This window comes from Haemaphysalis longicornis, unplaced genomic scaffold (genome assembly GCF_048455015.1).
Source record: "Haemaphysalis longicornis isolate Haplotype H1 unplaced genomic scaffold, Haemaphysalis longicornis Haplotype H1 scaffold_7, whole genome shotgun sequence".
Taxonomy (NCBI): Eukaryota; Metazoa; Arthropoda; class Arachnida; order Ixodida; family Ixodidae; genus Haemaphysalis; species Haemaphysalis longicornis.
Genome location: NW_027526422.1, coordinates 155,635,056 through 155,707,144, shown reverse-complemented (window position 1 = coordinate 155,707,144; position 72,089 = coordinate 155,635,056). Strand labels below are relative to the sequence as shown.

General features: G+C 46.4%; 1 protein-coding gene and 1 pseudogene across 2 annotated transcripts; both read left to right on the top strand.

The window, feature by feature from the left end:
* Window positions 1-41,776: 41,776 nt before the first annotated feature.
* Window positions 41,777-42,943, top strand: LOC144146617 (uncharacterized; the record flags this gene model as incomplete). The annotated part of the gene is made up of 1 exon (XM_077678553.1): window positions 41,777-42,943. A coding segment is annotated over exon 1 (1,167 nt), but the record flags the coding sequence as incomplete, so codon positions are not given.
* A 1-nt stretch (window position 42,944) lies between these two features.
* On the top strand, window positions 42,945-45,894 carry LOC144146616 (uncharacterized; annotated as a pseudogene). The gene is made up of 3 exons (XR_013317686.1): window positions 42,945-43,091; window positions 44,158-44,433; window positions 45,298-45,894. The product of XR_013317686.1 is annotated as an uncharacterized LOC144146616 (transcript).
* The last annotated feature ends 26,195 nt before the right edge of the window (window positions 45,895-72,089 follow it).

The following is a 72,089-nucleotide window of genomic DNA, read 5'->3' as shown; positions in this document are numbered from 1 at the left end:
GATGATGATGATGACTTTGATGAGCTTGGCCCATGTGTACTCGGGATGATTGCCAATGAAAAAATTGTTGACTTTGCGCTTGTTGGAACTTTTACGTTAAATTGTAGATTTGTACTTATCGAAGGGGATCCCCTAATCGGGCAGAGCTTCCGACCCTTATCATGAGCTTCTGACGCCAGTTGTCACCACCATCGGTCACCTCTCTTGAATTACATCTCCTCTCTTCTGTCACGCATAGTACCAGTATTGAAGTAAGGTGACAGTGTAATGTTCCGTAGCTTTCGTCCCATATCACAAACTTCATCATGCTGCAATATGCTAGAGCACGTTATAGCTATTTACATAGCAACGTTCCTGGATGACATTGCCGTACTTCCTTCCAACACACATTTTGCAAAGGCTTTTCTATGGTCACTCAGTTCACATCAGTTTTTCATGGCTTTGCTAACGTCCTTGATAAGCCGCGTCAAATTGACGCTTTTTTCTATTGATATTTTCAAGTCCTTTGATCGCGTCACATTGAAGACTGCTGTACAAGTTCGAATCTATGGGCCTTCCACCTTTCAATATTACTGGGTTTAGCATATTTGTCAAACCACAGTCAATTTGTGAGCATTTGTAGTCATAATTCTGATGAACTTCCTGTCACCTTGGGCGTTCCCCATAGAAGCTTCTTAGGTTCCTTACTTTTAAATTTATATAAATAACCGTCCTAACGTTATTCCATACTCTGAATAAATTGGGGTATTTGCTGATGATTGTGTTTTGTTTAAGGAGATTTCTAACCACATGGACCAACTACTTCCATGCATAAAATAATTGCAGGGTGTAATGAATGGAAGGTGCAGCTTATTTCAGATAACAGTGCTTTCATAAAAATTAAAAAGAAAAAATAGCCCTTTGTTCCCATACCATCTTCTTGCCTATCCACTTTCAGAAGTTAACTAATGCAAATGCCTGGGTGTAACTTTAACCAATAAATACCCTTAGTGGGAATAAACACATTAAAAACATTTCCTCGTCCGCCCTTCATAAACTCTGTTTTGGAACAAAAACTACACCATGCTGCTGCTAATGTCGCCGTCCTCGCATATACTTCCACACTAAGGCCAACGCAGCGATGGCGTAGAGGTAGAACACCCGCCTCGCATGCAGAAGGACCGTGGTTCGAATACCGGTGCCGGACAATTCCCACCGGATGAAAAGAAAAAAAATCCGCGTATTGATGGAATTGCACAAAGGGGCTTGGGGTGCGGCCTGACCCCGGCGACCATTACCGGTAATGCACTCCCTCACCAGAGCAGGATTGGCCACCCTGGTGTAGTAACGGCCACAACCTCCCATGAATACACCAATTAACCCTCGGCCCTCAGTCCCTAGCGGCTGCGAAGCAACTGATAACGGCGGCGGTCAGACCTGTGACGCAGCAGAGGGTGCTAAGAATCCCTGGATCCGGACAGGCCACCAATGGAATCTGAACCTGGCAACGTTTAACGCGCGAACCTTATTTAGTGAAGCAAGTCTCGAGGTGTTGTTCGAGGAATTAGAGGGCATTAAATGGGATGTAATAGGGCTTAGCGAGGTTAGGAGGGCAGGCGAAGCCTTTACGGTGCTGAAAAATGGACACGTCCTATGTTACCGTGGTCCTGAGGACAGAAGGGAACTGGGAGTGGGACTTCTAGTCAATAAAAGCATAGCTGGCAACATAGACGAATACTATAGCATTAACGAAAGGGCAGCAGGTCTTGTAATTAGGCTCAATAAGAGGTACAAGCTCAAGGTGGTGCAGGGCTACGCGCCCACATCCAGCCACGACGACCAAGTAGTGGAACGCTTCTATGAAGATGTGGAATCGGCAATGGCTAAAGTAAAAACACAGTATACCGTAGTTATGGGGGACTTCAATGCTAAAGTAGGCAAGAATCAGGCTGGTGACAAGGCAGTTAGGAACTATGGTCTAGGCTGTAGAAATAGCAGGGGGGGCCTACTAGTTGAGTTTGCAGAACGGAATAACCTACGCATAATGAATACCTTCTTCTGTAAAAGGGAGAGTAGGAAATGGACCTGGAGCAGCCCGAATGGGGAGCACAAAAATGAAATAGACTTCATATTATGCGATAACCCTGGCGTCGTGCAGGATGTGGAAGTGCTCGGAAGGGTAAGGTGTAGCGACCACCGTATGGTAAGATCTCGAATTAGGCTAGATTTGAGGAGGGACCGCAACAAGCTAGTACGAAAGAAGCCGATAAATGAGTTAACAGTAAGACGTAAAGTGGAAGAATTCAGGATCGCGCTGCAGAACCGATATTCCGCCCTTAACAAGGAAGCCGAGCTTACGACACAGGAAGCCAGCGAAAACCTTACACACATTATCACGGAGTGTGCAGTAGAAGTCGGGGGCACTATGGCTAGAGAGGATACTGGTAAACTTTCACAGGAGACGAAAAACCTAATCAGGAAACGGCAAACCATGAGAATCTCTACCGCAGCTGACAGAATAGAACTAGCGGAGCTTTCGAAGTTAATCAATAAGCGTAAGACAGCTGACATACGGAAGTGTAATATGGAGAGGATCGAATGCGCTGTAAAGAACGGAGGTAGCCTGAAACTAGTGAAGAGACGTCTTGGCGTGGGGAAAAATCAGATGTATGCACTTAAGGATAAGCAAGGCAATGTCATCACAAATAGGGATAAAATAGTCAGAGTGGCCGAGGAGTTCTATAAAGATCTGTACAGTAGCCGGGACATACATTATAATGCCGGACGAGACAGTAGCTCAGAGGAGATAGACATCCCACCACTAACGACCGAAGAAGTAAGGAAGGCTTTGAAAGGAATGAAAGGGGGCAAAGCACCTGGTGAGGATCAGATAACAGCAGACCTCTTGAAGGATGGCGGAGAAATGGTACTTGAAAAACTGGCAAACCTGTATACGCAATGCCTAATGACCGCAATGGTGCCGGAATCTTGGAAGAACGCGAACATCATCCTAATCCATAAGAAAGGCGACATGAAGGACTCGAAAAATTACAGGCCGATCAGCTTACTGTCAGTCGTCTACAAGGTATTTACAAAGGTAATCGCTAACCGAATTTCTGCAACCTTAGATTTCAGTCAGCCTAAAGAACAAGCAGGGTTTCGTAAAGGTTATTCAACAATGGACCATATTCACATGACCAATCAGCTGATAGAGAAGTGCGCTGAGTATACTGAACCCCTATATATAGCCTTCATAGATTATGAGAAAGCATTTGACTCAGTCGAAACCCTAGCAGTCATTCAGGCATTACGGAACCAGGTGGTAGATGAGCATTATGTAAGAATACTAGACGATATCTACAATGGGTCTACAGCTACAATCATCCTCCATAGGGAGAGCCGTAAAATACCTATAAGGAAGGGTGTCAGAAAAAGAGACACAATCTCTCCAATGTTATTCACAGCATGCTTACAAGAAGTATTCAGAACGTTGGATTGGGAACAGGTGGGAGTAAGGGTTAATGGAGAATACCTCAGTAACCTCAGATTTGCTGATGACGTTGCCTTGCTAAGTAACTCGGGGGACGAATTGCAAAGCATGCTTTCCGCACTGGGCGAACAGAATAGAACCGTGGGCCTGAAAATTATTATGCAGAAAACTAAAGTAATGATCAATAACCTCGGGACATCACAGCAGTTTGAGATAGGTGGCGAGGCAGTGGAAGTGGTAAGCAAATATATGTCTACTTAGGCCAAGTTGTGACCGCAGATCCCACCCGTGAGGCAGAGATAATTAGAAAGATCAGAATGGGGTCCGGTGCATATGGCAGACATTCTCAGATAATGAATAGCAGCCTACCATTGTCGCTGAAGAAGAAAGTGTATGAATGCTGCATCTTACCGGCACTCACCTACGGGGCAGAAACTTGGAGGCTCACTAAGAGGGTTCAACTTAAATTGAGAACGACTCAGCGGGCAACGGAGCGGAAAATGATAGGTCTAATATTAAGGGACAAGAAGAGAGCGGAGTGGGTCAGGGAGCAAACTGGTGTTAAAGACATATTATTAGAAATTAAGAAGAAGAAATGGACGTGGGCAGGGCATGTAATGCGAAGGCAAGATAACCGCTGGTCATTAGGGGAACAGAGGGGATCCCTAGAGAAGGCAAGCGTTGCAGGAGACGGCAGAAAGTTAGATGGGGAGATGAGATCAAGAAGTTTGCGTGGATAAATTGGTCACAGTTGGCACAGGACCGAGGTAATTGGAGAATAATGGGAGAGGCCTTTGCCCTGCAGTGGGCGTAGATAGGCTGGTGATGATGATGATGATGATGACTATGGGCAAAATTATAGTATGCGTGTTCGGTATGGGAGTCTTACAGGAAAATAATAATTATGCCTTTGAAATTATCCAACTTAAAGTTCTCGGATTTATATATTCCACGTACCTTGTAACTGACTCTTTTGCTCACGTTTGAAGGAATATGGAATTCTTACGCTGGAAATCCCAAGAAAAAATTACCGCGAAAATTCCTGGTTTTACTTAAAAAAACAAATTATCCCTTGCAACCTCACTCTTACATCAATCCATCCACAACACGGTTGTCAAGAAATAGGCACCTCTAATCAGTTACCCCAACTAACCTAGTTAGAACCTTCGCAAACCTTCGCGAACCTTCAAATGCTATTTTTCCTTCGAACCTTAACAGAGTATAACCAGCTTTCACCATTCAAATGTTGCAAACCTTGGTTCCACCCAAAAACTCTGCTGATATGTGTTTTATGTGCATGTTGATATTACTCCCCTTCTGAATGGGCCCCTAATTGGGTCTGCAGTATGTAATAAATAATAAATTGCTAGAATGGCTGGGCGCTGTTTGACACCTCAGCCTAGCAGTTGGAGCGACGCCCGTGTTTTTTTATTGCCCCCGTTATCATAACTAGTCAACGTAGGATTAGTTTAGGCTTACCCCTAACCGTGTGGTCAGAGCTGTAAAAGGCATGAACAACTCATTTGTGTGTACAGATTGTGGACATTGTGTGAGTCGAATTTACAGCGCTTCGGTAACTTCCCCATTTATCAGCTACAAACATAAAGCATTGTGGTGTCAAAGGTGCGTGTTGAAGTCGCGTTACGGTTGTGCTCGTTTTCATTGCCAACCAGTTATTATTTCTCTCATTGCTCTTGTGACCCTCATTTCTACATTTTAGAAATATATTATGCACCTTTTTTATAACAGAGATATCAGGCGTTACGTATTCTTACTGATTACAATTTTGGCAATGGCAATTATGCCTCAAATTGTTCTTTTTGGGTTGTATTGATAGAGTAGTTTTCAACCACCATCTGATGAAGAATAGATAGTAGAACGCCGGTGGGGAGGTTGTGCTATTGGAGGCAGTGGTAGGTTCAGTAGGCGAATGACAACACTCGTAAGTAGACGGGACATTCTGAGAGAAAATTTGCGAACAAACATTTTATATCGATTCAGTGATGTAATAGCGATATCGGTTTGACCTGAGAGTACATGTGTGCGGGGCTACTAGAGTTTCCACACCTTGTTGCTAATATCTGTTGCAAACCACGCAGAGTATTTTAATGCGGGTAAATTCTTTTCCAGAAACCTTCATTTCAGAATGAAGACGTATTGAATTGATCCTTTCCTCACAATAATATTTCCCTGAATTCTGCCTGGATTGTATTATTACAGAGTTATTTCCAACCGTGCATGACACCCCGGCTAAAGATATACACACTGTGCAGAATACTATTACAAAGCACGCGAATACAAATTATTTTCAGAATAATAACGCACAGTGCGATAGGCCTACAGAGTCCACCTCCGGCAAGTTTTGCTTGTATCCACCGTCAGGAACAGCTTTTGGTGTAATTTTTAACGGGGCCAAAAGAGGAGACGATCCTAAGACGACAAAGAAACAAAGCTAATGCACACCGCGGTGTTACAGACACTTTTGTACCAGCTGACTCCTTTAGAATTGAATGCATTGCGCAATGTGTTGGAGCTCGTTGGGGCGCACAAAACACCGCGCACAGATAAAAATGCCACCCTAACTTTATCCGAACATTTGTGTTTTAGGTAAGAGTGTTTAAAGCCCGTAGTTGCAGCGGCACCGAGATTTGAATGAAGTAGCGTATGGGGTGATGTTGCAAAGTCCGGCCACTTTTCCGCCCCCGCTGGCACAGCCCAGCTACCTTGCAGGTGAGCTGTGAAAGCTTGGTATTTCTTTCCGCATTGATTTTTTAGGCAGGATCAAGGAAAGAATCAGCGTACACAGCTCAATCAGACCCCTGTGTAATGTCGAGCTTTGAATGTTGCATGGAAGCTTCAAAATTTTTGTAAACCCTTAATTTGTTCGAACAAACCCACCGCTGACAGCCCCATGCCTCATCATTGACGGAGTTCACGCACCGTACTGTGTCGGTTATACGCTTCGTAAATTTCCAATATTAAAAGCCTAATCTTTCGTTTCTGTCGTTGTCCTGTGCAATCGCTTTTTTTTAAGGTCCTCGTGGTAGTTTGCGCTTTCCAGAAGAAAATGGGTTATATAAACATCGCGAAGTATCAAACCTTGCAATTTCACCATATGCATTCAACATGAATAGCTACAAGAGCGTCGTAAAGAAGGCTAACGGTGATTTTTACTCCTTCCCCATCATATTCAGGTTTAGAGACATCGCACTGCTACAATTGTTTGGGGTTGCGTCAGGGTAGAGCGTGGGAGGAAGACTTCCCTTCATAAAGATTTTGTTTAGACCTTCGTACGACATTCCCACGAGAAGAGAAAAAAGAGCGAAAAAAACGCTGCGGTCCTTCATTTATCACCGACGACGGTGAGAGATAAGCAACACGGAGCCTATCTAGCACTGTCATGGCCACTTGTAAATAACTCCATTTCCGTTATCTTGTAAATACAATGCTCACCTCAAACACAGTGGCTAGAATAGGAAAGTGTGATTAGGGGCATGCAGCGCCTATGAGGCGCTTTGAAGCCGCCGATAGGAATCCGCGAGGGGGCGCGCGCGATCGTTTACACGTCGCCTGGTGAGGCGCGCGCGGATCGTCTGCAATGTGATTGCTGCTTTGACCAGAGAGAAGCACCGGTTGTTTCCTGTGCCGTAGCTGGTTTACCTGCCGCAAAGCAGAGCCACAATTTTGCGCCGGGCCGCTCTACGGTGTACAAGTCCTGCAAAAAGACACTGTCGTTGTTTGGCGTTCCGAAGAACGCGCGTCTATATTGGCGCAGTGGCGACGAGCAATACAACGTACTGAGAAGCGGCTGAACGAAAACACCGCTATGTGCGAGCTACACTTCGACGTAAGGTATATCTCCCGGCACATTGAACATACCGTGAACGGAGAAGTTGTATCAATCTACAGGGGCAGTCCTAGGTTGCCCCTGGAAACTGTGCCCACGCAATTTCCCAACCTTCCGAAGTACCAGCCGAAACAACTTCCCCGAGCAGGAAGTGTCAAGCGAGAAGCGCAACTGCGGCCCCACACAGCAATAAAATCGCTAAGGATTGTGACTCCTCTGTGAGTGCAGATGTTTGAAGAACCGGTCCCATGCTCCTTTTCTGTCAAGAACTTGACCTTCGGCAACATGGGGGACACCACACGCAGGAGGAGTGTTTAGACCTTCACAGTGGCTTACAAAAGCATTTAGGAAACAACTGACATACTGAAGAAGTATGCCACTCTCCCCGTCCATGGTTATCGAATTCCTTTTGGTCCTCTAACTTCTAACTGCACTTTATTTACACGAAGGCATTGAAAAAGGAGAAGGCATCGTGAAAGGAAGAAGCACTTAAAGCTCAATTGCCTCACGTAACAGCAGAATCGAACGTCGAAAACGCTTTTCCGAAGACAATTCGAGAAAAAAATACTTGAATTTCTTCACACACACACACACACACACACACACACAAAGAAATAGCAGCAAAAGGCAAGACCCATTGAGCAAAGAAAGTTGATGGCCTCGAGCCTTTGTAATTTTGAACGAATCACGAGAAATTCACCAAAAGTGAGTAGTTTTTGTTTGTTTGTAACGAGTACGTCGAAAATAAAATGCGTGTTTACCAGTTACCAGTCCACAATTCCCTGATTTGCTTCATAAGTGTCCGAGCCAGCCGGCTATATTCGGCTGTCAAAGTACGCCTAGTCGGTTACAAACTTCGATTGTAATACTTTAAAATACGGCATTCATTGCATCTCAGTTTGCGCGACCACGTAGAAAATCTATGAAAGAAAATATATTCGTACTCCATATTCCGCCGCCGTCGCAGCGAACGTGTAATCGTGCGACAGCGCCACCTGGATTTTCCCCCTATAGCGTCACGCGGCAGAGGGCCCGGTCATCACACTTTCCTATTCTAGCGAATGTACCATAAGCAATCATTTGTGTCATGTATCCTCGAGGCCATCAACTTTCTTTGCTCAATGGGTCTTGCCTTTTGCTGCTATTTATTTGTGTGTGTGTGTGTGTGAAGAATACCATACAAAACGCTTAACGTTTTGGCCACGAATTAGTCTCTACAACTACTTTGTTGATTAGCTTTCTGGAAGCAGTGGCTCTTTCTATACAATATGCCAGTTTTCGCGTGTGCTGTTTTATGTTAACGACTAAATTCCCTTGTAGTGCAGTTGCGAATCGTAATGTTAGCTGTGCGTGTGTGAACTTGAAATTTGATGCAAATAAAACTTGCTATGCAAAAATTAGGGTTATTTAAGCACAGTTCAACAAGTTGGAGAAATTGCTTCGCAATATGTATTTTTTTGTCGCATTCCAACATCTGACTGTTGGAACCACAAGAAGGATACTAAAAGAATAGCTATCTGGCATCCGCATTGAGAGAAATTGATCTCAACAGTGCCTGAGTTGCTTGTTGTGTTTAGTTCCGATGCTTCAATCGCGATTTTTCGTTTGCGGGACTTGTTTCCAAGCAGGGAAAGAGCAGTAGGCCTATGGAAACAACAGCAAGATGGTAGCAATGCCATCGGCTGCCAGCGAGCACTTTCCTCGAGTAATGCGCATCTGGCTACAGTATATTATTCGCAATTACTTTTTCCGAATAGATCTTTATTATGTACCGCTTTATTTCGTGTGCAGCTTGCGCTGTTTTTGCAAATATATCTTCTCACTTCTTTTTGAATTTGTTGAATTGGATGTGCCGCAAAAACGTTTTGTATCACCTGGATCAAGTCTACGACATGCGCGGCTACTCAGTGAGACTAGGTATTTCTTTTCGGTATCTTGAATTTTTGGGCTTGTTCTTGAGCTGCAAACTTTTTCCACTGTACAGAAATCAACTCCCGAACCTAGGGCACAGAACACTTCATCTAAGGAACGTTTCGTTGGTACAATAGTCCGCAACGATCGCTGACAAGGCTTAGATAAAATAAAAAAACACAGCAGCGCCCAAAGTGGCGGTACGCGGCGAGTGAGTTGAGAATATAACGCTGTTTCCGGACGATAAAAACATGCCCTACAATCTTGTGAGCTATACCCCGCTGATCGTCTAGTTTGTTTATAACGTTATGACAGCTCTATGTATCGGTGCTTCAAAGAGAAAACACCTTGATGCATCGACCGTACAGTTCACACCACAGGTTAAAATCACCTATGGTGAGACGCAAGCGTTTCAAGAAGCCGACCCTCTTACGCTGACGTAAAATTACTCATTGTTTGATGATTATCTCAAAATTATAAACTTATGGATAGTAAGATGGACGGTCACCTATTCCTGTTTTCTTGGCACATACCGCGATTCTATGGGCGATCATTTTAGTTGTGGTTCGCTTCACAGTTAGTTCGGCTGTGTACCCTCCAATACGAAACTCGGGTTCCTTTACTATGAAACAGCTTGAAGGTGAACAATTCAGTTATATTTTGTGATCTCTGCCCTACGTGCAGGCTCGTGCTGGCTGGGTCTATGACGTGCTCTTCACAATCACTCCCTCATCTTGCAAGATGGAGTTTAAATATCTTGGTGAAAGTTGCAGCCCAACAAGCAGTAAGGTGAGTGTCGTGCAACAAAAATTGTGGCGGAAATAATGTAACATAAACGCTTGCTTTGCATGAAAACGCAACTATTATTTTGCACGTTTAGGCTGAAGGACCTTCAACTGCTCAGATACATTCGTTACGAAGTCCCACGAGACTCTGCAATGTAAGCGGGGGTTTGACAGCTTTTCTTTAGCATGGATCAAATATATTTCGAGGTAATGCGTTGTGAGAAAAAGGTAAAAGGGCCCGTTCGTGCTCTCAAAATAAAGAACCTGTATTAGGAGCCAGGATAGTTCTATTTAGTAAAAAAAACTTTATCAACTTTACTAGGCATGAAATGACTTTATAAAACTCTTTTAAGTAACAGGACTTTATTTGAAACAGCGGATGGCCAAAAATTGTGTTAAGATGGAAGGGTATGGTAGTTGATTCGTGCTCACTGGGATTGCGCCTACTTTAGCTATTCACAGCGGCCGTTTATTTCTTAGCTCAAATCCAAAATAGGTCAAAAAGACGGGACAAGAAGCGATGTGTGTCGTCGTTTCTTGTCGCATCGTTTTTTCGCCGTTTTAGATTTCATTTAGTATGCACCAACTCTCCCAAACCACCGTTCTAACGCAGTTTATTACACGTCAATCGGGCCATCGGGTCTTGTGCCGTATTATTTGCGCTGTTTTGGATTTCAGGTAGTATGCAGCAAATAGCCGAAACCACCATTCTAACGCCTTAATTTCCCGTGGCCTTTCTCTCATCACCGTGCCATTCTGCTGGTCCTGTATGTCGGTCGTGTGGCATAGCCTATGTAATATTGGCAGCTTCCGTGCACAAAAAAGAACCGTTTTGAAAAAAACGTAGCACATGGCTTCAAAACTCCTTTTCACTGGCTCCTCGCCACATATTCACCGTGGCCCATGCTTCTCCTGACGGACCAAGTTGATTTTGTGGGGTGCCCTAAATGCAAACACTTCAGTTATTCATCTCCACCTGCGAAATACACTCTATAGCTGTGAATCTCCAAACAAACTTCCATTGACTGTGACTTGTCAATTGCCTGCCTGAGTTGTGTAACCTTCATATAAACAATGCACCGGTACATTATCAAACACTCGGGTGACTTCAAATAGAGTGTTCTACACAATCCTGCTGATGGTCACAAAATACATAGTTCGCATACCACGTTCTATTAAGCACCTGTTAAATTGTCACCGTTCCGTAGAGCCATGCTTCAACTAGGGAACACCCCATCGGATGTCGATGTACTACTTGTATAGGCACCTCCAGGGTGCACTCCTCTACAGCTCCCGGTGCTATTTACCCTCGCAGTGCGTAATGTGTTTGCAGATATTGTGAGCATCAGGGATGTGCATTGAGACTGTTCCCCGTGAACCTGGCATCATCATCATCTATGCTGGTCACCAAGGGGTATGCTCCTCAATCACTCTGAGGAAGCCGCCCATCGCCATTATCATCTGCGGATAATGATCTTCATCGTGGGTTCGCCGTCCTCGGAACGGTCGGAGTCAGCAGCTAATAAACGCGGCCTCAAGGAACAACCCCTCTGTCAAGTGGTGGAGGGAGCTTTTCGTCTAGCTGTCAACGTCTCGCGCAGTCGCACCACTGGAGCTCCGTTCAGGTCAGAGGTTGCTTCTGCCCACCACCCCCATGCAGCACGAGAGCAGCGAGTCGTGCAGCACCGCTGCGACCTCGGTCCAGCCAGTTTTTGCCCCCAATGGCCGTGAGCGCGAACCTACGTTTTTCTCTGGTCTCCGCGGTGACGATGTTGAAGACTGGCTTGATCAGGTCAACCAGGTAAGCGCATTCAACCGATGGGACGACAAATTAAAACTTCAGAACGTCTCATTTTCTCTGATTCAAGCGGCGAAGACCTGATTCCCCAATAATGAGAAAGACATGTCTGATTGGGCCTACTTTGTCTCAGAGCTGCGCCGTATTTTTGGCACATCCTCGGACCGGTCGGATGAAGCCAAAAGGCAACTGGCGGTCCATGTGCAGCTCCCGAACGAGGCGTACGGGTCGTACTTCGAAGATGTCATCGCACTGTGCCGTCGGGCTGACAATAACATGTCGGAAACAGACCAAGTGCAGCACATCATGAAAGGGATTGCCCCTTTCTCCTTTATTACTCTGCCGGTTCAAAACCCTACCACCATTCCGGATGTACGCACGATCTGTCAGCGTTTGGACCACCTGCAGTCTATTCGCCTCCAACATGATTGTACGCGTTCTTGCTCCCTTCCGCAGTCAGATCACCGTACTCTGATCCGAACAATCATACGAGAGGAGCTACAGCAGCGTAACACTACCTGCTCCCATAACACTCACGTACAAGCCCGTGGGCTGCGTGAATTAATCAACGAGGAGCTAGCGTGCATAACTGACGTTCGACAGCCTTGTTGTCCTGCTCATACGCACGTTCATTCGTACTCCTAAGGTGTTACGAGACCATCCCAGCCCATGGAGCAAATTCCCCCTTCTACTACTCATAGCCACTTGACGGCTATTTCTACGCCTTCGCCATCGCCCCCTCCATTCTCAGCGTGGCGACCACAGCGTCCAGCAAGCGACCGGCCAGTGCGTATTACTGTGGCATCACAGGGCACATTTCGCGGTTTTGTCGGCGACACCAGCTGAACGAACGCCGGGGCTACGCACCATATGAGCGCGACGCCTACTTTGGATACACCCCACGTCAGCGCCTGTACACGCCACTTCAGCGCCAACCTTCGCCCGTTCATGACGCCAGAAGCTTCCCTCGCGATTCCCGCCCGACACGACGTCGTTCCCCTTCACCTTTCCGCCATGCTCTGCCGCCTGTCCGTCCTGTCTCCAACTCAAATGTCGCAAACCAACACCAGGAAAACTAGACGATGCCGTTTTTGGAGGGAAAACTGCATTTTGTGGACCGACTACAACTCCTCCCGCACTTCCGTGTAACCTGTTATCTGTTCTCGTTGAAGGAATTGAAGTGGAAGCGTTAGTGTATACTGGAGCTAGTATTTCTGGGATTCACGCTGATCTGTGTTCCCGTCTGCGAAAGGTCAAGACTCCTTAAGGCGGTCCCTATTTACATGGCGCAAATAATGAGGACATCAGGCCCTCTGCCTATTGTACCGTGCGCGTATTATTTGGAGAACTCGCAAATTCTATTCAATGTGCTGTTCTTTCACCATGTGCTCACCAGCTTATCCTCGGATGGGACTTTTTTTCCTCTGCATCTGCCGTTATTTTCTGCCGGAAACCCGCCATTCGTATTGACGATACTGAAAATTCCAGTTGCCTAGATTCGCCACAGCACACACTCAAGCTGAAATGTGATCATGTTTTGGAAGCCGGTTGTAAGGGAATTCTGTCGGTCTCCTCGGACAAAATTAACGATGGTGATGTGGTGGTGCCCTCTACCCGGTTCATAAACCAGGGAGTCGCCATCCCAACCTGCCTTGTTCGGTTTGCGCGCGGGTGTGCGGTGCTTGCTGCAATGAACACTATGAATGAGGCGATGTTACTGGCCGAAGGAACCACTATATATTCAGTTGCCGAACATGCCCCTTCGTCAGTAGTTTCCGGTGACGTGCCCCCTTCCAATCAGAACTTATTTGGCCCACTTGATAATAATTCGGCTCTTGCGCCCACTATCAGTCAAGACCTGACGCCTAATCATAGAAAGTCGTTACTGAACGTCCCAACGAAGCACGATGCTGCTTTCGACGCACACTCATGTAGCCTCCCACAAACATCTGCAAACGAGCACAGAATTAAAACGGATGGATCAGCTGTGATCCGCCGCAGGCCATATCGCGTCTCCTCGTGTGAATGGAAAATCATCGAAGACAACGTCACTGACATGCTCAAGCGCAATATTATTCCGCCGTTGAATAGCTCCTGGTCTTCCCCAGTAGTACTCGTCGAGAAGAAAGACGGCTCTGTACGGTTCTGCGTTGACTACAGGGCACTCAATACGATCACGCAGAAAGACGTCTGCCCTATGCCCCGCCTAGACGATGCCTTAGATTGTCTAAAGTGGGCGGAGTACTTCTCTAGTGTGGACCTTCGGTCGGGGTACTGGCAAATCCCGATGCTTGAAGCTGACAAAGAAAAACCCGCATTTACCACCCCGATGGTCTTTACGAACCTAATGTAATGCCATTTGGACTTTGCAATGCCCCGGCTACATTCGAACGGATGATGGACACTGTGCTTCGTGGCCTAAAATAGAAAACTTGCTTATGGTGTCTGGACGATGTTGTTATCTTTTTTTCCACATTTTCACAGCACCTTGAGCGCCTTGACGAGGTAGTTACTTGCCTGTCCAACGCGGGACTTCAACCTAAATAAAAAAATGCCATTTTGCGAGCAAGAGTACTAAGGTGCTCGGACACGTCGTCTCCAGACATGGAATACGCCCGGATCCGGACAAAATAGCTGCCGTTCTTAATTTCCCTCGACCCCTTCAACAAAAAAATCTGCGAAGCTTTCTTGGCCTGGCATCATATTTTCGGCGTTTTACACGCAACTTCGCCACCCTTGCGTCTCCCCTGCATCAGCTCTTCGCTCCAAAGTGCCCTTTATATGGACGGATGATTGCCAAGCCACATTTGAAGCTCTGAAAGATTCACTTACCTCTGACCCCGTCCTGTGTCATTTCGGTGACTCAGCGCCTACTATATTACCTACTGATGCCAGTGGGTGTGGCATTGAATCCGTTCTTCTCCAGCGCGATGCTCAGCTTCGAGAAAGTCATAGCGTATGCCAGTCGTTCACTGACGCCCGCTGAGAAGAATTACACCATCCCGGAACAGGAATGCCTGGCTGTCGTCTGGTCTATACAAAAGTTTCGCCTGTACCTCTATGGTCGTCATTTCACCATAGTTACGGATCACCATGCCCTCTGTTGGCTATCCACGATGAAAAACTTATCTGGCCGCCTCGGCCAATAGATACTGCGTTTGCAGCAGTTTGACTTCACGGTTACATTCAAGTCCGGCAATAAGCATTCGGATGCGGATGTCCTTTCGCGATGCCCGTTATCCTCCCCGTCGCAAGCTGCGTCTTCCGGGCCACGGCCGCCACGTTTACCCATGGCACCCCTCAACCATGCTGCAGTAGAGACGGCCACCGAGCTGCCTTCGCATCAGCGGGCGGATACATACTGCCGAACTTTAATGGACCGCCTGAGTGGCTCGGCGCGACCACCCAATAGCCGGCTGCGACGCCAACTGAACAACTTTCGGTTTATTGATGGCATGCTCTACCACGCCAATCATCATCCTTCCGGTCATAAATGGGTGCATATCGTTCCTGGTCAGCTCCGCCTTTGCATACTCGAGGCTTTTCACGATGACGCAACAGCTGGGCACCTGGGCTTCCAGAAGACTTAAGGCCGTGTTCGGAGTCGATTTTTCTGGCCCGGCCTCTCCACGAGCGTCGCCAAGTACGTCGTCTCTTGCGCGTTCTGTCAACAGCGCAAGCGACAAACGACACCTCATGCCGGTTTTCTGCAGTCGCTTCCTTTCCCTTCTGTTCCATTCGACACAGTAGGCATAGACCTGTACGGGCCGTTACTTTAAACATCGACTGGATGCCGCTGGATTGTGACTGCTGTCGATCACTTGACCAAGTACGCAGAGAACACTCCTTTACAGTCCGGGTCTGCTCACGAAGTCGCCGACTTCCTCCGGCGCAACATTATCCTGCGACATGGAGCGCCTCGAGGTTTGCCCAGTGACCGCGGCAAGACGTTTCTTTCACAAATATTAGCAGAAGTTCTTCGCGCTGCCCATACCATCAACAAAACTCTTTCTAGCTACCATCCGCAGATGAATGGACTTACTGAACGGTTCCACCGCACGCTCTCTGATATGATCTCCATGTACGCAGCCCCGACCACCGAAATTGGGACATCATTCTTCCTTTCGTTACATTTGCTTATAATACCGCTGTCCAGCACACCACCGGTTACTCACCCTTCTTTCTCGTTTTCGGCCGCCTCCCCTCATTTGCGCTCGACACCGTTTTTTTCTCTGCCCCAGTTCCCGCTACTTCGCCACTTCAAGAACAGTTCATCGATCGGATCGCCCATTGTCGACGTATGGCGAAACAAAACACAGATGCGAGCCAGCAAGACCGAAAGGGCAGATATGACGACACCCATCGCACCGTTAAGTTTTAAAAAGGTGAAGAGGTCTTGCTTTGGACACCTATTAGAAAACCAGGACTCTGCGAGAAGTTCCTGCACCGGTACGTTGGTCCGTATGTCGTCATGGACCAGACTTCTCCAGTAATATATTGCGTGTCACCAGTTAACCCTTCTTCAGATTGTCGCTGTCGTGGGACAGAGATAGGGCACGTCTCCGGCTTGAAACCGTTCAACCGTCGCCAAACGTAACCTCTGCGGGCAGGCGCCCGCTTTCAGCCGCGGGGGAAAGTGGGAGCATCAGGGATGTGCATTGAGACTGTTCCCCGCGAACCTGGCATCATTATCATCCATTTTGGTCAGCAAGGGGTATGCTCCTCAATCACTCACAGCCAGCCGCCCATCATCATTATCATCTACGGATAATTATCTTCATCGTGGGTTCGGCCTCCTCGGAACGGTCGGAGTCAGCAGCTAATAAATGCGGCCTCAAGTAACAACCCGTCTCTCTCAATATATTCAGGCCGATAATGTGCTGTACAGTTCGCATTGCTTAACCATTAGGATGCCAGTATGCATTAACACTCCAGCGCAAGCTAATGACAAAAGGTTTGTTCCGGCTTCATTTAGCACAATAATATTCTGATTGATTATCCAAACCAATCCAAACACCACTCCCTCATGGAGCGAATAGCTTCTCATGTGAACTAATAACCTTCCGTAATGCAGCGTGTATAAACGCGGAAAAAGAGATTCATGAAAGCCGAAAAAATCCGAAGAAATAAAGTGTTCAAGATGCTCTGGATAATGTAAACTCTATCGTATCTTAATACATGCTCGACCAAACGTACCAAATAAAATGGCAATATTTGTAAAGGCTACAATAGGGCATTCCAAACACCCCACAGTACTCCCACTACCGTATTGGAACAGTTGGGCGCCTGAAATACCGCCGCGGTACCAAAAGAGCCTCGCAAGCTCTATGAGCTACCGCCAATGTCGTTATCACATACCGTCAGGCGAAGCGTGCACAGACTGAATCTCCGAGCCTCACTAACTGATGATTCCTATTGGTTTCCCTTTGAAGCTGGGTGATGGCATGTCACTATACCAAAAAGGACTAATATAACCATGTTTTACACTCTTGGTTCAATACTAGTGCTGCTTAGGGCAGGCACTGAAGCTTATTAGGCCCGAAATACTTTCTTTTCCCTGTTACAGGTGGTAACTGTCCTAGGCAATATTCCCCTCTCTGCTTTTCGTCCACCAGGATTCTAATCTTCTTTTCGTCCCCTCGACAGCCTTGAAGTTAACTTCCTCTCAGATACCGTTAAATTCTAGGGCTTCTGAAAGCTCAATATTCCCTTCATGTAGATTTGGATGGATACCCTCACATTCTAACACTATGTGCCAGATAGTTTCTGTTTCTTTTCCGCAGACCACACATACCCCATCATTTTGTGAATACTTCCTCACAAAACTCTTAGTTCGCAGGCAACCTGCTCTAGCCTCAAAAAACAAAGCACTGCCTGGGAATTATCGTAGAAATTTTCCTTTCTGATGTTCATCTTCTCAGCCCTGTACATCTCTAACGAAGTTTTAGCTTCCTATTTGTCCCTCCATTTATTCGTTTCAATCTGCCTTGCCTCTTTTTTGGTTACCTTGGCTGTTTTGAATTCCCCACTGTTCTTTCCGTATTTCATCGTTAGCCGTCTCGCCTTTCTTAACCACTGCGTGTCCACGCTATTCAAGTATAGGTACCTAAAAACCTTAGCTGCCTACCTTCGTTGATCCATGGCTCTCAACCTCATCTCGAAGCATATTTTACTCTGAGCTTCTCTAACTTCAAACGACGCAAAGCCCATATCTCCCTGAACTGCTTCGTTAGTTCTTTTTCCATGTGTGCCTAAGGCCAAACGTCCTACCGTTCTCTGGTTTACTTCAAGGCCTCATAGAACGTCTGATTTTAAGCAGAGTACAGTATTCGCAACCGTGAGACCCGGAACCATTTCTCCTTTCCTCATTCCTCTTACTACTTCATATTTGTTATACCCCCACAGAACTCTATGCTTCATTATAGCTGCGTTTCGCTTTCTTTTAATCTTAAGTTGCTCCCCGTGCGTACTTAAGTAGCTATCCCCTTCGTTTATCCACACTCCCAAATATTTATATTCCTTCACTCCAGGTAATTCGCCTTGCTGGCTAGACACTACGTCGGTGGTAGCGTCATTGCAAACCATTATTCCTGATTTTTCTGCAGTGAAATTTAACCCGAGGTCAGTGGCTTCCTGGCCGCAAATATTTATTAGCCGCTGCATATCGGTTTGGTTATCAGCTAAAAGAGCAATGTCGTCTGCGTATAACATTCCCGGAATATGAGGTTGTACCACTTCGCCTGGCAGCATATGCGTTAGGCTAAACCCTACTTGACTTGCTTCCAGTTTCTTTTCTAACCCTGCCATGTAAAGCATGAACAGTATTGGGCTTAAAGGGCATCCCTGTTTCAGTCCCCGATGGATGTTGACCTACTGGGCGCATTTCTGTCCTTCCCAAGTAAGGTGCACTCTATTGTCTTTATAGATTGCTATAAGGAACTGTACTAACTTGTCATCTAATCCCTGGAGTTTCAGCATTCTCCACAGCCGTTCTCTGTTTACGTTGTCATATGCCCCTTTAATGTCCAAAAACGTAATCCATAGTGGTCAATTCTGTGCTTTCGCAATTTCAATGCATTGCGTTATCACAAACAGATTGTCATCCAGTCGCCTGTCTTGTCTAAATCCATTCTGCAGTTCCCCAAGTATTTCATTTTCTTGCATCTATGCTTGAATTTCTGATTTTATCGCCTGCATTACGAATGTTTACACCACTGACGTTACTGTGAGTGGTCTGTAGGAATCAATATTGGGTTTCTCTCCTCTGCCTTTATATATTAAATTCATCCTACTTTCTAACCAGTCCTCTGGTATTTGTTTGGTTTCTATCACCTCATTTATGGCCCTCATAAACGATTCCTTACTTTTAGGTCCAAGTAGGTTTATCAGTTGCATTGGTATTCCGTCTGGGCCCACTGCTGTCTGGGGAGAACCTTTTGCTCTGCTTTTTTCCAATCAAGGTTGCTCAAACTGATTTCCTTTTCCGCAGTCTTTTGTGGCGCTGATGTTATCGGTGCAGGTTTACCTACCACTATTGTCCTAAACTTCTCACTAATCACTCGATGAATATGCGCCAACGCGTGCTCTCCTTCTAAATGTTCCCCCTCCTCATCAATCAGGAATTTTTGATGGTTATCGGTTTTTGAGCTCACTGATTTTACATGGTTCCAAAACTTCTTGGATGCGCTTTTGTCCTTCTTCCGTATGTCTGCCTTCCATTGTTCGCTTTTCTGCTTGATCTTTGATTGCACCATTTTATGCACTTCTAGCTTTTTCCCACGGTAGACATCCCACTTCTCCTTCACTACCTCCGGTTCCATACCAGTTCTTTTTGCTTCTTTATGTTCTCTCGACGCCATTCTTCGCTGGTCAATAGCCTCTTTTATTTCCTTATTCCACCAGCTTCTCGGCTTTCTCGTCCCTTTCCATCGGTTTCGTTCCTTTGCTTCATTCATCTTACCCTTTAAGAACGCAATCATTTCGTCGTAATCCCAATTCTTGCCAGGGTATTTATTGATTTCATCTTCCAATCTATCAGCGATGATCTTTAACTGCTCGTTATTCAAAGTATTTCCTCCTATCGTACTTATTTCTGCATTTGTCAGGGTTGCGCCTCCAAAGTGCAAGCTAAACCGCTTTTGTTCGCATCCTAAGCTGTCTGTTCCATTTTCATCTATCCTCATTTCCCGCAGCCTTCCGTATACTGTCTCGGATACTAAACTGTAGTCTATGCTGGACTGTCTGTTACCGCTTTCCCACGTTATTTGTCCGTCACACTTGCTTTCCGTGTTTACTATTACGAGCCGGTTTTCCTGGCATAGATCTATCACTAGAGAACCGTTGTGGTCTGTGTATCCATCCAAACCTTCTATTTGGGCATTCATATCTCCAACTATGATTATTTCGACCGAATATTTGAACTCGTTTATATCTCTTATCAAACAGTTTACCATTTCCTCATTTTCCTCCCTGGCACTACTTCCGGTTCAAAGATACACCGCTCCTAACCATGTATTTTTCCCCTCCATAGTGCCTCTAACCCATAGATGCTCTTTACAGCTTTCATGCACTCTCTGCCAGTCGGTCCCTTGTTTAATAAGCATGCCAACACCTCCCCCTTTCTTCACTCCTGTGTTCCTGTTGCAACCTTCCCAGACATAATTGTCTATGATAGGTGGGGCTTCTAGGTCCCGGAGGTGAGTCTCGGCTAACGCGTACACGTCTATTCCTTCCCGTTCAAGTTGCTTTTCAATTTCAACCCACTTAGCTGGCTTTCTGCCTCTCTGCATATTTATAGAGCTGATTAAATATTTTTCGCATTCGTTTTTCCCTTTCCGCTTACGGAGTCTGTTTTTGTCTTTTACAGAATTGTTTGCTCCATTGTTTCCACTAAAATGGCTTCTGTCAACGCTCTCAGTTACGTCCGTAGGGTCTCCGTTTAGCTCTAGGCCTGGCTGCCTCCCAGCGTTGAGTGTGCATGTGTCTCTTGCTTCCTTTTTGTCTCCTAGTTTACCTTCCTTAGCTGCGCGGGGCTCCCTAAAAAAGCTACCGCTCTTACTCGTACCACCACCCCCCCAACACCCCCCCCCCCTCTTGGAAATCCACGCTCTCGCTTTTATTTGTCTGCTGCCACTGAACGTGCCCACAGTACACTATAAAAAGCGCCGCAAACAACCAGCACAATCATTAACTGAGACATACTTCAGGAAACCAAACAATACACACATGAAAGCGGCCCACTATCGGCATGGTGACGTGTATTCTCTGACGAGTCTATGTGACCTGAACGTGCTACTTTTTCCTTCTCTTAAGGTACGAATGACACCTCCGGCATGGGCCAATTAGGCAACCATGGCGCTGCTATATGTCTCCGGCTAAATACAGCAAACGTACTTTTATTCTTGAAAACGCACTCTAAGAAATGTGGGACGTAATTCGAAAGTAGAACAGCTTCTATATTCCTACAGGCGTGCTTTGATTCTGCCTGCAACCGGCGCGGTCACAGATCGCTTGTTCACTCCAGGAGAAAAGCAGAATAAAACTGATCCCGAACTCTCTCCAAGCGTAATGGGATTGAAAGGTGGTTGCATCCTTTCCGAGGGAGGGAATAAAACCGCAAAGGCACACTCAGTCGTGTTACAAAATAAGAAATGCGGAAACAGCCACGTCGAAGAGAGGCTCAATGCCACGCTCGCAGAGTTGGATGGATATCTGCTATGAGGGTCCTGCCAGTTCGACATTTGCTCACTCCACGGTCAATACAATATAGCCAAAAAAACAACATTCAAAGGGCACTCAAAACACTCGTCCAAATTGTAATGAAATAAAATAAAGTTGACTCTTTATTTTCCGTTTCTACTATAAAGAATCTGCAAAAAGCTTCTGTGAGAAGTAGCTTGCAAGGTCCAGTAACCACAGCAGTGGGGCACTAATACATGCTATTAAGACCATCTTCGTGGACTACGAAAAACGCACCTATTATTATTGTTCACGAAGATTGTCACAGATTGAGCAGGGAGCCACTAAGAAACGGCAACACATAAAAGCGCTGCGTCTTCACGGACGAAAAGAAAAGCTTTTGCGTACACCAGGATACTCGCAAACTTACATACGGGTTCGTTATTTGGCACAAAACAAAAGACAGTATTTCTAGACCTCACCCTCCGCGGTGGCTCAGTGGGTAAGGCGTTGCGCCGCTGAGAATGAGGCAGCAGGGTCGATGCCCGCCGTGGCCGCCTCTTTTGTTATCGAGGTGAAAAGCAAAAACGCCCTTGTGTACGAGATTTAGGCGAACGTTAGAGATCCCCAGGTGGTCAAAATTAATCTGCAGCCCTCCACTACGGCGCGCCTCATCACCTGCGTTGCGTGGGCGCATAAAAACCCACAGTAAATCAATCAATAATTTTCTAGACCTGACGGCCCGAACACAACCAAGCTTTGCCCCATGATGCAGTGCCTTATGAGCGTGCAGCCGATTATTAAGTATATAAGAGATCCACGGACACCACCGTGTCTTCTGTCGAATGTATACGCCCACGCCTGCGGTTCCTACCAAGGCAGAAGGATGTGGGTGGCATCCTGCACAGACAAGTAGACCGCCCTGTCTCTTCGGGTGGCAGCATATTCGGGTGATAATGTATTCGTCGCTTTGCCCTACTTGACGTGCGAAAAACGCGGTCACCCATTTTATATAGACAGGCAAATTATCACCCTTTCTCTCAATCACATATGCCGCGAACTGAGAGTCTAAGATAGGGTAATGGGAAGTTCGTGCTTGCAAACACGGAGTACTCTCGATGAACGAACCGCTATTGTCACCTACAGGCTGGGAATGTCAGTCACTCTGTGCACGTACCCATACTTACAAAATGAAGTTGTCCAATCTCTGTGGATTTATGTTCTAGTGGTCCAAGTTTTTTTTCTAAGTGGTATTACGCGTTTGTTTAGGTTGGATAGCTTCTTAGATTTTGTTGGTTTGTTGGTTAAAACTGGTCAGTTTCTGCGTGTAATGCGCCTTGCCGAGATGTTAGATTTTGCTTTGAACAATTTATATGGCAAAATGAGTACACCGGGCCCCATTGCAACACACTAACCGTAAAACAATGCAAAGTACTGGCACTAAACACCGCAAAAAGAGCGATTACTGCTGAGACATTTGTGGATACATTCTAGATGACCAAATCTGCTATGTATGTACTTAATGTATTCTGCGGTGTCGAAGATGGAGCCCCCGGTGTTGTCTGGCGGAGTATGTGCGATATGTTGCGGTTTCATTATCTGTGACGTCGACGATACGGTGTATTGCATTTGAAGGCGCCTGGAACAGCCTAGACTTTTTTTCTGGTCAATCTCTGACGGTACTGCGGTGTACTGAGGTTGCAAAACGGTGCTGCAGCGAGAAGAAGTAGTCGAGGCACAGGCAATGAGTCAAGGGTGGAACGTGCACCATCAGAGAGCCATAATACGATGTCTGGAAGCTAAGCAGAAGCTTTCTGTTTGGCCATACGCGATGGCCAGCCACATGAAAATAAAACGTAGCCACTCCATACAAACAACTCTTGATTCACATCAAACGCACTGGTATCTGTTTGCAGAGGTACCTGCCCCGTGGCTTCGGTATTTAAACAATTGCATTGTGATAAAGCAAGATGAAACCCGAAGTCTTATAAGTTCAAAACATTTATTCTTTTTTTGTAAAAACATTAACATTATATGAAATTTGATAGCCTGAAAGAATTAGCCTAGAATCACAACTACGATGTATAAAGATATATAAAAACACACTGGCTTTATACAAAATACACCGAGTGTTGTTTTTAATTACCATAATAGCAGTTCCAGAGCGGATCGCGCACATAGTGCGTTGGCATTCTGCGTAGAGACTAATATTTTTTTAAGTACCCATCATACCATGTTCTATGCATAAGTCTATGCCGTCCCTCCTAATATCTGAGCTGTTCTTTTATAAGCGCCATCACACAACATAAAGGCTGCGAACACACGTCGTTAGTAGACTATGCCGCCACACAAACTGCGGGAAAATCGCTGTGATGGGGCGGTATGTTTTTAGGCATGCTGTGGCACGTATAACAAGCATTTATTTGCAGTGTTCGCTCAATGTGTACCTACTTGGCCTGTCTTTTCCCTCTACCCTCTTGTGGCCACAAATCACATTCTTGTGCATTGCAATTACACATTTGTACCACATTGGCATTTAACGGCGAGAAATACGTGCCTCCGAATAGATAGACAGATATATATACAGGACGTTAAACTGATAATGCTTACGCTTAGACTGCCAGGGCGAATTTCAGAAAAGACACACAGCTTTGCCACTCGCGTCCACTAATATTCCTGGAGCTGTAAGTTCAAGGCACGTCAAACCTAGAATAAACCAATAAATTCATGTGTTTTCTGCTGTGAAATAAAATACCAAAACTATTCATTATTCTTCTTGCCAGAAGTTTTTCAGGAATCCGTAATTCTGTAGTTAGTGCTTTAAAACTGCGGATAAAAAATTATTTTATTATTCTTCCGTCTCCAAAATACTTCTTGGTATTTGTTCTACTTAACAAATTCTGATGGAGAACATTTTACGGAGTAGAACATATAACGGAATAAAAAGCGTATTAATATGAAAGTGTATTCCACTTTTTCAGGTAAAAGCTATCTGCCGGGCCTACGTCCACCAAGGAGAGTGGAAGGCGCAAAAAACACTCATTTTCCTGAAATGCAAAGAATTAGATGAAATCTTTAAATAAAGTCTTCCGACCGGGTACTTAATGCACGTGCTCAGCATATAGTGAACAATCCTTGCAATCACTCTGTTATTTCTCGTCTTCGTGAAGACGACGCATGCTTGTAGGCTTCGTTAAACAAATATTACGGCTACAAAGCCGCAAAAACCGTGATTTAGAAAAAATATATTTCGTCGAAAAAAAACTCCGAGCACCAATCGGTATTGATTTGCTATCTCCACAGGGAAGCGGTATAAACATGAAAGAAAAGCCCCAGAAAGTTCAATATCGGGCAGAGATGCACACAGGCAGTCCACGAGTTTCGGGAATCGGGGGGTCCTGCAATTCTTCATGCGAGCAAAACGGGCAAAAGAAGAAAGCAAACACAGCCTTCGCTAGCAGGGGAGCAGCGACAAGACTACTTCACAGGGGAACACGAAAAGACCAGTAAACAGTGAACGGCATGCACACTGCTTCGCTCATTTAAAGCACGACACCTTATCATGAAGCTTTTTGTCAAAGCTAAGGTACACGACAGCGTGGCCAGCAACTTCGATCACGCCAGAACAGTTTGGAGATCAGCACGGCTTCGCAAACTCGCGAGAACACGCACGACACCTCAAAACAGCGAACAATGTTTGTAAGGGGTGACTTGTAGTGAGCAGGGTAGAACTCCTAACAATAGATGACAGACACATTTGATTTGAAGGGGACATTTACTATCCCGAAATGTCAGGCATGCTTACGTGGACAAAAATCACGGTGAGTATAAGAGCGCTCCCTTCTTCCGTGCTGTTCTACATATGACGAAAATCTATAGCTTTCAGTAGGCTGCATATACTCTTATTTTACCCAGGCTTAAATCAACGTTGATAGCCATCTGCAAGGGCATTCCGTTTACTCAAATAAACGAGACTTCCAACTTGGAAAGCGTAGGGGTGTGTGCTACATATAAAAACAAAACAAATAATTTTAGGTGCCTGTTACCAGCCTCCAGATGCTTTCTCAGCCTTTCCTTATAATGTTCATCACCTTATTAATAGTATTGGTGCCATTAAAAATCTTTGCCGATTGTTTTGTTGGGAGATTTTAATGTTCCGAACATCTGTTGTTCCGGTTTATCGCGTGTGCTTGATCCGTTTTCATCCTCCGGCCAAAACTTCCTAAATTTATACACATGTTTTTACTTTACTGAAGTAATTTAGCAACCCACACCATGTACTGGTCCCTGCTCTAAAACATTAGATTTAATTTTATCAACGCACCCAGAACTTGTAACTAGTCTTTCATACCTGCCCGGGTTGAGTGATCCCAAAATGCTGCATTTTTTTCTTGACGTCACCACCCCGCGTACTTTTGACGCCATAAAAAAATCCGCGATTACGGAGGGCAGATTCCGGGAAAATAAACTAAAGATGCGTAGGTATTTTAATACATATTTAGTAAAATTTGAACAGAGCAAGGTACAGGGGAATAGGGACATCTTTCAGAAAAAGGTGAATGAATTAACCGATGTGGATGTCCCTGTAAAATTTATTCGCTCGAACCCATGAGCACCTTCGTTTAACAACACCTTGAAACGCCTACGCAATAAAAAGAAACGGTTGTTCCTCTCCGCAAAGCTATGTAACGCGATCGATCGCTGGGAGATATACCGCAAAGCGGAACTGGTATACAACCAGGTCTCTTGTAAATCTAAAAAGCATTATATAACTGCTACTTTACCAAACTAGTTGTAAAATGACCCAAAAAGTTCTGGAATACAGTAAACCCAAAAAAGACGACACAATTTTCCTGCTGAACGGTGATGGTGAGCCTGTTCTGCCCGCAGAGGGCGATTTATTGTTAAATAAAGTTTTCTCCCGTGCAGTTTGCCTGCCATTGAATGTCCCTGTAGTTTTGTGATGCTTTAACTTTTAAATTTCCTTCTATGTTTTGTGTTGTTATTAAGCCCTGTGGTATTATGAAGATACTGGAGTCCCTCAGAATATCATTGTCCTGCGGTATTGATAATATAAATTTTAAATTTCTGAAGCAGACTATAGTGTACTTTGTCTAAAGTACACTAAAGTACACAAAGTGTATACTGTCTTTCTAAGTAAGCTATTTGAACAATCACTTGACCATGGCATCTTACCACGCCAATGGAAATTGGGAAAAGTGGTCCCGCAGTATACATCTGGCAATAGGCACTCGCAACAGAACTATAGACCAATTTCAGTGACCTGTATACCATGTAAAAATGGAACACGTATTGTACACTCAAAGTTTCAACTTTTTTGGAATCAAACGGCTTTTCTTCTGCTCAACATGATTGCCGTCATTCATTCTCATATAAAACGCAGTTAATCCTTTTCCCTCGTTCCTTGCACGGTATACTTAGTGAAAGTTCACTAGCAGATTGCATTTTTCTTGATTTCCAGAAGTTGTTTGACAAGGTTACCACACATTGCTGATGATAAAACTCCGTAGAAAAAAATTTAAACGGCAAAATAATAACATGGCTTGAATGCTTTCTTACTAACCGTGAACAGTATGTAACTCTTGATGACCATGATTCCCCTCTAATTGAACTGACATCTGGTGTATTGCAAGGTTCTGTATTATGTCCAACACTCTTACTTGTTTGCAATAATGATTTATCCTGCTGTGTCTCTCCTTACATGCATTTAAATGCAGACGACTGCGTCATTTATCGTGAAATTCATAATGACCATGACAAGTTTATTCTACAGCAAGATTTAGACAATAATATGTCTTCGTACAAAAATTGGAAGATGGAGATAAATTCACACAAATGTATATTAATGCTCGTCTCACGTCTGAAGGAGTGCCCCCAATATATAAGCTAAACAATGTTCACTTAGAAAGCGTAAAATCTTACCGTTATCTTGACGTGCACATAACTTCCACACTATCGTGAAAACCACATATCGAGACCATACCAAGCAGTGCGAAGCGAATGCTAAGTTACCTGCCAAGGAATTTTAGCAGAGCCCCCGTTTCGTTAAAACCACTTTTGTATGAAACGTTAGTTCGAGCCAAACTTGAGTATGCTTCATCAGAGCGCAAAATGGACAAGCGCCGTGTCCCGTTCACTTCGTTCGTCCTTGTCCAATTTGCGCTTACTTACACGTTGAGTATGCTGCCACCGTGTGGGATCCCTGTCACGCTTAATCTTCATCAAACCACTGAACGTTTACAAAACAACGCATGTCGTTTTATCCTATCAAATTATAACCGCACTGCCACTCTCATTCATGAAATCTACACTCTCTTTACATTGTCTATCGCTTGGTCGGAACGCTTTACGCCTTAGTCTCTTTTTCAAGATGTATAATCATGCCTCAGTTGAACACAATCTGGTCTCACTGCCTGCGTACCGCTCTGCTAGTATAGATCACAAACATAAAGTAGCGATAAAACAATGTCCGACAAATACCTACGTTTATTCATTTCTTCCAAATACTGCAAATGACTGGATTCGTCTACCCAGCGACATTGCTCAGATATCTGACTATACTCTTTTTCGTCAGACTTTATGTGCTTTTTTCTTAGATGACGATGCGGCATGGATCATTTTCATACTGGTATATAACGTGTGCGGATTAGCATTTCTCATGCTATCTTTTAGGTTGTTTTTGCAGTGCTGCTGTTCTGTAAATGTTTTGTATTGCCAGTGCAACATGCCAGCCCATGTGTTTTTTGTGTGACTGCTTTGTTTTGTGCCGCAGTTTTTCACTTACATCTTCTGTTTTTTCTGTACCCCACTCCCCTCTACAATGCGTAAGCCCTTGAGGGTATGCGAAATAAATAAATAAATATAATATTAAATAAATAAATAAAAAATACATACATAATAAATATATAAATAAATAAATAAATAATAACATATAGCATTTCGTATCACATTCTTAGGTATTGGGAAACATAGATAGCCAACGCCATCATCAGAGCAACATAGAAATCAGCCCATGGCCGGTCGATGTACACCGCTAGCCAAGAACTATACGATATCTGAAAACGCAACACCTTGAAAGACATTTGAGACGGGACGTTCACCTAGCAGAAAAAACCACTTCCAAAAATTTGAACAGGCACAGCCATTCTTACTTGATTAGGATCCTCGTCTGTAGTACACCTCATCAGAAAAACGAGACATGACTCAAGAGAAACGAAATGACCTCGACCGTTTACGAATCCTTAATATGCACCAGAACCTCCACAAAAAGAGGCGGACCACCAGAAAAAGCTTCCTAAAGGAAAAATTCGGCAAGCATACCAAGTTTCTGTACACGGAGACAGGCGTAGGATCCAACGGTTCTGCCACAGAGGGCGCTATCGACTTGAAAGAAAGACTCCTCCACTGCATCACCCTCAGAAATCAAAGCATTGATGAAGCTGAGATGACTACCCTTATTCTAGCTGTAATAAAGGGCAAGAATAACACCAATATCCTAAACATTACAAAGGAGTCAACAAGAGCCATTCGTAACATTGTAGCCGGAGTAATAGAAACCAGCTCCAAGAACATCCCCCCAGAAAATTGGGATAAATAGACTTCACATGGTGCCCATCCGACGAACACTTGGAGGGCAACAAAATCACAGACGCCTGCGAGACTAACCTGACTTGCCCCCGCGTGTACAGCCAACGGCTTTTAATGCCACTCTTAGAAAGAAGGATTCCCTCCGTGCCAGCTTTATACTTTTGAGTCCCCAATACAAACAGACAAACACATTTTCAAAGAAATTAATGCGAGCCTTTTTGTTCTTGGATAGATACAGAAAAGATCGCTAATAGCATAAAAAAGAGCTAACGTAATCCATCCACACTACATGTATTTGTCCAATAATTTGGCCAGCACAGAACAACGCACCTTCATCTCAAGAAACATTGGAGGCAAACCGGGCTTGCGGACGCCTGGTGCACCAGCGCAAGCTCATCGACACGGCCTGGAGCGTGGCAGGCGCCACTACTGCTCTGGAAAAAGGGTCCTCTCTGTTTACTTGCTTAAACCTTTCGCCTCTCTTTCTCCGTAATCTTTATGACGATTATAACGACCTGGATGCTCTCTAACAAATATGGTTGAAAGTCGCAGGGCTGCCATTCTTTTCGAGGTTTGCCCATCCAACGTTTTACCCAAGGGTGCAGCCCATGTGGCCGCAAGCTCATTGAGCCGGTTTCCGCACTCCTTAGAAGGATCAGGAACGTGAAAGAGAAATGCTGTAATAGATGTAACACAAGTAGCCAGTCTATAGCATGTTTTAACTTGGTGAATGGTTTCTGGCGGGTAAAACACTCCTAAATAAACGAGTTGCGATAGACAAAATAGATAACATTAACTATTTGGGCTTTAAGGAGTATGTACAGAAATCATGCAAGGGAAGTGGTTTTGCTCTACCACGAACTACCCTTCCGAGACGGCGCGAAAGAGAAAGAGGCTCAGCGTAGTACATGTCTCCGTGTTTTCCTAACGTCTCTAGTGCTGATCAACCCGCATGCACCCGACACTTCCGATATTACTGTCGAACGGTCTTCAGCCAACAAACAGTGTGACTTTTATACTCGTCGGTGCTAAACTGGCAGCAATTCCTTTGCTCGAATCTTGGTTTAGGCACCCACGAAGCGGCAAAAAGGTTATGGAGCACTTCCATTCCCTTGTGTGCCGATGGTTTTAGAGTAGAGAAAGGCAGTTCGAGGAGAGCGCTTATCCCATAATCTAATAGAAGTTATTACAGAAAGGTTGACTCACTTGTTGCGATTAGAAACAAAAGCAAGTAGACAAAGCCATTATTGCACAATTCGTGTTTCGAGGGCTCCGTGCAGCGCTGATCTAATAATGTTGCGCCGGCGACGCAAACTGCGAACAATGCGATTTGGCTTGTTTTCGATCATTAGTGCCAATTTCACTCGGCAATGTTATGTAGCAGTAACCCGAGTTGGTTTTCGTACCAATGAGCGGCATGCAGCAGCAAGCGATGGCTTAATAAAATTTATGGTGAAGTCATGCGAGGTGACGTCAGTTTGTGTTTTGAATCCTTGTATTGCTTTGATTTGCTCTATGTAGCTTCTTTATGTCCTGGTTTCTGTTCGCAAAAATTAGTCCTCCTTACTTTCTCAAGCGCGTGTTTTAATTAAAAATTTACCCAGTTGAGAGCTGGCTAGTTGAATAACTTATGTCGCTTTTTGTGGGAATTGCCAATCCTATACCCATTTCGTAAGCATACTGTCGTTTTACGTGCTAGTGAAATTTATTTGTGCTTCACGAATAGTGGGACGTTATAATGCTCATTTGAATGCGCATACGTCTCGAGGTGGTATAAAATATACATTATGTCATACTCAACCCTGCAACTCATGGGAAGGGTGCACACCGCAAGCATATTCTTTTGTGAACAAACGACAAACGGTAGAGACCATACACATGGATTGTGCTTGTTAAAACATGGACGCTGCTACACCAGAAAGAAACAAGGACATAAAAAAAATCAACAGCTAATAATGCGGACCAAAATTACAACAAATCGTTACTCCATATAAATATGTAGATGGCCCATGACCTCCTGGTTTGTTACTCCTGTAGATTTATATCAACTGATACATGAGGCTGTAAAAGAAGAAACATAATTCAGTTCATATATTTCGCACTTGGTATAATTTCGATAGTGTGAATTTCGGCATTTGCACTTGTTTCAACATACCTATTTTACATTCAACGCCATCGGTCACCGATATGTTCGATTTATTTTTAATTATTGGGCAATACATCGTTCCCTGATTGTATTTTTATCGTATTAAGCCACCGATTCCTTATGTATACAGTGGTTTACAGCTAAAATGCATAGCTCTAAAGAATCATTCGTCTGGACTATTCGTCCAGACTGTGGACTATTCGTCCCGTCGACGGGTAAACTCTTCTCCTACCGTTTAGACAGACCAACTTCCTCGACATCAGCTGAACTACACTTCCTCAATGAGGCAATCTGCTACATCCTACGTCAAGAGCCCAACGAATGGTCCATATTCTCAGATTCCAAACCTTCCATTCAGTGCCTCCTTAAGAGCGGCAAGCACTTCACATATGAACTTGCCGTTCAAGATATTGTCACGAAGCCAAGGACGACGCAGTTGTCTTGAAGGAGAAACAAGTTTATTGGAGCAAACTTGGGCTCCCCTAACAACTCCAAAGAATACAAAGGGGGCGAAGCAGCGGTCAACAAAGTCACTTGCGTTGGCGAGCGTCGCAGAATCTAATGCCGAGGCGTCTGCTCTGCAGGCTTTTTATCTTTCGGCGCGAGTGTTTCTGGAACCGTCGATTCACATAAAGATCATTGTAGATCACAGACGATTATTCTGGGCTAGCGACGTTAGGGCGCAAAAGTTTGCTTATGTCAATGTGACAGCCCGTGCGGCATAAAAATAAAAAATGGAAGACGCGCTTTGGTTGTAACGCAGATAACACAGCCGGGCGTGGCCTGGAAGTAAAAACAAACAATAAATAAACCAGCCCATACATGGTTCCCGGTTTTACCCCCCCCCCCTCTAAGAGTGCATCGACCCGATGGTAAAATAAAAGAGAGTCCGAACAAACAGGAACAAAAAAAGTCCGTCATCCTGCATAGTAAGGTTTCAAGCGAACCACGTGGACGACTTCGGTCCGCGTGCGTCATCGTGATGTTCCGGAATCACCATCGGGGATCACCTGGTTGATAAGTTGGCCGACACGTCGTAGAATTTGGTAGGGTCAGAAATATCGTCGCAGAAGCTTCTCACTGAGTCCGCGTCATCAGATGGGAGTCCAAACCCAAACACGATCCCCTGGGTGGTACTCTGCGTATCAGCGTCAAAGGTTGTAGCGCCCGGCATCCACGAGCTGCTTGCGCGTTGTACGAACTCGAGCCAGCTGGCGGGCCTCCTCCGCACGCTGAAGGTATCCTTGGACGTCGGTGTTAAGGTCGACGTCTTCTACGTGCGGAAGCATGGTGTCGAGCATCGTAGTTGACCGTCGTCCGTAGACAAGCTCAAACGGCGTCAGCTGCGTCGTCTCCTGCATAGCCGCGTTGTACGCAAACGTGACATACGGGAGCACTTCCTCCCAAGTCTTAGGTTCAACATCAACGTACATTGACAGCATATCTGCGATTGTCTTGTTCAGGCGTTCTGGTAGTCCGTTCATTTGGGGGTGGTACGCCGTCGTTCTTCTGTGATTCGTGTTGCTGTAGCGTACTATTCCATGCATCAGCTCCGCAGTAAAGGCCGTTCCGCGGTCCGTGATTAGGACTTCCGGGGCTCCATGTCGCAGCAAAACTTGGCTTATGAAGGACTTTGCCACTTCCTGTGCAGTGCCCCTCGGAAGAGCGGCGGTCTCTGCGTAGCGCGTCATGTAGTCTGTCGCCACGACAATCCACTTGTTCTGTGATTGTGACGTAGGGAACGGGCCTAGAAGGTTCATTTCAATCAGTTGAAAGGTCCTCGACGGGACGGCAATCGGTTGCAAAAAGCCGGCGGGTCTTGTCGGCGGCGTTTTTTCGTCGCTGGTAGTCACGGCAACTCCGAACGTAGTGGGTGGCGTCGGATGTAAGGCGGGGCCAGAAGTACTTCGCCTTGATTTTTGCAATAGTACGAGCTGTGCCGAGATGTTCGGAAGACGGCTCGTCATGGCACGCTTCCAAAATTTCGTCATGGAGCTCTGCAGGGATGGCAAGTAGGTAATGCGTTCTCGTTCCGGAGCCGAAATTCTTCTTCACGAGGACGGAGTTTTTGAGGCTGAATGCTTGCAAGTTGCGCTTGAACGCCCTAGGCACGGCGACATTTCATCCTTCGAGGTAGTCGATCATGACGCGCAAGTCGGGGTCAGCACGCTGCTGGATGGCTAGGTCGCTCTCCGTAACGACTCCGAAGAACGCGCTGTCTTCATTGGAGTCTAGTGGGGGCGGGTCGACGGGGCCACGGGAAAGGCAGTCGGCGTCGGAGTGTTTCCTGCCGGATTTGTAGACGATTGTAACGTAGAACTCTTGCAGGCGCCAGCTCCACCGCCCAAGACGGCCAGAAGGGTTCTTCAAATTGGCGAGCCAACACAGCGCATGGTCGTCTGTGACAACCATGAATGGTCTACCATATACGTATGGGCGAAATTTCGAAATGCCCTTATAATTGCGAGGCACTCTTTTTCAGAGGCTGAGTAATTTTTCACCCCCTTCGACAGACCGCGGCTGGCAAGAGCGATTACTTTTTCGCTACCGCTTTTCTTTTGGACGAGAGCGGCACCCAAGCCTATATCGTTGGCGTCGGTGTGCATTTCTGTTTCGGCGTTTTTATCGAAATGAGCGAGCAGGGGAGGGCTTTGGAGGTGTTTTTGCCACTCGCAGAATGCTGTTTCTTGGTCGTTTTCCCAGTAGGGGATACACGTCCTTTTTTGTGATTTTTTTTAGTCGCTGGTAGCCAACGCAGAACCTTAATGTGCCCTCTTTTTTCTTTACGAGTGCGACCGGCGCAGCCCAGATGCTTTTCGATGGCTGTATAATGTCTTCCCTTAGCATGTCGCCGACTTGAGCCGGGATGGCTTCCCGTTCGTGGGAAGAGACGCGGTATGGTGACTGCCGGGTAGGTCGGGCTCCATCTTCAGTTATAATATGGTGCTTCGCTACGGGTGTCTGACGAAATTTTGAACTCGACGAAAAACACTCGCAGTAGTGACGTAGCAAAGCCTATAATTTGTTCCGTGGTTCTTGCGGTGGCGCCGGATTCACGTCGAAGGGCTGCGGAAGCTTGAAGGTGTCATCGGGTGTGCGTTCAAATTCGGCGACCGCGATCACCTCACTTGCTTCTCGCGTTTCTTCGAGGAACGCAATTACAGCTCCCTTGTTTAAATGCTGGTACTCTTCGGTGAAATTAGTGACCAGAACGTGAGATTGGCGTTGCCTAAAGGGCGCAATGCCTCTTGCGACGGAGACACCACAGTCGAGAAGCAACCTTCGATCACTCCCTACGATAGCGTCGATGTCAGAAGCAGCATCCTCACAGTAGACGGCGATCATCAAGCTTGCGCGGGGTGGCAGGGTGATGTGATCGTCGGCGATCGTGACAGCAGCACGGTGATCGGGGTTCGGCTGCGGCGTCGTGGAGTGATCGGAGGAAAAAGTTATCGACTTGGTCTGCAGATCAATTATTGCGCCGTTGTCCGTCAAAAAGTCCATTCCCAGAATTACGTCGCTGGAGCAGTTAGGCAAAATAACGAACTCAGCAGGGTACGTGGTGCCGCCAATGGTGACGCGTGATGCGCACGTTCCTCTTGGCGTTACGAGATGGCCTCCTGCTTTGCGTATATGCGGACCGTCCCAAGTTGTCGTAACTTTCTTGAGCTTCGACACGAATGAGCCGCTCATTACCGAGTAGTCGGCTCTCGTGTCGACGAGGGCGACTACGTCAAAGCCGTCGATGGACAACTGGATGTCGGACGCTACTTTCCTCGAGTTTCTGCTGTGTCGGGGCGTTGTATCTCGGCTTGTGCGTGTTGACGGGCGGGCACCACGCGTGGTCATTCTCGTCATGTTCTCAGCGGCAGGCTCTGTCGTTTCGGGTACGCGTCGCGTCGTGTCGTCGTTGGGTTCGGGAGTCACGTCCGGGTTAGATCGAGTCGTTGGGCTGCAGGTACGGTGTTCGGTGCGGCCATGCGTCGTTGGAGGGTTTTCGTTTTTTCGCCGTTCTGCAACTTCACCTCCAGAAGTTTCTGCTTTTAGTTTCCCCCGCGTGGGCTGGGGGACCTTCCACGTGAGAAGTCAGCGCTGTTATGGTGGTTTGGCGACTGGTACCGATAGGGCGACGGCGAATGGTTGAAGCGGGAAGGTCCTCGGTTCGTGTTGGACAGGTATTCGTCGATCTCAGTAGGGCGCTGTCCGGGTCGGGGGCGTGGTGCGTCGACGGAGAATCCTCGCAGACCGAGCCTCTTGTAGGGGCAGCGACGGTAGATGTGGTCGGCCCCCTCCGGAGTGGTAGCACAGCGGGCGATTATCGGGCGTTCGCAACACGTCGGTCTTCCTTGGCGTCTGGTATTGATCTACAGGGCGTCGGGTGGGTGGCATTGGACGGCGCTATAACTGGGCCTCTTGACGACGGGTTGGAGCAGGGCGGGGTTGACGAAGAGCTGTGGAGTAGGTCATCGCTTGGGGCTGACGGGGTGCTTCTGAAGACATAGAAGTTCCCAGCGCCTGTTGAACCTCTTCACGGATGACGTCTGTCAGAGAAGTCACTTGATGTTGCGGCGTTGTTTCTGACGCTCCTCCTTGACCACTGCTCGTATGGTCTTGCGCAATGTATCTGAGCTTCCAGTTGCAGCACCGATGGTCTCCGAGAACAGCGCGTTGACAGGGCGATCGTACGGCCTTGTTCGAATTTCTAGCGTCTTCTCCATCGCGGCCGCCTCAGACGCTAATTCAGCCACCGTCTTCGGCGGGTTACGGACTAGACAAGCAAAAAGCTCTTGTTTCACACCTCGCATTAAAAACCTGAGCTTTTTTTATTCGGTCATTTCGGGGTCCCCACGGCGAAAAACTCGCTTCATCTCCTCAACGAAGATCACGACACCTTCGTTGGGGTGCTGCGTTCGAGTTTCAAGCAAAAGCGCAGCTCGCGCTTTCCTCACAATGGTAGTGAAGGTTTTAAGGAACTCCTTTTGATTGAGTAAAGTCGGTCAAAGAACACTCATGGTTCTCGAACCAAGTTCGAGCAGCATCTTCTAAGTAAAAGAAGACATGCCGGAAAATATCTTCGTCGTCCCACCTGTTGAAGGTACGGACGCGCTCCAGCTTCTCCAACCATTCTTCGGGGTCTTCGGCGGGGGCTCCCCGGAACGATGGCGGTTCCCGGGGCTGCTGCAGGACGACTGGCGACGTTGTTTCTTGCACCATAGTGTTGGTTGCAGCGTTCCTTCTCTTAGGCCCTTCTGGCATGAGACCGAACTCGGGTAGCAATCCTTTCAGTCGGCGGCTTTCTCTGGTTGGGCTGGCTTGGCGGCTTCCAGATGTCGTAGAGAGCATAAAGGGTGAGTACCCAGCACCTTCACCAGATGTGACAAAGCCAAGGACGACGCAGTTGTCTTGAAGGAGAAACAAGTTTATTGGAGCGAACTTGTGCTCCCCTAACAACTGAAAAGAATACAGAGGCGGCGAAGCAGCGGTCAGCAAAGTGACTTGCGTCGGCGAGTGTCGCAGAATCGAATGCCGAGGAGTCTGCTCGGCAGGCTTTTTATCTTTCGGCGCGAGTGTTTCTGGAACCGTCGATTCACATCCAGAACATTGTAGATCACAAACGATTATTCTGAGCTAGCGACGTTAGGGCGAAACAGTTTGCTTATCTGAATGTGATAGCCCGTGCGGCATAAAAATAATGAATAGAAGACGCCCTTTGCTTGGAACGCAGATAACACAGCCGGGCGTGGCAGGGCAGTAAAAACAAACAATAAATAAGCAAGCCCATACATGGTTCGCGGCAATATTCTCTATCTACACCACCTTGCAGTAGGCACTGGGCACAATATTGTGTTTCAGTGGGTTCCTGGTCACTGTGGGATAACAGGAAACCAAAAAGCTGATGACGCTGCCTCTGCAGGCCACACCTGCCGAAATTTACGAAGAACATTTTTTACCAAACACGACGCTTCCATCATGGCCACACGCCATGCCCTTTCAGAAAGAAACAGAATCTGGTCAGATCCTACCCACCAAGACAAGTTCCTCTACTCCCTTGACCGTCAGCTGTCGCCAAGACTTCCTCACCAGACCCCCGTCGACCAGAAACATAATTTTATCGGCTCCGTCTTAATACAGCTTACACCAACAGCTACAGTTGGTGTAGCTGTTGGTGTAATCTACAACTGCCATTTTGCAGTATGTATGCAGTATAATCTACACACTGCCTTTTTGCGGTATGTATGTACAGTATGTAAAGAAGAAACAAGAAGCGGCTGAAATTTTTAGTCACGTGTCGAAAACGTCCACTGCAGTGTGTTGCGCAGCACACGGCCCCAGCATCCATGCTTGTAAAACAGTGAATGTGAATTCTACAACTTTTATGGCAGAAGGATATGGTATATTTCTTGTTTTAAATAACATTAACGAACACAATATCGCCAACTTCATCATTTTCACAGATTAACTTTGCGTCACGCGTTAATTATCCTTCCAAGGGTGCTCGAAAAATTATGTCATTTAACCTCATTTTTGAAGCTTTGATGTCAGCGTATGCCTAAATTTGAATTTGACAGTTTGAAGAGTTGCAGGGAACGATGAGATCGCTTCAAACAGGTTAGCTGATGAAAGTGCCGCGGCTGTTGCACTCAGAAGCACTTTAGATGTAACAGCAGTACCCTACACTAACCTCAAGCCACTCATCAGACGAAACCTGCATCAAACATGGCAAACACACCAGAGTGAACAGAGACAGAAAACTACTTGCACTAAAGCCACAGTTTGAATGATACACAACGGACCCACACAAACAGACACACCAAAGTTTCCTTAGCAAGGTTACGGGTAGGCCATACAGATGCAACACCCCCCCATCCCCTGCTCACTCGATCTTCAATACCCATGTGCAAGGGGTTTGGAGAGGGTCATTCGTAGTCAACATGCTCATCGAATCCAAGGCACGTGACGCAACATGACGCAAACACTTTTACAACTATACTGACAACACATCTCGTTTAGCCCATCATACTTTTTAGGAGACTCAGCCCATGTTCTTAATCAAAGGCATCTTCGATTTTCTCACTGCTGTCAAATTTTTACATCTCATTTCTTAATATGCGTCATGACAACCTGGCCGTTTACACCAGCCATCTTCACTGACGTTTGTTTGAATTTACGTTAACTTTTACTGGAATGCTTTTATTAGTCTTATCATTTAGATGAACAACTATCATGTGGCACTCTTCGCCCTCAGTCGGCCTTGCGCCCTAAAAAATTCAAACATCATCATCACGCCTTTCGCACAACAATAACAAGTTTCAGAACAGTAGTTATGCATCCTGAACCACGCGCTGCCCTCAGAAACTCTAAATGTGGTATAAATTGTAATATAGTTGTCAAGGTCTCTCCAGCGTTTCAGCGAACTTCCTGTGATGATTGCGATAGTAACAAATGACTCTGCAGTGGCTCCCTTACAATGGTTATCCTTCCTTTTTCCGGCAGTCATTGAGCGTTTTCAGTGAGAAAAAAGTTTGTTATAGGTACAGCGTGACATCGTGTTCCACGAAAGGCCAACTAGAAGGAGAGATATTTTTCGTACGATCTGATGCGGTCCCCGCAAAAGCCTTGTGTACCTTGGCAATGTGTATGCTGTATATTCAGTGATTCCTACACATCCATTGAGTCGTGAGGATGTGTGGTGCTTACATTATTCAGCGCCTAATTTTTGCTGCAGTGTTTTGCACATTTTCCTATGCTGATTTTTGCAGTATTTTGCACAGTGGGTCCCTAGAGAAGGCAAGCATTGCAGGTGGCGGCAGAAAGATACATATGCAGATGGGATCAACAAGTTTGTGGGGATAAATGGGTCGCGAGTAGCACAGGACCGGGATAATTGGTGATGAATGGGAGAGACCTTTGCTCTGCTGTGGGCTCTTGATAGGCTGGTGATGATAATTTTGCATACCCTCATTCTTCCTGAACTTGTACTCTCCCTAGGTTCCGTCACACTCTCCATAGTGGTTAGGGCAGCTTGGGCGCAGATTTTAGGCATTATTCGGAACAGGTGGTTTGCTGCCACCCCGTCAACTCAAAATCGATCACGTCACTTAAGAATTCAGAACTAAGCCATGTAGTAGATGATCTTTCTGATATCATGCCAAACAATACGATCATAAAATGAATCAGAAGAGGCTGCCAAGGACGACAACAACCGTAACATTACTCAACAATTCACTCCTGGTCTGTAGGAAGTGACGGTAGGGGAGCTAGATATCGAGCAACCGTATCACAATCATCACCCGGAACGTTTTGACTTTCCCAGTAATGCTTAAGTAGTAATTTTTAATCTAAAAGGCAAATGCCCTTTGAATAATCCTAAGTTGAAAAATGAGAACAGCAATGTATAGTGGAAGAACAATTTTTTTGCGAAGTACTCACGTAGCCAGTACGAAGTTAAGAAAGTTGGGTAATTGTTACCGTAACGATAAGCACAACTTTACGATCGCTCTAGTGCTGCTAGTACGCTGCCATGGCCAGTTGAGTTAATATTGTAATAAAACCAAAAGGTATTTGAGGTGTTGAGTTATTCGATACGTATGCTAATTAGTTTTCCATGCAGTTGAATAAAATTACGAATGGCTGGCTGCTGTCAAAAGATGGTCTTCTTTCGGATGGGTGTTTTGGAAGAAAGGAGCAACTTGCTTTGTAACTTGGATGAGAACGATTGGCACAGTCTGAAGATAATGTTTAGAGAACATGTTTCATTCATTTTGCTACCAGATCAACAAATTTGTGTTGCTGAAGGAAATACCAGGACAGAGGCATCCTTACTGCTTCACAATCGGACAAACTCAGCGAGTACACCAACATGATGTAAACTAAACCGTATCCCCTAAACGCAGTGTAGATGTGTGATGTAACGGGCGACGTCGGACATATTTCTCTTGCAGGAGGGTTGCAACCTGGCTAACGGGAAAGAAATGTTTGGATGGAACTAGCGCGATTCTAAATTAAGACGAACGAAGTGCAACGCAAGGACCAGCGGCCGGCAGTCCTTGTGTTGCACTTCATTCGTCTTTGTTTAGGTTCGCGATGGGTCCATCCAAGAATGTTTTTTTTGGACTGGCAAGACTATGCGATGAAGCGATCAGCCATGCTTAAAGAACTTCGGCAGAGAGCCACCATGCATGACTCTTTAGGTCGCTTAGCGACATTGGGTATAGAAGAGAGATACTTTGCGCCTGCTCCTCAAGTTTTGGAAGAATACTGTACTCAGTGTCTCATGATAAGTCCCTACAAACCGTGCTGAAGAGGTGCTTACCTTGAGGAGCAATATCCACGGCAACACGGAAGGTTAAGTCCGCCCGATAATTACACGACTACCACCACCACTGATACATATTGCATGCTTTCAAAATATTTACCCATAGGAATTGTTGTCGCCATAGGTGTGAGGGATAACTATGGGTCGCAATTTTGTAATAAATAACATGCACTCCTTCATGTAGCATCTGGGTGCAAAAATGCCGGAGAGATGGTGCTGCCTATCCTAACGTGGGAGCATTAAATTCAATTCCTCTTCGTCAGTGGAGTACTTTTAATTAACTTGCTTATCTCTTGACATGCTCCCTAGCACAAAACCGTCGAAAGATTTATTGGTTTTTGTTGCATATTCTGCGCCGACGTCACCATTGCGTGGCGCGCACGGTTACGTGCGCATCTTTCTTTATGTCGCGGCGGCAGCTATCGCCGCTCCTCTCCCTCGTCCCCCTTTCTCTCTTACGTTCGAACCAAATATAAGGGAGCCTGGCTTTGACAATAAATCGACGTTCTGTTATCTTGCTGACGGGCGTAAGCTCTGTTCTTCGGCACGCCTTTGTGCGGCCCGTGGGATGCAACAGTGGCGACGAGGACCGGAGACGCGATATTCGCGAAAAAAAAACTCCCAAGCATTTCCCCGAGGGTGAACATGGTTAAATGCGAATGCACGGGGTTATGCTATGAGGGGGAGTAAAGTTAAAATCCGTTGGCATTCGCCCGTGAGCGCGCGCGAGCCGACCCACGGAGGTCGGGCAGTTTATCGCTGCATATATAGGGGGGTACGCCGCGCCGAGCGCGCCGAGCCAGGTGGCTGAGAGAGGAGGCGAGCGCAAGGGTAGAGGGACAGCGGCGCACGGCAGCTGCAGCCGAGCGAGTTGGAGAGGAGAGAGTGTGACGTCACGGTGGAGAAAGAGGCGCGCGGCAGCTGCTGGGGAGAGCAGGCGCGCTGTGACGTTATACCATGACGTCACGGCGCGAGGAGCGGTGCGGGGACCGGCGCGCACCCGCGCAGCCACGGCGAGGAGGCGGAGCGAGCGCGGTCACGTGGTGAAGTGACGTCACCGCGCCGTTGCTACCGACGCTCCTCTCCGCTCCACGCCGTTGCTAGGGAGAGGAGGACTGCGGACGCCGCCGCCGCCGGCGGTGGAAGGTTTGGGGTCGCTTTTAAAGTGCATCCGCACTTAAAAAGGAACCCGAAGACCGCACCACGCTGTTCGACGACATGGCCCATCTCAAGCTACCAGACTTCGACGAAAGCAAAGATAAGTGGAAACCGTACCTTATCAAGGTTGAAGCTTACTTCGAAGCGAACGCCGTTGAGAATTCAGCAAAAAAGAGAGCATTACTTGTGGCGGCATTGAGCACCCACACGGTACAGACTTTGGCAGGGAAAGTAGCCCCGCGCACGCCAAATTCCTTTGTTTATGAAGAAGCAGTGGCCACGCTCAACGAGTATTATGACCCAAAAAAGAACGAAATTTCCGAAAGCTACAAATTTTTCAACCGGTGCCAAGCTGAAGGGGAGCCGATGCATGCCTTTTTGGTGGAAGTTCTGCGGATAGCTAATAACTGCAACTTCGGAGGCGCTCTGGACCGGATGCTACGGGACCGCATTGTTTGCGGCGTACGTTCTAGTGCGTTGCTGAAACAGCTATTGTCAAAAAAGGACTTAACGCTTGAAGAAGCAGAGGCTATAGCAATGGCAGCAGAGGCCGCAGAAACAGATGTAAAAAACATGAACGCGGAGGACACACCACTACTAAAAGTAGATGCGTCTAGAAAAATGTACCCACAAGAGGAACGGAACACTTCTCAAGTCGAAAGCTGTGGCAGATGCGGTAGTGGAAAGCACGATGATGACGGTTGTCCCTGGGTCAGGTCACAGTGTTATCAGTGTAAACGTAAAGGGCACCTTGCACGAAAGTGCCGAAGCTGTGCGCTGCATGCAAACGACTCCAGAGCGGTGCGAACCAACACTTTGACTGTCACAGAAGGCTCCTCTAACGAGGAAATGGAAACAGCTAATATCTGGACACTAGCGTCTAAAAGGAAGAACGTTCTGGAGCCCCCGATTCGCCGAGTATTCACGTGGGGAGACATTGAATTGCCAATGGAGGTAGACACCGGGTCACCAATTTGCGTCATTGCTCGCGAACTTTATGAGAAGCACCGCAGGCAGTGGCCAAGTCTGAGAGCCTCCAATATCAAGTTTTCCTGCTACGAAGGCCGCCTACCTGTCCTGGGAGAACTTCAGTTATGCGTCCGCTACGAAGGGGTGTCCGTGGACTGTTTGCTGACTGTGTTGGACTGTGCGGGGCCAAGCTTGTGCGGCCGTGATTTGCTTCGTTTACTTGACAACGCAGGAGCTCCAATATTGCAGGTAGCAGCACAGGACGTCTCACCGGAAGACCACGAAATCAGCTACCGCATCAACAGCATCTTCGAGGACTACCAGGACGTCTTTTCTGCCGACCTGGGCCTTATCGAGGGAACCCCCGCCAGTCTGCACCTAAAAGAGGGCGCCATTCCAAAATTCTGTAAGGCACGGCCCCTTCCCTACGCTTTGCGCGGTAAAGTAACGCAAGAGCTGGACCGGCTGGTTTCAATAGGAGTGTTGTCGCCAGTAAAGCATTCCGATTGGGCAACGCCAATTGTGGTGGTGTTAAAGAAAGACGGCACTGTCAGAATTTGCAAGGATTTTAAAGCCACGTTGAACCCAGCTTGTGCCACTGAGCAATACCTGTTGCCCGTGATGGAGGACATGCTTGCTCGTCTAAGCGATGGTGACTGTTTTAGCACTCTTGACCTGCGCGACGCATACAACCAAGTACCACTCGACGAAACGGCAAGAAAAGTCTGCGTAATTAACACGCACAGAGGCCTGTTTTGCTTTAATAGGCTGCCGTTTGGAAAAGCATCCGCCCGGCAATCTTTCAAAGAAAGATGGATGAGGTGCTGGCAGGCCTGCCGGGCGTGCAAGCTTATCTAGACGACGTGCTCGTGTCGGAGAGAAGGAATGATAATGGCAAGCGACTAAGAAACGTCCTGCAGCGCTTCCGCGAACGGGGAATAAGCTCAGATTTGATAAGTGCGAATTGCGCAGACCGTCTGTGACGTATCTTGGGCACCGAATCGACCGACAGGGTCTTCACCCGACAGAAAAGAACGTCGACGCTATTGTTGAGGCACCCAGTCCGCGCAATGTTACCGAACTGCGCTCGTTTCTTGGAATGCTGACGTTTTACGCGAAGAAGTTTCTGCCTAGCATGTCAACTACGCTTTTCCCTCTATATCAGCTGCTGGAAAAGAATGCGCGCTAGAACTGGAAGGAGCAGCAGGAAGCTGCTTTTACAGCTGCCAAGAAAAGGCTTAAAGATGCCCAAGTTCTCGTGCCTTTCGATCCAAACAAAGAGCTGAAGTTGGAATGTGACGCATACCCCCACGGTGTCGGAGCAGCTCTGTTCCACACAGTAGGCAATGTTTATAAACCCATTGGATTCCGTTCCAGAACATTGACACAAGCTGAGCGGAACTATTCTCAACTCGAACGAGAGGCGCTGGCGCTCATTTTCGGCGTAACAAACTTTCGTGACTACCCTCTAGGGCGAGAGTTCACGCTGGTGACCGACCACCAGCCACTTCTGGGCCTGCTGAGACCGGACCGCCAGACACCAACGATGGCCGCCGCCCGAATTCAACGGTGGGCACTTTGCCTCGGGGCCTACCAGTACAAGCTTCAGTACACTCCAGGGAGGCAGATGTTCAACTCCGACGCCCTGAGCCGTCTACCCCGGCGAGTTCCGGAACCTGTTCCGGATGATGAACCGGCCGAATTTGTTCTGTCCCTGGAAACACTGGACGAAGGGGGAGTGGCCACACGTGAGCTGAAGGTTTTGACTGCCACTGACCCTGTCCTGTCTGAGGTTAAACGTTATACACTGAACGGGTGGCCTAAAACAAAAGACTCCTTGCACCATTTGGTCCTGCCATACTTTTACCGGAAGTTGGAGTTGTCAGTGGCGCATGAGCTACTCTACTGGGGAAACCGGGTAGTAGTACCGGAGGAGGTTCGTACTCGAGTGTTGCGTCTACTGCATGAAACGCACCAGGGATCGTCTGCTATGAAAGCTGTTGCACGTTCGCTGTTTTGGTGGCCAGGGCTGGATAGAGATATAGAGAAAATATCGGCTTCGTGTCTAACCTGCATCCAGAACCTACCGATGCCTACAGCAGCGCCACCAGTCAGCTGGCCAGCGACGAATGAGAGATGGTCTCGTGTTCACGTGGATTTTGCGGGCCCAATCGCAGGAAAAATGGTTCTGGTGGTGGTCGACACGCATACAAAATGGGTCGAAGCCATACCCCTGGTGCACGCTAATAGTGAAACCACTTTAAACTGCCTGCGTACTATTTTTAGCAGGTTTGGTGTCCCACGAACCTTAGTTTCTGATAATGGGCCACAATTTACCAGCCAGGAATTCGAGACATTTGCAAAGAACAACATAGTGCATCTAAGGTGCGCCCCCTACCACCCCCAGTCGAATGGAGCTGCAGAAAGAGTAGTGCGAACTATAAAGGAGGGGCTTCGAAAAATGAAAGGAGGGAAGATAGAGGACAATCTAGTGCGACTCTCGTTCAACTACCGGAGAACTCCACAGAAAAATGAAAAGTCACCAGCAGAGATGCTTCTCGGTTACCAAATACGGTCCCGTCTCGACTCGTGTTTTCCTCCTACTCTTGCAGAGCCGTCGCAGGGTCAAGACGACTGGACTTTGCTACCAGAGACCAGTGTTTACGTGCGGAACTATCGTAGCGGTGACAAGTGGATACCGGGACGGGTAAAGACTGCGTCCGGGTCCAGGATGGCTACCGTTGAAACTTCGGGAGGACTGGCCCAGCGACATGCCGATCAAGTGCGCTTGCAACGCAACGGTACAGTGGAGCAGCAGCAACAGCCTGACGATGTGATCGAGCAACGACTGGCATCCAGCCCGCCAACGACAGAAGAGGAGGGTGATCCAGCAACCAACACACCTCGGTACGCAGACTCTCCGGTACGAGTACACGGCGTCACCTCCCCACCTCAACCTACAACCAGATCAGCCCCCACGGACAACACTGCAAGAAGCCCCCAACAAGTCCTCAGACGTTCTACGAGAACACGCCGACCGGTGGAGCGTTTCCAATTTTAAGGAGAAAGAAGTGTTGCATATTCTGCGCCGACGTCACCATTGCGGGGCGCGCACGGTTACGTGCGCATCTTTCTTTATGTCGCGGCGGCAGCTATCGCCGCTCCTCTCCCTCGTCCCCCTTTCTCTCTTACGTTCGAACCAAATATAAGCGAGCCTGGCTTTGACAATAAATCGACGTTCTGCTCTCTTGCTGACCGGCGTAAGCTCTGTTCTTCGGCGCGCCTTTGTGCGGCCCGTGGGATGCAACAGTTTTGTTTGTAAGTAACGAACTATGTATCAAGGGGCTAAATAAAAACAATTGGCTCCAATCCACGTAGTGAAGGTAGTTGGAAAGTAAACGACGCCCACAACAATTTCCCATGCAACGTCACCTGAATCCACACGCGTGGTTCTACAAACAGCGAAACTTGAGACTCAGCCAGCCGTTAAGAGGCATTGGCCTATGTGGCGTCCCGAAGGCCGCAGCGTCGGTCATGGCCGGGCTAGAGCGGTGGACGCCACCACGGTAGCCCGGTTGAGCGTCCGCCAAAAGAAAACGGAGAGGAGCGTCTTTTGAATGTTGAGACAGCGGAACCTAGCCATCCTGATGTACGAACTCGGGGCCACCCCACCGCGCGACACAAGCGTTCTCACCAAAAGAATTCGGGGTGTGAGCTAGTGATACCCATTTATACCTATTTAAACTAGCTAGTATAGTAAGATTGAGAATTTCAAGAAAGGTGAGGGAACTTTTATAATCACTATTGAACATGACCAGTTGCTCCTTCCGACTTCTGTAATACACCTTAAAAGACAACCGAATGGGTATTCATCAACTTAGAGAATCGAAACTTATTCGTGACAAGCAGTGCGCGAAAGGTAACGTTTCTCTAGCGGCCACACGTCTGTATGTGGTCTCTATAATATCCCAGCAAACCACTAACATCTCTGCGACATCCCGAAAAGATCCGAACGTCTATGTCCCAGCAGTATCTCTAATAGACATCCGTACAACGTGCAATATTTTAATGAAAGTTTTTGGATGTTGAGATAACGTTGCTGGTACTTTAATGTCGGACGTTCTTTCAACTTTCTTAAAGACATACTCTCGATGTTGCTGCTGCTTCATTTGTGGACGGTATTTAGACATATTTTGTTCACGTTGTTCAGATGTTGCTTGTATGTCCGTTTTTTAGTGAACATGTCTATCGCAGTGGCATTTATTTTAGCTATATCTGCTATACTTTATTTTCAAACTCTCCGCAGGCGTACCGTATTGAAGTTACCGAGGGGTTTTGTATGTGTTTTGTAAGGGTTTTGTACCGAGGGGTTTTGTGCAAGTATTGTAATCCACCACTATTGCTTTGAACCTTTGACCTTCAAAACAGTAGCCCAATACCGAACCTCACGGAAAGAGGCAGGGATTTAGTGTAAAATTTGTTTACAAGCGACGTTGCCAAGGAGCCTTGTAAGGTTTTTTTTGTTGGGGGGGGTGCATTGCCGTCAAATCTGAACAAAATAAGATAGGTTGATGAACGAAGATGCAATTCGCACAACTTTACTTGCTACTTGATTTAACCTTGATGTTACGTACCGACTGCAGCTTCATGAATTCAAATTGTGAGCAAAGCAATTTTCGGGGCTGGCTTGATACTGAGGTTACCGTCAAACGTCACGTGTAGGTTAAAAGGCAAGGTACTCTGCCTTTTCTTGCCTTGAAAAAAGTTTCGATGACACCCTCATTGCAAAAAAAAAATAAAAAAAATCTGTGAGGTTTTGCTAAGATTCGAACCATAGTCTTTCAAAACACAACAGCAGCACCTAAGCTCCGAACTACTCGACCACGCCGGAAAATAATGCGTGGGCCCAAGAATTTGGTACCCTAACCGAGGCTGCCAGCGAATATTGTCGGGTGATTCGGTTTGGTCGTATTTGACAAATTTCGGCAGTGCTAACGCTTGTTTCTTCCGCATCGATCTTGGAGGCGAGGTCAATTATGCTAATACTGCAAGTGATGTAACGTAAGATCCCTTATTTAGGCCAAGAAAAGCTATCGCGCTTCATCGTTCCCCCAATGCAAGCTAGGGTAGCCGCGAAAGAAATTGAATGCACCGCTAGATTTCTGGCTTTGATAAACTTTGTTCGTTACGCACTGATCTTGCAGACAAGCGCATCATGCTAACACTACAAGCGATGTAGCCAGAGCTCCCGTATTTAACTCGCAAAAAGCTCTCCCAAACCCCCGATCTCCCCGATGAAAGCCAAGCTAGCCACGGAGGAATCCGCACTTTCGAACAGAAATAGCTTGTGATTTGCCTCAAGGCACCAAATTACCGCACGTTAAAAAATGATTGTTTTCTGCGGACGTAATGACCCCAAACCAGGAGATGGACATGGAATCCGGACGATGTCGCCTGCTTTCGGATGCTTTGTGGCGCTGCGTCGACGCTGATATCTGGCGAGCAGCATAGACATCGGCGTAGCTACATAGGAGCAGTGGGAGTATGAACTTGCCAGCTCGGACCTGAGTAAGCCGGTTTGGCTCGCTGAAAGGGCGAAGACGGCAGGCCGCACCAATGGAGTCCTGGACTGAGGACCCCGCCCACTTCGAAGCTCGATCTACCTGTTTAATAAAGTTTTCTCCTGCTCTCCCTCCTCCCGCGTCAGCTCACGTCACCGTGCATTTTGCCGACGCCGTCGACGCGGGGCGATGTCCATGCGGGAAAGTGCTGAAAATACGCTCCAAGTCGTTGCGGCCTCAGAACAAACAGTAAAATTACGGCGCCCCCAAGCGCACGGCAGCTGTATTTCCACCGCAGCCCCTGAAATTGCCTTAAATGCCGTAATCTAGGTTGTCGGTACAAGTACTGTTTTCTTTAAAAAATACCCACGGTCAAGCTCTTCTTGTATATAATTAGCAACTAATATCTGTATTTATCAATAACTTGGGCATCTATTTCTCAACGCATTTTATCAAGGTGGGTGTCTTTCAGGATCTAGTTTTTCCCTCGGACGAACACGAGACAGGAAATCGCTGCGTGGCGAGTCCGATCGTCCGAGTTGCAATAACTGCACTCCGTATCGATACGCGTGCTACAGGCAGGTGACGGCACGGGTGTGCACGCCTGTAACATTCATCATTTCGGTTATTTGACTACCATGGATTTATCTACCGGACAAAGAAATACTGCCAAGTAGTGGAGGTGAGTGAGTACTAGTGAACCTTGTTTTCTTGTCATATGTATTTAACGTAGCAGAGTTGCTCTCGAACTTCGGTACGCATAAGCGTTTAGCCCTAACGATTTTAGGGACTCGCTTTGTGCGTTGGGGAGATTTGTCGGTAGACTATTGCACCTGGCTGCTGCGTGTGTAAACAGAATAAATTCTCGCACAATTTCTAGCCCTGTGTTTGGTGAAGTATTTGTGTTCTGTCCTGGTTTGCTAGGCGAATGTTTTGATATGAAATGAAATAAGGGAAGCTGGAGAGTGCGAATATTAGTGCTTGTGCGAATATAAGCGTGTATAGGTTACACGCACATTGTGTACTTTTAGCGTGATATTGGTTTTCGTTTCGTTCCTGGCGATGCCATTTTTTTTCGTCATAATAGTTCTCGGTTAAAACACGTGCACAATAAATTGAATGATTGTCGTGCGTGTAGCATTAGAGTAAAATGCGTGTAGCAATAAAATAAAATAATAAATCGAGTGAGTTCCGAGAGTACAGCATTAGATTAAAATGCTATCTGGATGCCTTTTTCGCGTTTCGATTGAGTGTTCAATCTTTTCGAACGCTCAGTTTTGTCGTGAAATGTTGGAATGAACAACGTGTATGCAAACCGAATTTCTTTGTAACGTCAAAACTACACGCATGTCGTAACATGTACAGTAGCATGAGCAGCGCTGGTTGTGCTTCGTACTCTTACTGCGGCATCGCAAATGTAAATTAACCTTCAAGACCTGGTCAAAATATTATAAATGGCTGTTAAGTTTCTCTCACTTATGGAATTTTCAGCTTAATGAATTTAGTGAGTAACACAGCATTTGGGATTTCTCAGGTTTAAGGCAGAGTATGATTCTGGTGTCTTGCCTGTCGTTTGCTAAAACTTACATGTTGCAGGCTGCTGACTGGTGCAACTTAGACTACGTGTAAATTTGATTGTGCTGTAAAAAGTTCATGCACTACTTTGATGCTTCCTGCTGTACAACATATACTTCAACTAAAAATGTAGGCCTAGCAGGACAAGCGAACAGGACAACATGACGAGTTTTTCAGTGATGTGCTTTTTGAAGGTTTAGTTATGCATATATACCAACTAGCCCACCTCGCCATTCTGCTGTAGGAAGTATACGTCCATGGCAGTGACGTTGTCCGGGTTTGTGCATGTTTCCTTTTGTCCCATTGTGTGGACATGGCTTCATCCATGTATATATTGTCACTTCAATCCACCAAGCGGTTAGGATAGACACAGAAAAATATTTTGCGAGTACAGATGGGACCTGTAGCTGCACTAAAATGTCTTCATAGTCCCCATTCACGAAATATAGTTCTTATATATAGTGGTACCAAACATTAGCTGTCATAGTTAGTGTTAAGGTTGCCTTAGTAGTGCCATTGCTGATATTCAATTATATCCAGTCCGCTCTCTTCCTGTCCCTTAATGTTACACCCATCTTCTAGCGTTCTATTGCCTACTAATCGTGCTTAGTTTAGGTTAAACCCTTTTAGTTAGCCTGGAAGTTTCTGCCCCGTAGGCGAGTACCGGTAGGATGCAGCTGTCATACACTGTCTTTTTCAGGGAGAAAGGTAGGCGGCAATTCTGTATTATACCAGTCTTCAAAAGCTGTATTAACAACACAGATTTTCCTGTACCCATGCCTAGATTGATGAACTGGCTTGCAAGGGAGGTACTACTGCAACAGTCTACACAAGGCGCCTGCTCAAGCTACTGTTGACTGTCAACTTGGCGCAGGACTTCTCGTGGTTTGGGAAACAGGAAGCACGTGGTTTTCCTCCTGCGAGTGGCATCCTGCATTGTATGTAACTAGATATCTTTGTGTATGATGATGGTTGGATGTTTATGGCGCAAGGCCAACTGGGGCAAAGAGCGCCAAAACAATAGTCATATATGAGGGGTGAAACCTTAAACACTAAGTAAAGTCAGTAAAAACAAAAGTGAAATCACAAAACGACAATGAGAATGGCTGGTGTATAGGGCCAGATTTCATGATGCGTGATAGGAAATGAGGTTTAAAAACTTTACCTCTGACAAATACTCAAACACACGTTTCACAGAAACAATGGCATTGTCACCTAGAAAAAACAATGGATGTAGGGGAATATGTTGTCTGTAGAGTTCTCTGAAGTGTTTGTGTCGTGTTGTGTGAAGTGCCTTGCATGTGATTAGTATGTGCACTACGGATAGGGCCTCTCCGCACCTGCTGCACTGGGGTCTAGAACATCCCGTCAGCAGATACGAATGCGTCGCATGGGTGTGCCCTATCCGCAGCCTACCCAAGGCGACTTCCGTGTGTCGGTTGCGTACAGTCACGTGTGTACCGTCCCAAGTGTGGCTTTATTACATGTAGTTTGTTGTCTCTCTGTTCATCCCAGTGTGTTTGCCATGTTCTGCGCAGGTGTTGTCTTATGTGTTGGTTGAGATCTGTGTAGGGTACGGTTGTTATATCTACAGTGTTCCTGAGTGCAGCAGCAGCAGCCCTCTCGTCTGCCAACTCATTCCCAGCGATCCCAGCGTGTCCTGGAACCCAGCAGAGGAGCAGATGGTGCTTCTTTGCATACACAGACATGATAGTGTTAAATACAAGATTAACTATGTGGTTTTTGGGGGTTGTATGCGATGACAGTGCGCGAACAACACTCAAGGAATCTGTGTAGATGATCGACTTCGGAATTTGATTTTCCAGTATGTGTCGTACAATCAGCAAAATCCCATACGCTTTTGCTGTGTCGTGTGGACACTCATGGTTCTGGCTGCACTGAAATTCGGACCATGAGCAGCGCAGGAGACCATAGTGGAGGTTTTAGACGCGTCACTGTAAAATTCAGCAAGTGGGTATTTAAACTGCAGAGACAGAAAGTGCTGCAGTATTGCAGCTCGCGGTACCCGATTTTTGTCAAGTTTCATAAAAGAAAGGTCGGAGGACACAGGACGAACTTTCCAAGGAGGTAAAATGTCTGAAAAGGTTGATCTGTACACATCTAAAAATGAAGCGCTCAGATCCGAGGCTCGCTCTCTAATTTTAAGTGAAAAGGGCAGAGGAACGGATGGGCGATTTACAAAAAAAACAGATTTGGATGTGTCGTTAAAAACAGGATAGAAAGGATGGTTATTCAGCGATGAAATTTTAAACGCATAAAGTAAGTCCATGTACGTCCGTTGGTTCTCAAGGCTCCACTAATTACACTCGGCATACAGACTCTCGACAGGGCTAGTGCGAAAAGCACCCGACGCAAGCCGTAGCCCCAAGTGTAGCACTGGGTCAAGCATTCGCAACGCTGTTTTAGACGCCGACCCATATACCACACTGCCCTAGTCTAAACGAGACCCAACCAAAGCAGTATAGAGCCGTAGTAGGAGTTCTTTGTCGGAACCATACGATTGATGGGAGAGAACCTTAAGTATATTCATTCTTTTTAGACATGTATGTTTAACTTCCTTGATGTGTGGAATGAATGTGAGTTTCTGGTCAAACACAACACCTAAGAACTTGTGCTCCTTGTTCACAGGAAGCGACACGCCATTAAGAGTAATGTCTGGGTCCGGAAGGACCCCGCGCTTCCTGGAGAACACAACGCAGGAGCTTTTTGCAGGATTCAATTTAAACCCATTCTTGTCTGCCCAGCCGGCAAGCTTCTTGACAACAAGCTGGATTTGACGTTCGCATATTGACATATTACATGATTTAAAAGATATTTGCACGTCGTCTACATATATTGAATAGGAGATTGTTGGTGGCAGTGCCTTTCCAAGAGAGTTCATCTTTACTATGAAGAGAGTGCAACTCAACACGCCACCTTGCGGCACGCCATTTTCTTGGACGTGAACCTTTGAAAGTGCACAACCAACTTTTACTCTGAACGTTCTCTCTGACCAATAACTTACAAGGGTGTTCAACATATTATCCGAAACACCGAATGACCTGAGGTCACTAAGGATCCCATAACGCCAAGCGGTGTCGTAGGCCTTTTCGAGATCGAAAAAGACAGTTACACAGTACTGCTTATGCACGAAGGCATCCTTGATGTACGAGTCAAGTGCAACCAGTTGATCGTTTGTCGATCGCCCCACCCTAAAGCCTGCCTGGCAGCTCTCGTGAAGACCATTGTATTCGAGGAAGTACACGAGCCTGCAATTGATGATCTTCTCGAAGAGCTTGCACAGGCAGCTCGTCAGGGCTATTGGACGGTAACTTGAGGGGGACGATGGGTCCTTTCCCTCCTTCAAGAAAGCCACTACAGTGGCCTCCCTCCAAGAGTGTGGAATGTGCCCCGAAAGCCATATTTTATTATATAGATGTAGAAGTGCTTCAAGTGTGTCTGCGTGTAGGTGTTGTATCATTGTGTATGTAATGTTGTCTGGTCCTGGAGCTGAGGGTTTACACGTGCTCAGAGCAGCCCTCAGCTCATGTAGTGAAAACAGCGAGTTGTAAGAAGTCTGTGATTTGTTGTTGTCGTGTAGGGACTTCTTTTCACAAGAGGCTTTATGTTTCAGGAAAGTGTTCGTGTAGTGTGCTGAACTGGACACGCGCTGGAAGTGTTGTGCGAGTGTGTCAGCCTGGTCTTCCAGTGTGTCCCCTGTTGTACTGACCAGGGGCAGGCTGTGTGTCTGTTGTCCTTTGAGTTTGCGTATACGTGTCCATACATTGCGTGTGTCTGTGTACGAGTTTATAGATGTTATGAATGAGCGCCAACTATCTCTTTTTGCCTCACGGCGCACACGTTTTCCGAATGCCTTAGCCCGTTTGAACAAGAGGAGGTTTGCCGACGTGGGGTACCGACGGAGGATACCCCACGCCTTGTTCTGTGCCTGTCGCGCCCGCCTACAGTCCTCATTCCACCAGGGCCTCCGCTGGTTGCGCGGGGCACCAGAGGCGTGGGGAATGGACTTTTCGGCGGCGTCGAGGATGTGCGCCGTGAGGAGTTGTGCGGCTTCATCTACGTGTAGGTGTCCTATAGTTGTGTAGTGTACTTTCGATGTCTCTGTAAATGTGTTCCAGTTAGCTCGTGCTTCATTGAACCTATTATGGGAAGATGAACTTCTTGGGCTATTACGTATGTATCTAAGTGAGGTGGGGAAGTGGTCACTGCCATATGGGTCAGTTCCCACACCCCACTCGAGAAGAGGAAAGAGAACTGCGGAGCCAATAGCCAAATCAAGACATGAGTATGTGTTGTGTCCTATGTTATGATATGTAGGCTGTTTATTGTTGAAAAGGCATGCTCCAGAGGATGTAAGAAACCTCTCTATCAGGCGACCCCGGGCATCCGTACGGGAAGAGCCCCAAAGAGAATTGTGAGCATTGAAGTCGCCTGTTAGAATGTATGGTTCGGGCAGCTGGTCAACCAGCGTCTCGATGTCAGAGCTCGAAAGTGTAACATCAGGAGGAATGTATATGGAGCATACCGTTAACAACTTATTAAATATTATTAAGCGTATTGCTACAGCCTCAAGGATAGTGTTTAAAGTGACAGGGTGGCATGCTAAGGATTTCCGGACGATTATGGCCACACCGGCAGAAGAGTGTGTGCAGCCATCCCTGTCCTTTCTGAAGACCATGTAACTATTCAAGAAATTTGTGTGCTTGGAATTAAAAGGTGTTTCCTGAACACACATTACACTTGGCTGATTAGCATGCAGTATTTCATATACATCGTCAAGATTTTTAAGAAGGCCTCTGCAGTTTCATTGTACTATGCTCTCTCTTCCCATTATGAAGTGTTCGAAGCTACTGGACTGTGTTGTTTATGTGTCGTCTTTCGGGGCTGTGACTCTCGTCTTTTTTGGCTTGTCGGGAGGCTTTGGCGTCGGGACGCGTTCCTTGCGGTGCACCGCAGACAAGAACGGACCAACGTCCATTTAATCCTCGGATGTCCTCAGAGCACCTGTGGGATCAGGCTCCTTGGATGGCGAACCCTTTGGGGCGCGCTTTGCCTTGCCCGCAACCACCGAGGGATTCAGAAACGCCTCGGATGGCGCAGGCGGTGCGGTGGGGTTGGGAGCTCCCGCTGGCTCCCCCATGTCCATCTCCTCTGCGCCCTCACCTGTGGTTTGGGTCGCTGGAGTGGTAGTGGGGGATGCAGCATCGCTTCCACCAGGCGTGGTTGCCCCCACAGCCGCTGCTGGCTCAGTGAGTGGTGCAGAGGCGGGTTGGGCTGCCTGGGGCAACCCAGGGGGGGGGGGGGGGGGCGGCGGCGGGACCAAGTCCGACTTGCGGTACTGGGTCCCCGCCGAAACCAGACGCCGCTCCGTCCCCCGGCGAGCTGCGTCGGCGTACCTCCCCAGAGGGAAAGAGGTGAACCTCTTCCGCGCCTCTGGGAAGGTGATGTTTTTAGTGACCTTGATGTTAATGATTTTCTTTTCTAATTGAAACTTTTCACAGCTGCGGGACCATGCTGCGTGCGGCCCCTGACAGTTTGCACAGGTGAAGGTAGTAGTGTCACAGCTTTCAGTAGGGTGGTCATGTGCGGCGCATTTAGCGCAGGTCGTTTTGTCGCGACAAGTTGTTGCGTGCCCGAATCGCTGGCACTTGTAGCAGCAGCGCGGGTAGGTATGTACGGACGTACACCACACCTATTGAAGCCAGCATTGAGGTGCTCAGTAAGTTTTGATTTGTTGAATGTCAAGATTATTTGCTTTGTGGGGATTTCCTTATTGTCTCGTCTGATGGTGATACGCCTTACTGCAGTTACACCCTGATCTTTGAGGCCTTCACACAGATCAGATTCGGTCTCATTCAACAAATCGGACTCCGAGATCACACCCTGAGAGCTGTTGAGGCTACGATGGGGAGTGACTCTGATGGCCAGATCTGCCATACAGGTTTGCGACAGGAGGTTAGTGGCCTGTTGCTGCGTCTTGACATTAACTAGGACTTCACCGGTGCGGAGTTTTTTAGCATCGAACGATTTTCCGAGGATACCTTCCAGGAACTTAGTGATCAAGAATACGGACATGGAAGAAACAGGGTTTGTTTTGTCAACTGCCTCGATAACCAAGAATCGAGGATAGTTGTCAGGTTTCGGAATGTGGATTGTTGGAAGGGATGGAAAGGAAACTTCGGTGCGGCCCCTTTTCGGGGGCCGATCACGTCTGGGGGGGGGGTTTGATTTATCCATATGGCATAGGAAAAAGCAGGGAGACGGGGGTACTTTCTTCTTTGACCTTACCCTGGTAGTCAAAGAGGTCCCGGAGCTCCCTGCCTGGTGAACAGACAGTTACTTACTGCCCATCCGGCGGAGCTTGACCTGGGCTCCGACGGCCACCGTTCGTGGTTTCTAACCCTCCACCTATAAACACATCGCCACGGTTGGATCCAGCCTATGTTTGGGGGCTCGGGGTCCGCGGTATCGCCAGTACCGTCACCAAGAATGCTCAAGTTGCCCCGTGCGGGAAATATCTTTGTGTAGTTGCAGGCATCAAATTCTTTCACCAGAAAATGTATAGGGCCCAGATTTTCATTGTCAGTCACATCCTGCGCAAATATCAGCTTTGTCGACAACCTGCGTCTTCTTAGTTTTTGTTGCTGGAAGCGGTATTAAATTTCTTTCAGCCTTTCGACTATGAAACTTTTACTCACTTTCCAACCAATCCGGTCTGCAACTGTTTTGGCAGTTTCTGGCACCAGAACGATGAACGCAAACTGTTCAAGAATCTCTACCATAACTGATGATGGAGGCATGCACCATTGAACAACCATTGAATCATTTCTGTGCTTCCAGGCGTTTTTATTTTGTGTTATTGTTCTTTGAGCGTATCACTTGGTGTAAATCACGTAGTCATGGAAATCTGTCTTCTTGTAACTAATATTCAATCATTTCCGTGTTCCCCATATGGTGTTTGTTCCCAAATCATATAATTTTGTGTGAAATATTGAAATAGTGTAACTTTTTTTTCCTAACCAGAATTTAATAAGTTGTTTTTTAAAGTTGTTTGTTGTTTTATTGTTGTCCTGCCATTTCACTAGAGGTGAATCATTTCAACACGTAAATTTCTACTGCTCTTGTAACCACCGTACAGTCATTTCTTTATACACACCTTTTCTATAGATCATAACCATTTCCCTAAATGTTGGTTTGTTTAGGGTAGCTTAAATTTCTAGGGCACTCACAGCCACCACTCAACACCACTTGTGTGTTTCCTATTTGCTTTTGCTTTATTGTTCCGCAAACTTTTCACTACATGTGAACTATTTAGTTTCGTAAATTTGCTCTGTTTTTATAACCACCATTCAATCATTTCTTTGATTTCACACTTTTATTGTGTTGTTTTTCACCCAATTATTTAATGTGCGATATTTCAAGTTGCATAACTATCTCGTGCTTGTACCCTTGTCTTACATGTTTGCTTTTCTTCCGATTTTTTCAACCTTTCTGCTCTGTGTGACTTATTTATAGTCATGAATATTTGTACTATTCTTCGAATTGTAGAATGTGTACCCTGTGGGCCAGCGCAGATAGGAATGAAAATTCAAGTGGTTGTGTTGCGAAAGCATATTACATAATTTGGACGTCAATATAAACTGTTTTACCAAACTCTTTTGTGTTTTATGTGTACTTTGAAAGCGTTCTTACTACCCAGCTGCAGGTACTTACAGATAGGATGGGAGACTGTCATTTTAATGTGTTTAATTTTTCAATTGCTTCTGTGATAGTTTATTTGCAGAAGGCCGGTACAGCCGTGCTGTATGGTGCAATTCGATCACGCTACTGTGGTTGCCTTAGTGTCCAGGGCGCTTGTGCTGATCAGGACTGGTTTGATGTTACTTACTGCCTCTTGTTTTCGATGCGACGTTTCTTGTCTAGAGCTGTGGTTCGTGTGCTTCTGCGAGACTGTGTGGTCAGTTTGGCACTTCACATATGATACTTCATTCAGTATGCAGCACTTCAAAAGTGGAAATACATTAATCTAGAAACCAGGTGTCAAGTAACAGCAAACAGTGCTGAATAGCTAGTAATACATGTATTTGAAGTATAAATGCCCACAAAACGTAGGCAACCTTGAAAAGGGGCTGGCCAAACTTCCAAATAATGTATAAAAAATGTAAATTTCAGGCATACAGGTTCATCGCAACAATATCATACTAACATACACAAGTCATTAATATAACAAATGCTTGTGCCAAAGACAGAAAACCAATGTAGAACAGATATCTATATACCTCTTGCATGCGTACCCCTGCAATGTCCATAATACGTACCACTAAGGTAACGTCCCGTTAACAGCATATAAAAGTACCATGAGACGTCTATTGTACGTTACCCTTTGTGTGATTTGGATGAGTTTTTTGCAGTTGTAGCAACGTTGAATATATGTAACTCCGACCCCAACGGTACGTCTCCAGGACATCTGCAATGTCGATTGCTGACGTCTCCGGGATATCTGCACGACGTAACGTGGTTTTCTGGGATATTTTCCTACCTTTTATACCAATCCCTAATGTATCTTTGTCGTACGACCACTTAAACCCGTCCGGTGAGGGTTACCCGGGAGGAGCTATCGAGTAAGTTATTCAAGCCATGCGAAGGAAGCACGCAATGTACGCGAAGCAGCGCCAAAACATGTCCAAAACAACCGTAGCTAAAGCAGACGACAAAGCCGTACCACCAACGCTCCCGCTGTCCAGGAGCCACCTTCGCGCGGGGAATGCTTGGTATCCTTCGCCGTGCCGTATACAGTGAGCTTCGTTAGTGAAACCTTCCGCCTCCTTTATCCCCGCTGCCGCCTCCGCCGCGTTGGGAGTCCACTGTACCGCACGCCGCGAAAGAACCGTTGGCTGGTAGAGACAGAAAAATCTGCTTTAAAGCAAACTGCAAATGTCAGCGGAATAAATAAGTATTTAGGAATCTCGTAAAGCACTTACTTTGTCAAAAAGTTTCATAGAACAAAAAATGTCGATTTTCGGGTTTAGTTCCAATGAAGCAACAAAGCATTACTAGTGTGATTGACGAAGCGTTCTCTTTTATTTCTGACACATATGCCACTGAATAAAGGACACCGTCCGTAAAACGTAAGTGGCTCGGATATTCCAAATTGTGTCGTACACCCGCTCTCGTCTACCCCTCCTTCAGTGATAATAAAAAAGCGAGCACTGGTAGCTAAACCACCATTCAGCAGGACAATATTACAGAGTTATTGTGATTTGTTCAAACGAACAATGCTGCTACTTTTAGATTCCTTAAGGTTTTTTGCAAAAATGCATTATAGTCGGGGGTTGTCGTGCGTTCCTTGGCCGGCGTGCGCAGCGCGTCTGATGATGATTGTGGCATGATGCCCCTAGGGATTGGCCAACCAAACAATCCATCACGAGATAGCTTCGCGCTCAACCACTATCGTCATCTTCCCGTAGGGGAACCGCTGAAGAAGAAGAAGAAGAAGACAAAGCTGCGAAGAGGAGGGCTGCGTGAGTTTTGGCTACCGTTATCCTCCTCGGCCGGCGCATCTTCCCGATCTGAACCCGGTCGAAGAGCGGCTCATCGCGCCTCGACTCCCCTTCATGAGCATCAGGCGGCTGACTCGAGGCAACGGGCAGTTTGGAATCAAGGGACAGGCGGTGAACGTGCTCATCGACGTATCGAAGGTTGTGCGGTGCCTTCCTCGCATGGTACCCGAGGACGGTGCGTTCGACATTCACATCAAGCGGAGGCTGATGAGTCCGGCAACGTACAAGCGCGGGTTGGTGAAGCGCGGCAACATCCTGGCTTGACTCAAGCACCTGGAACACACCCCGCTGTATCGCGCCATCAACGTTCGGGTCGATTGGAGTCGGTTCGATCACCTCGATGACGGCGGCGAACGAGAGGAACCGCAGGAAGACGACGTCGATGATGCTGACGGTGAGTTCGAAACGATTCCCGACGACCTTGACGTGAACAATCCTCTGCAGTTGGCAGTTGCGCTCAACGCGGTCTCGAAGACGCTTCTCTATAACGAAGCGGAAATGACGGGTGTGGGAAAAGAAAAAAATAAATGATTAAGCTCACACTCTCACCTCTCTCTTCGCCATTATTCCCATCACACTCATCGGTTCACCCAATGCATTTCTGCATCCTCACAACCCCCTCGTGGAGGTGCGGGGGAATTTTTTAGTGGGACATGCTCTGATACCCTACCTGCAAAGCGCACATTTGCTGCAGGATGGTGGGAATCCAAGGTGTTCGTTTTAATATTATTAGATGGGCAGGACGTCACCTCAGGGACGTTAAGACTTAAAGCCTGTAGGTTGAAAACGTTCATCTTGCAGGTTTTTTTGCCCAGCTGGGGTCCGAGGAACTGCCTTGTGGATACGCTGCACAAAAAGGTGGAACTCTAAATAGTAGCTTTAATTTTGGAATCGGCTAAACAACACAAGACAGGAGTTACCAACGAAAACAAAGGCGAACGCTCGCTCGCTTGCTGTCGTCGTCCGTGGGTGCAGGTAAGAGCTGGGCCCGGCTTGCTGGAACATCTCCTGGCATCTCACACATCGTGCCCTTAGCTCTCCCCTCTTGAAACGGCAATGGTGAATGCGATAAAATTGCGCTCTAAATTAATGCAATTTTAATTTGCTCGAACTCATCGCTCCGCCCATTGGGACGTGTGCGACTGTCTTATATAAATTTATCGCCTGCTGTCTTTTCGCCGTAGTAAAAAATTATGCAACTAGTAGGCGTCATCAAAACAATGCTGGTACCATTTCGTGTTTCGGTTGCAAAGAAACACCATCGTTTAAAACATTGCCGCTAATCGATGGAGTGAAAGTGGCTAGAGAACGGAGACGCCGAATGCCTGACTCAGGGCATTACTGATCGTGGAGATGTACATAGGCGTGCACGAAACACAACCATAGCCTTTATTATTTATTGTGTGGTGCTTTTTACCGTAACAAAAAATTGTTGCACTAATAGCACTTGAATAAATGGCTGGGTTAAATGAGCAGGCATAGACCTCGCCATTCCACTGGAGGTTTGTGACGTGGCTGGAACGGCGTTGTGAAAGGCGATGTCAGCTTATTTGGCATAAAACTCTGACTGACAGTATCAGTCAACCTCGATAAAACTTGTCTTCTTTATATGAGGATTTGAGCCGTCCAGCGTGATGTGTTTTTTTGTGATGACCTGAAACACGAGTTATTAGGATTTTTTTTGTACACACTCTTATCGAAGAAACCTATATTTTACTTCGGCTGACAATGCGTCATGGTAAATTGATTATAAATTTCGACCGGTAGCCAATTATAGCATCTAACACCATAAAATGTGTAACGGGTATCTAAGTGTTTGTGGGTTTTCCCCGATGATTGTAATATTGTGGGTTTTCCCCGATGATTGTTATAAAACATGAGTTACGGCAGTGTTCAATAACCAAGCCCCTACTGAATAAACCTAGAAGTATTATAAATTCGACAGAGGAAAACAACCCATCCTAAATATTTTGTCAATTTGAAGTCTATAAAATTGTCAAATGAGTGAGCAACAAAGGGAAATAAGTTAACCTCAATTTTTTACAGTTCTACTCCGTATAAAAATTCAAGGTGAGAACACATCCGGTATAAAATAAAAACAGCTCCCGCAACATTTCTGTACTTGATGGGACATGATAATTTCGTTTTAGTTATGCCCTGTTTATAGGCGTTTGCTCAAGTGAGGATTTCATACCTTGAGTTCTTTTCCGCAGCCCAGATGGTTATTCGTGACGCAAGCTCTCTAGTTTATTTATTTATTTGTTTTCACATACTGCAACCTTTTAGGAGCTGTAGCAGGAGTGGTTGAATTACAGAGCAGTGATTACAAAAGCAACACTTCAGGAAACAAAAAATAAACTATACACACCTACACACATGGCAATTCTATTCAGAAGAAAATCCCGATGCCAATGTACACATAAAAATCGTTATACATCCAATGAGTGGGCATTGAAGGACGGAACACACATACCAACACAAAAAAGCAAGAAACTATTGGTAGACACGACTTTCAAGAAAAGGCAGAAATTGATTTATCGGAGCGCTCCTCATCTCACCCAGCAGTAAATTGCACTGTTCTATCGTTCTTGGAAAAAAAATTAAATTTGAATACATTGATGTGTGCATGAAATGGGGCGAGGTTTAGGGCATGATTATTTCGAGTTACGGTTGGCATAGCATACGTACGATAGCTGTTATCGGAAAGGCGACGGCGATGGTCGAGTGGTAAAACACTCGTCTCGTAAGCGGGAGGTACCAGGTTCAAATCCTAGGCCGCCAGATACCCACCGGTTTCTTTAAAGGGTACAAGCGTGCCCGTACCGCAGTTTGTCTCGACGGTGGAACAAACGCTTTGAGCTTGACCACAAGCAGCCATGGGAGGCCATGTAGTAGGTCCCTCGAACCCCTTTGGGCGGGGTCTGGGACTCCTGGGCACACACCAGTTCAAAGGGTCAAAGCGCCCCTGCCTCGGCGGGTGATAAAAGGGCTTGGACACGCTCTACCACTGCGGCAGACGTTGTAGGTTCCTCCGGAGCCACTGGTCACCCACTAGAATAAAAATGGGCACAGGCGCCCCCCGTACGGGGATCGAGTGTACTGGAAACCGCGACACCACGTCGGTTTGTACCATGGGGTATGAGAATGTGGGAGCTACTTCGGTACCGCTGGCAACCAACCAGTAAAATTGGTACAAGCACCCCTGAACCGAGAATCTCGTGCTTGGGAAGTTACCCGACTTCGTCGGTAAATGCCCCATTGGAAGGGGTCGTAACTTTATTCTCTCTCATGATGTTCCGAGTTGTATTCACTGTTTTCCCTGTCTCCCTCGTAGCACGTTGTTTTTTGCACAACAAATTTCCAATTATTTTTGCAGACCTAAATGGGCCATGTATAAGTAGTATAAAAATCAACTGCTTACTAGAGCTCAGTGAATTAATTACGACAAGCAAGTAACGTTTGGCGTTATTTTGTGTTTCGAAAGCGGTTCCGCGTACTGAAGAATGCGGTAGCTGCAGCCAAGCCTGAATGAGTGCCGGTTTTCACTTTTGCGCGTCCCTCAACTCTGATGTCAAACTAAGCACTTTGCACCGCAGCCACGTCACAAAACGGAGGAACTTTGCGCCAGTCTTCACTGTCTCGCAAGGGTGATAATTCGAATTGCAAATATACTCCGCAGTTTAATATCAGTGTTCTAGAGAACAACGTTCGAAGGAATGGAGTTCCTCGAACTAGTTCCTTTTATGAGGAACGGGGAAACGCCACCGTTCCATTAGGAGTCAGTGGAACTGTTACGGTAAATTGTTACGTTTATGTAGGAACAGGAGAGGGAACGGCGTTCCTTCTGGAAACGTTTCATTGCTAGGATATGGCTGTTTTTGTTGCCAAGGCTTCATGGCGCTAAAGCTAGAACAAAAAGCCACATGACACTACTGTGTTTATTTTCCTAAAAGATGCCCAATTGCCCGCCCTTCCGCAGAACGCGCATCCTGGAAGGTCAAAGACACAATATTAATCACGCAGCGGGCCGCAACCAGTCGGGAAGGCTGCACCGGGTGCGCACGGCGTTGTTGCTACGTCGGCCTCAGACGCACACAATGCAGATGCTTTGGCGCCCCTTTGATTCGTCTTCAGCTGCGGCAACTTCATATTTTGTGCATAAGAGTATAACGCGAAAGCCGAGCAGGAGGAGACGTGAATGTGCCGTATTCATGGCACACCTGTTTTCTACAGTACGGGCAGCCGTGCCAGCCGAAGGAGCAGTACGAAACTTCTCTGCTGTCTGTCAATGGACATCTGGGTCGCCGGCGTTGCGCTTATGGTGTGAAGAACAAGGCGAAAAGATCTGAGCCCCAGGTCTTGAAATATTGCCCCTGCCGCCCAAAGCGAGGCGACATCTATCTGATGTCATACGGAACAGCCACCGTAAATTTTCCCACGCACCGAGCGGACCATCGGCTTCATGATGTGGATTTCTTTTACGAATAGTTTACAGAGGGTAAATAAACGTGTTTCTATTCCAATAAAATTTGGGTAAGAGGTTTGCGGAACCTTTCTTTCGCATTATTGCAGAACGAATTATGTGGTGTATTGTTACGGAGCCGTTCCGATCACTGCTTCAGCCGGGTATCGATGGCAAACCGAGTAGCGTACACTCAAGTAGGGCTACCTACCCTCTCGTATTTTGCGGTACTGTCCGGACGTTTCATACAACGTCCCGAGTCTCGCGCCGTCAATGTCGGGGCTGCTATATGTCCCGTATTTGTTTAGAACCGCCCAGTTAGGATTTTTTGCGCAACAAAGCAGCCTCAATAAGGCACGTCACTCTTCGGAACACAAAGTTGGTGCGAATATTTCCCGGCAGAGCTTCGGGTAAAGCTGAACTTTCACGTGAAGTGCGACAACATTTATAAGTGCATTCTCCAGCAAGATAAACTGCTGTAAGCAGCGTGTAGCCAGATGAAGTAAAACACAAAAAGACCGCAACAATAATGAAACAATGGATGCGTCTGGAAAACACAGCCATAAAAAAAAACGATTTCGTTGCCTCTATCTTAGGGCATGCTCTTCCCCGCTTTCTTCCCCCATTTCGACTTCATTCATTGAAGAGTTGGTAACCCTAAGCTGGTGGCTGCACCCATGCGCAGTTTGTTTATTGCGACAACGAGAAGCTGGAGGCCAAACTTAAAAACTTTAACGTACAGATACAGCAGACAAGGATGCCGCGAAAAGGGAACCATGATGTCTCAATCCAGAAAAGTAGGAATGAAAAGCTCTGTGGTTGAAGCATTGGCTCCGATACTTGCGCTTGCGAGAATGCAAGGACGAAAGCACAACGGTCAAAGTTACGCGCACGGCAACACAGAGTGTTTAAATGGCCGTCAAACGAAATCTACACAAACCAACCACTGATGTGGAGAGTGCGGGTTGTATGCTAGCACACGCCTATGAGAGCATGTGGAGGCAGTCTCCTGTGCCTCACAATTTGAACCAACTTTACCTAAAGTACAAGGCAGATGCCTCAAGAGCTTTGGTGGAATGTCTGATCAACATTACCGAATAAACATTGACAAAAAAAACGAGTGAGGCTGTCTGACACCAACGTCGGACAGACGAAACTCCGGCAGAGTTCAAACAGAGGAGCCTACTAAGTTTCGAGTCTGCATTCTGGACAGTCTTTTTTCATTCATGCTGTGATATTGAATCAGCATTCATTAAACGCCTCTGTATTGCTCCTTTCCGGGTTGTTTCTTGTGCAAGACATTTATGTTCGCTCGTCTGAGTAAATTTCTATTTGCATATCTGGCGCCGCATATGAAGACAGAAGTGGAAAGCACCATATGTGTTGCACTTGTGATAGACGACCACCACACTTGCAATTAAACATGTGTGGAATATGTGCGGTGCTCCCTAAAAAAATTACACCATCTTCTCGTAGGGGAACCTTGAATAGTGTGCAATGCAGGCGTGGGGTCGATTCAAGTGTCATTTGTTTTCAGTTCGTCGTTTCCGTGAGGTTGAAGTACGTAGCTACCGTTATATTTACCGTTTCGTTTCCATGGTAACTACCACACTTTTCACTTAGAGGAACTACGAAATGGAAAGTTGCGTTGGCCCCATGGCTGTTTCGCATACTTCTTAAAGTTCCCCGACGGGATGATGGTGTAATTTTAATGGAGAGGGGTCAGGGATGTTAGAGTGTAGAGACATTAAAGAGAGAGAGAGAAACAGACGTTGTACGTATTTTGACTTTGTCTTTATGTAAGCATTGTTGTCATCATGTTCCACGTAGGTGACTTGGAGCTGTGGTTTGTGTTCCGCTTTGATTATGATAGCCCTATGGTCTGTGAAATGTAAAGTCAAGGGCTGTTGTAGTGGATGAACCCTAAAGTTGCTGAAGATGAGTTCGATGCACGTTCCCCGGATGGTTGTTGGTTGCTTGAAATCACCGCCCGCCGAGATTCACCGACGCACGCCGTTGCCGACGACGATTAAACGTCGAAGGCACGTGAAGTGTGCTCGTCTCGTGCCGACCCAGGAAGACACCAGCAAGACTGTCGCTCCAGGAGCCCTTAAAGGGGAAGCGTGCTCGTCTCGTGCCAGCCCTGGAAGACACTGGCAACACTGTCGCTCCAGGAGCCATAGAAGAGACCGGGCGTTCAGCAAGCCGAGCATTCGCAGTGGTGGTGTGAAAGCGCAACAACAACGGCAACGAAAAGGGAGGGAGGTAGCCCCAACCATGAGAAGCTTCGCATCTAAAAAGTCGTCTAGGAGCGTTTATCCGCATTATCTGCTGTCGGGGTGTTCACACTTGTATCATACTCGTTGTTCCATGTGAGTGTTAAAGTGGCCCTAAATAGGTTTGCAAAGGTCGCTCTTTCAATCGCGCAATCGATAGAGTACTCCTTGATGAAAACGTACACCAAATATTACCCCTCTACGTAAAGCAGGGGCCACATAAACACGCAAAAAAGATTCTTTCTACCTTTCCTTGTTTAACCACCGCTTTCTCGATGCCGTACTGCCGCGCGCTGACGTTGGTTCCTGCTCTGACATCGCCTCTATAACGCACGAAGCACTGGACCTTACGGTGCCGCTCTTGTTAGGCCCATTTAAAGATTGTAGCCAGTCAGCTTCCCCCCTCCCTTTTCTCTTTAGGAAAACGCGGGTGCAGTCCTGGCGAGCGGCGCTCGGGCATCGGCAGCCCGGCGTATATTATTAGGGGTGAATGTTGGTCGTCGCTATGCGTCACATGAGCTTCGCTGAGTTTGTAGGTATAGCGCGTTGTTTACAAAGTATGAATAACGCAGAAAAACACGGAGAGTGTCTGCAGGCGCAAGTGCCGCTACACGCGCCACCGCGGCAAACATCTGCCTGCACGGTTGACAAGGAGCCCACTCTGCGGTGTATGCACGATACGGCATACACCACAGCAGATAAATCTTTTCACTGCCCGGCTGACCGACACCATCTGAAAATCATTTTCTAAATACGTGAGAGGGGTTAGATTGTGCTGGTTCGTAAAGCGGTGACTGTATAACTGCGGCGATGCCAAACCTCTTCCGAGCGTCGGGGCCTCAGAGGGCCTTGTTCGCCGTGAGAGTGCCGCATGCTAAACGCCAGCGTGTAGCTAGTCGTCGGTGTAAATATTCAATTACTATCTCGCGCGAGCATGCTTTGTTTGGACCGCCCTACATGGTCTTCAAAGGCTCGTTTCCGATATTCTAAAACTGACGTGCGACGTGGTCACGGCCGACGCGGGTACCATAGTCGTCAGGAAGTCCGAGCAGCCCGACCAGCCCCACTCGGAAATTCTAGGAGAAGCCTGCGCGACTGCAGCTAAAAAGAAAAAAAAACGTTACGAACCACCGAGGTGTACGCATCTCGAAGCTTGCCATGTTCCTCAAGGTGGTCTTGTGCTGGTAGTGACATCACCACTTCCATACTGCTGTGGATTTGCCATGAGAGAGAGGGTGAGGGCTGCTGGTCTTATGGCTGGCCTTTTTGATAAAAGATAACTCGTCTAATACTCAGTGCATTTAAACCATTTTTTGCGACAGGACGTTTCTTGGAGAGTACTCTAGCTTCTAAACACGTAAAATGGCAACCTACAGAACACTCTTTAGAGTTCCTCTAAATGGCTCACTTTATTTTGCCTAAGGGTTATCCGGCACCAGCTTTACAGTTTAAAAAATCAAATGTAACGTTATTGTAACGACACGTTACAATGTCTGAACTGTAAAACGCGTTCCTTTATCAACACACGAAATTGTAACGGGGATTCGTTTCAAAATTCTGAAGGAACGAAGAAAGAGCTTTCGTGCCACTTTTAGAGGAACGTTACAACACTGTTCAATATTTCGGAGCAAGAAAGAGTTCTGTCAAATGAAACTGCTCAAAGCACGTTTATGTCTAACCTTTCAATACGAACATGCCTGCATACTTTGGCCCCAACAACGTTAATTATTCAATTTTAGTTAAGCAGGCGATATCAATAGTTATTATCTCATTCTGTGTCCCGCTGGGCGCATAACCATACTGTTGAAACGGTGTTAATGTACATTCAAGCGCCAAATTAAAAAAAAAACTGTTGACCTAACTTTTATCTGTCTGTTTAGACAGATGTATTCGGGAGCCTAAAGGAGCCATGAAAAGAAAATACAACTTGATGTCATTTGAAAGAACTAAGATTCAGTATCTCACTCAGCTTCATTACAGCCCCAAAAAATGTTTTTTAACGAAAAAAAGCAAGAAGTATTTAAAACTTTCAAATTTTGCGCCACAGTGACGTGTTATGAGCAAGAACGACGTCTTAGGAGCCAACAATAAAACATAATTTTGAGTGCGTTCCTGCACGTTAGCATTCAGGTGATGTGGTCAAATGGAACTAGAGGCCCCATTACAGACGTCCAGTCATGTGCCTTCGCGACAGGTCCATTAGGTTGCCGCCAATCACAAAAACAAGGTTCCGTGCCGTCATAGAAAAGTTGCGGGAAATCGGCTTGGGCGTCGCGACTGCTTCACACGTTTTCTTTTATATCTTCGTTATTTCTTCGAAGATTGCGATGGTATTGGTATCATTGTTATCGGGAATAAGCAGTCTTTCTAATAAAGCCAACTTGCTATTTGTCTTCATGGCTCCTTTAGTTCAACAAGAAATTTCAAAAATACGGGTTCCTGCAAATAGGTGACCAACAAAATGGCAGACGGTGCACATAATAAACCTAATTCGAAGAATGTGAAGATTGTGGTCCCACTTTTTAAAACGTTTTACAATAAATACGCTAAGTTAGCTCAAAACAAGATTTGCGTAAAAATGGATGCGGGAGCGCAACTGTGGACATCCAAAGTGAAGGATGTGCTCTAATCTCCCCCCACCCCCAACACCAAAGCTCGATGACTGTAGCTGTGTAAAGGTGGACTTGAAAGTAGGTTGTGGCTGTCACCATCTAATATGAAATGTGTATAATATAGACACCTGAGGTGTGCTTCATTACATAGATCAGTCTGATTGCGGAGGTCACTGTCAAAAATAAGCAACTTACGTCGCTGCTAATGTTACCTCAGCCTAGGGGTCAAAACAGGCATGTGTCACGGGTCAAAGTTCTACAGCAGAAAATAAAAACAACTGAAAGAAAATAGACGACGAGAAAAAAAATACTCTATCGGTCACTTTATTTTACTTTGAGAATCACTTCATCTGAAGTAGCGACGAAACGCGGCACTCACAATTTTGCAGAAAAAGATCTTAAGTGGTTTATTTTACAAGCACCTGTCGTAATATATTTACTAAAAAATGCCTTCTTGTTTATTTGTGTGTGTTACTAGCGCGCGGCATTGTTCGATTCCGCTATCTTGTGTTCCGTTGGGGGCGCCTGTATGCTTGATATTTCGCATGCCGTATCACAAGCTCGGTGTTAAAATGGTGTAGCATTTAGGTCTCTTTTGTTGACTATTCTCGCCTTAAGAGCAATGATCTGGCGATTTCGTCCTGATCCGAAGTTTGCCCATACGAGCAAGAACTGATAAATGCGGTATAAGCAAGTGCCGCGGTTGCCTATTCGCAGACTAACGACTGCGCACCACTCTGTTGAATGATTTTTGCTGCTGGTAGTTTTTTTAATTTTATTGCGCAGCAAACGTTCGCTTCAGAATGAATGTTTGCTGAACTAACCTCGACTTCATGAAAAGCCCCTACCGGATCAATTTTCAACAGAAAAACTTTACTCCATCAAAATTTTACGCACGGTGAGGATGCGAGCATGATCAAACCTGAATTGGTTATTGCTTTCATCCCAGTTTAACGAAACAGCTCTAGCTTCACAAGACCGATATCGCTATTGTATGCTATTGTTCAACATTACTAGGTGCTTCAAGACAATGCATTACGTCTTGTAATTTATCTATTACGATCAGTTCGAGTGCTCTCCTGAAACATCTCCTGCCATAAAACAGGTTTTGTTCAAGGGCTGTTAGGTTGAAGCGGGTGCTCCTTCCTTTTCTTGCTTCGCGTAATCGCTGTGCTACATACATGCAGCACGATTCTACAGCATCATTATTGTGAGTTTCAGACGCAAGAACAATGCTCCGTGTCAGCAATATGATCAGCAATACCTCGACTTTATGATAGCCACTGTATTCAGGCCAGCACCATTGGATACGTTATTTCTGCGTTAGCGTTTTAGTTGTTAGCAAACGGTTTTTGATGTTTCTCTTGTACAGAATATTTTTTAAACACCACGTCGGATAAGCATAAATAGCCCCCTATTTCACTCCTAAGGCACACCTTGGGCACACGTGAGTAGTTTAATGCTTCAAGTGTTTTTCTTTTTCTAGTCGCTTAGTTTTTTCTGCGTTCTTTAACCACCAATATACTGCAGAAATGATGATGATGATGGTTGGATGTTTATGGCGCAAGGCCAACTGGGGCAAAGAGCGCCAAAACAATAGTCATATATGAGGGGTGAAACCTTAAACACTAAGTAAAGTCAGTAAAAACAATAGTGAAATCACGAAACAACAATGAGCATGGCTGGTGTAGAGGGCCAGATTTTATGATGCGTGATAGGAAATGAGGTTTAAAAACTTGACCTCTGACAAATATTCAAACACACGTTTCACGGAAACAATGGCATCATCACCTAGAAAAAACGATGGATGTAGGGGAATATACTGTCTGTAGAGTTCTCTGAAGTGTTTGCGTCGTGTTGTGTGAAGTGCCTTGCATGTTATTAGTACGTGCACTACAGATAGGGCCTCTCCGCACCTGCTGCACTGGGGTCTAGGAGATCCCGTCAGCAGATACGAGTGAGTTGCATGCGTGTGCCCTATCCGTAGCCTACCCACAGCGACTTCCGTGTGTCTGTTGTGTGAATCAGATGTGTACCGTCCCAAGTGTGGCTTTATTACATGTAGTTTGTTGTCTGTCTGTTCGTTCCAGTGTGTTTGCCATGTTCTGCGCAGGTGTTGTCTAATGTGTGGCTTGAGGTCTGTGTAGGGTATCGTTGTAATGTCTACAGTGTTCCTGAGTAAAGCAGCAGCGGCCCTCTCGTCTGCCAACTCGTTGCCAGCGATCCCTGCGTGTCCTGGGACCCAGCAGGGGACCAGCTCATGCTTTTGTGCATTGACGGACATGATACTGTTGAATACAAGATTTACTATGTGGTTTTTGGGGGGCTTGTGCGATGACATTGCACGAACAACACTCAAAGAATCTGTATAGATGATGGAATTGGGAATTTGATTTTCAAGAATGTGTCGTACAATGAGTAAAATACCATACGCTTCTGCTGAAAAAATTGTTGTGTGGATGCTCATGGTTCTGGCTGCATTGAAATTTGTACCATGAGCAGCACACGACACCATAGTTGAGGTTTTAGAAGCGTCACTATAAAATTCTGCACATGTGTATTTAAACTGCAAAGACAGAAAGTGCTGCAGTATTGCAGCTCGTGGTACACGATTTTTGTCAAGTGTCATAAAAGAAAGTTCGCACGACACAGGGCGAACTTGCCAAGGTGGTAAACTGTTACAAAAGGACGACCTGTACACATCTAAAAAGGAAGCACCGAGATCCGATGCTCGCTCTCTCACTCTAAGTGAAAAGGGCAGAGGAACGGATGGGCGATTTACAAAGAGCAGAGATGTTGAAGTATCGTTAAAGAAAGGATGAAAAGGATGATTATTCAGCGACGAAATTTTAAAAGCATAAAGTAAGTCCATGTACGTCCGTTGGTTATCAAGGCTCCACTTATTACACTCGGCATACAGACTCTCGACAGGGCTAGTGCGAAAAGCACCCGAAGCAAGCCGTAGCCCCAAGTGTAGCACTGGGTCAAGCATTCGCAACGCTGTTTTAGTCGCCGACCGATATACCACACTGCCATAGTCTAAACGAGACCCAACCAAAGCAGTATAGAGCCGTAGTAGGAGTTCTTTGTCGGAACCATACGATTGATGGGAGAGAACCTTAAGTATATTCATTGTTTTGAGACATTTATGTTTAAGTTCCTTGATGTGTGGATTGAATGTGAGTTTGTGGTCAAAAACAACCCCTAAAAACGTGTGCTCCTTGTTCACAGGAAGCGACACGCCATTAAGAGTAATGTCTGGGTCCGGATGGACCCCGCGCTTCCTAGAGAACACAACGCAGGAGCTTTTTACAGGATTCAATTTAAAACCATTCTT